The sequence below is a fragment of the Bubalus kerabau genome, chromosome 3, assembly GCF_029407905.1.
Source record: "Bubalus kerabau isolate K-KA32 ecotype Philippines breed swamp buffalo chromosome 3, PCC_UOA_SB_1v2, whole genome shotgun sequence".
Taxonomy (NCBI): domain Eukaryota; kingdom Metazoa; phylum Chordata; class Mammalia; order Artiodactyla; family Bovidae; genus Bubalus; species Bubalus kerabau.
In genome coordinates, this window is record NC_073626.1 from 41175754 (window position 1) to 41242669 (window position 66916).

Sequence of the window (66916 nt, forward strand, 5' to 3'; positions counted from 1 at the left end):
CGGCAGACCGAAAAGATGGCAGGCTACTGCCTCAAAATAACCATCTTATTGGGGTCTGGATGCCAGGTTCTTTTATAGATCAGAGAGAAAGAAGCAATGAGGAACCAATGTCAAAAGGCAGTGGGGAAGTAAAGTGAAAGGGTCTTCAGTCTTGCAAAGCATCTCTAAGGGAATGGCCCGCCTTTGGAAGGGGTGAGCTAATCTCTTCTATTCACAGGTGGGCAGGGACAAACCATCTCTCCATGAGCTGAACAAAGACACTGTAGTTTATAGTCAAGCAGAGAGGCAGGGTCCTCCAGGCAAGCCACAGAGCATTATATAGTAATAAAAACGATGAAAAGCAAGTCAAAGAAACAGTTTCCAACATGGAGTCAGAATTGGCTTCCTCCCTGCAACAACCCCACGCCAGCCTCCATCCAAGAAGCACTGATTCTCCATCTGAGATATACAATCAGTGCATCTTCTCCATGGCAAAGCTCCTGTTTTCCATTTTTCTGGGACAGCTGAAACTCTGGGAGAGTTACATAACAAACCACTAAAATCCACTCCTTCCATCAAAGAGCTGTGTGATTTCTTCTTTCTTCCCACCAGGATTCTCTCTTCCTTCTTTTCTTTTAACAAATAGGCACAGTGCTAGGAATGCGAGGAAATGCGACAAATGATGCTTATAAAAAATCTTTTTGGCTGTGCTGGTGTTCGCTGCTGCATTCAGGCTTTCTCTAGTTGCGGTGAGAAGGGGCTACTCTCTAGCTGCGACGGGCGGGCTTCTCATTGCGATGGCTTCTCTTGTTGCAGAGCATGGGGCTCTAGAGCGCAGACTCAGTAGTTGTGACACACGGGCTTAATGGCTCTGCAGCATGTGGGATCTTCCTGGACCAGGAATCAAACCCATATCCCCTGCACTGACATGCAGATTCTTAACCTCTGGACCACCAGAGAAGTCCCATAAATGACATTGTTAAATCTCACCAGAGGCTTTAGTCCTTATAAGACCCAGTGGGACAGGATCTTGGCTTCTGTGTCTGTGTGTCCCCAGAAGGTAGCACAGTCCCCACCACAGAGTAGGCCCTCCACTAATCTTTCCTGAATAGGAAGCAGGACACTTGGAGAGCGTAGGAAGTGCTTGTGGGAGAGTAGAGGGTCCTCTTTCCTCCTTTACCAGATTCCAAGGAGCCCCAGCCGGTCCAGCCTCCTCTGTCAGGCCCCACCCTTCAGGGTTACACATACACCCACCCTGCAGTTTTCCACCCATCTCAGGGCTCAGCAAACCACCACAGTCCCAGCCCCCTATATTGTCCCAGCTGACCGTTCTGATTGCTCTAGGGCAAATCGGAAAGAAAGCCGGCTGAATATCCATGACTCTAGCCTCAGTTTCCCCACTCTTTTCAAGGGCCACCTTTGTCTGGTCTACATTAGGGATATATCCAGTGTATGTCTCTGCTGCTGCTGTGCTGGGCCCAGTCATGTCCAGCTCTGCTACCACATGGACTGTAGCTCACCAGGCTCCTCTGTCCCTGGGATTCTCCAGGCAAGAATACTGGAGTGGGTTGCCTTTTCCTTCTTCAGGGGATCTTCCCGACCCAGGAATCTTAAGTCTCCTGCATTGACAGGCAAATTCTTTACCACTGCACCACCAGGGGTGTCATAGCCAAGCCCACAGCCAATAGCCTACAAGGCTCAACTTCCTGACCTCCTTTCCACTGTTCTCCCTCCTCTCCCTCTGCTCTAGGCATCTGACCTCTTTTCCCTCCAACCTTCCAGACTAACTTCCACCCCCAGGGCCTATGCCTGTGTCATTCTTCCTATCTAGACCTTTCTTTTGCCATATACCTGTCTGGCTCACCCTCTCACCTCCTCTACATATTTGCTTATGTGTTACCTTCTCACCAATGCCTTTCCTCATTCCCACATAGTCCCCAACATGCAATACCACAACACGTTCCCAGTCCCCTTCCCTTGCTTTATTTGTCTCCCTTATTGCCTTCCGTTATACTGATTTTCTAATGATGTTTATTGCCTCCCGCATTAGAATGCCAGCTCTGGGATTTCCCTGGTGGTCCTGTGGTTAAGAATCCATCTACCAATACAGGGGACCCAGGCTTGAGTCCTAGTCCAAGAAGATCCCACATGTTGTGGAGCAACTAAGCCCATGTGCCACAATTACTGAGCCCGCATTCTGTGCCACGACTACTGAGCCCAAGCACCCTAGAGCCTGTTCAGTCAGTCGTGTTTGACTCTGCAACCCCACGGACTGCAGCATGTCAGGCTTCCCTGTCCCATTACCAACTCCTGGAGCTTGCTCAAACTCATGTCCATCAAATCGGTGATGCCATCCAACCACCTCATCCTCTGTTGTCCCCTTCTCCTCCTGCCTTCAATCTGTCCCAGCATCAGGGTCTTTTCCAATGAGTCAGTTCTTCACATCAGGTGGCCAAGGTGTTGCAGGAACAGGGACCCCTTCCAGGGCCCAAAACTGGGCTCTTGTCTAACACTCAGAAATGAATTGTCCGAGGAGACACATGTGCTGACAAAGCAAGAGATTTTATTGGGAAAGGGCACCCGGGTGGAGAGCAGCAGGGTAAGGGAACCCAGGAGAACTGCTCTGCCAGTGGCTCACAGTCTTGGGTTTTATGATGATGGGATTAGCTTCCGGGTTGTCTTTGGCCAATCATTCTAATTCTGAGTCTTTCCTGGTGGCGCACGCATCGCTCAGCCAAGATGGATGCTAGCGAGAGGGATTCTGGGAAGTGGATGGACACGCGGTGTCTCCTTTTGACCTTTCCCAAACTCTTCCAGTTTGTGGTGGCTTATTAGTTCCATATTCCTTACCAGGATCTCCTGTCATAAAACAGCTCATGCGAATGGTTACTAAAGGGCCTGCCCAGGGTGGGCGGTTTCAGTCAGTGTGCTTCCCCTAACAAAAGTATTAGAGCTTCAGCATCAGTCCTTCCAATGAATATTCAGGACTGATTTCCTTTAGGATTGACTGGTTTGGTCTCCTTGCAGTCAAAGGGACTCTCAAGAGTCTTCTCCAACACCATAGTTCAAAAGCATCAATTCTTCAGCGCTTAGCTTTTTTATGGTCCAATTCTCACATCCATGCATGACTACTGGAAAAACCATAGGTTTAACTAGATGGACCTTTGTTGGCAAAGTAATGTTTCTGTTTTTTAATATGCTGTCTAGGTTGGTCATAGCTTTTCTTCCAAGGAGCAAGCATCTTTTGATTTCATATGCTCCGCAAAAAAAAAAAAAAGAAGCTACCGCAACAAGAAGCCCATGCACTGCAACTAGAGAGTAGCCACTGCTCGTCACAACTACAGAAAGCCTGTGAGCAGCAATGAAGAGCCCGTGCCCTGCAACAAAGACCCAGCACATCCAAAATTAAAAATAAATAAATAAGAATGCCAGTTCCATGAAGGCAGGCATTTTTGTCTGTTTTGCTTACTGCTGTATCTCCAGCATCTGCAACAATGCTTGGCATACAGGAGGTGTTCTATGCATATTGGCGGAAGGACTCAAGGGGCATTTTTACTTTCTGTCCCTCCTGAACTCTCACAGGGCATCTAGCTTCACTGTGAGCCAAAGGTCATTCTGCCTCTGTGTCCTGCTGGAACCCTGGCCCAGCTCTTATGTGCAAGATACAACTTCTACCTAGTCCCGCGCAGGGGTGGGGTGAGCAAGCCACACCTCCCTTACTGCCCTGTTCCTCTCTTTGAGGAAGGAACAGGAACTACAACCTGGGGAGGAAAGAGAACGTAAGCTAGAGGCTACATGTGATTCTTCCTTTGGTCCAAGGAAAAAGCACGTTTACATGGTGCCTTCCTTAAAACCAAAACAAACAAAAAACATATTATGGTCATCTGCAGAGCTTCTCTGAAACATTTAAATTTCCAGACTCTATTCCCAGAGATTCTTAGGAAACTGTCTGGGCTCAGAGCTGAGCTTTTTTTTTTAAAAACAAAGACAAAAAAAACTCCTTCAGTGATTCTCCATCCAAGTAATAGCCTGGTAGGCTACAGTCCATGGGGTCGCAATGAATCTGACACAACTGAGTGACTTCACTTCACTTCAGTGATTCTAATGTTCTGCCAGAATAGAGAACGAGGGGTCCCGGCAATGCCCTAGCCAGGTGCTGCTGTCCCTTGGTGTCCCAAGAGCACCCAGAGTGAACATGGGTACCCTGAGACATCAAGTCTAGATCCTCCAACTGGAGAATTGTGGCTGTGTGGGGTATTCTTCAGTTCATCCAGTAGGTAACCATCTACACACACACAGTTCTACCAGAAACCAAACCAATTCTCAGAGGTGGCACAACCTGAAGCAGGATTTACAAACTTACATGCCAACCAGAGCCATGCAGGCAAACCCTGGATTGCAGTAGGTATGTTGTTGAGATGCAGCTTCTACCCTGTTATGACCTGTTCTTTTCAGGAGGGAATGCAGGCCCCGTGGTGCCAGATATTCCTCTCTGTTCTTCCAAAGAGAAATCAGAATTCAGGAACTTTAAATGAACTAACGCACGTTGTTGCTGTTCAGTCACTCAGTCATGTCCGACTCTTTGGGACCCCACGGAGTGTACCACGCCAGGCTTCCCTGTCCTTCATGATCTCCTGGAGTTTGCTCAAATGCATGTCAGTGATGCTATCTATTAATCCATATTTTCACTTAAAAATCCTGACGCTGCCAACGGGTTGCTAACCCCAGTTACATGGCTGCTAAACCACCATATCTAGCAAGGCTGACCGCTCTTACAGGCGGGTGGTCTTTCACACCACCACTTTAGTGCAGTGTCCCTTCCTCCTGCCACCCTTCACGTTCAAGCTAACAGGCAATGACTGCTTGCCCCAGAGCCTCACACCACTTTTAACAGCTGCTCCCTCAGCTCTGCCAAGACTCCCCTGAAGTTTTGCAATAAAGGCTTGTTGCAGGGGTGTGCTGGAGCTGGCTCCTACTGGCTTGTGAAATTCAACTGTACCCATTTCTCCCCAAGTCCACGCTTGTTGACATCACATCAGCAGCAATGAAATCAGCCCTGGTGAGAGTATTTACACCACATTTATCAGCAAGTGCTATGAACCAGGGTTTTTCTTTTCCTAGAAAGCTAGTTCTTAAACACTTATCAGGACAGCCCTGCACAGAAGGATTTAGACTCTGCCATGCTCTTGCCTGGAAAATCCCATGGATGGAGGAGCCTGGTAGTCTGCAGTCCATGGGGTCGCTAGGAGTTGGACACAACTGAGCAGCTTCCTTTTCACTTTTCACTTCTATGCATTGGAGAAGGAAATGGCAACCCACTCCAGTGTTCTTGCCTGGAGAATCCCAGGGACGGGGGAGCCTGGTGGGCTGCCGTCTATGGGGTTGGACAGAGTCGGACATGACTGAAACGGCTTAGCAGTAGCAGCATGGGCTGGCAGGGAAGCAAGACAAAAAGGAATGGTTCTGTTTCTCGTTATGTAAGAATTCACATGAATGTGTGCAATAGATGTTGTGACAGCACCTTCCCTTTAGAACCCTTAGATACCTACTAAAAGGGAACAACAAGAATCTTAGTTCTAAAATATTTCTCCCTTGCATGCATGCGTGCTCGGTCATCTCCAAGTCTTTATGAGCCCATGGACCATAGCCCGCCAGGCTTCTCTGTCTGTGGAATTTTCCAGGCAAGAATACTGGAGTGGCTTGCCATCTCCTACTCCAATATTTCTTCCTTAATTAAGGAATAATGATCTTACAAGAAAATGCCCCGATTTTAAGAATACAATTTGGTGAGCTCTTACTAGTGTACCCACTCAAGTAACCACCACCCCAGTCAGGATGAAGAAGGCTTTTATTCCCCCCGTCAAAATGTCCTCCTGCCTCTTTTCAGCCATTCCTCCATAGGCAACCACTGTTTTGATTTTTAACCCCGTAGATTCATTTTGCCTGTTTTACAGCTTCATTTAAATGGAATTATACATGTGTTCTGTGTATCTGGATTATTTCACTTAGAATAATATTTTTGAGACTCATCCATGTCATTGCCCAAATCAATGTCTTTTCAGTGCTGAGTATCCTTCCATTGAATGAAAAGTCCTGATGTTGTCTTAATCTCCAAACTCACTCAGACTTGGGGCAAGGGCCCATTGTTGTTTGACTTTTACTGCAGGAGAAGAAAACTTCTTCCCACCTTTCAGGACAGACAGACATGGGGCACAAGAGACTCACCTTTCTCCACCAAGAGGAGGATAACAGAACACCAGCTAGGCGTCTGGTCCTTTCCGACTCTAGGGTGATTACTGTGCTCACGGTGACATGCCCACTCTCCCCTGAGTGAAGAGGTCCCATTTCCCCTCCTCACTCTTGTAGGCTTCATCCCAAGACCTTGGGACCAATTAGTTTCATATCTGTCTTCCATGTTTCTCCTGGAAGGCTTAGTGATCTCACATAACAATATGTCCAGTGACCTGCATGATGTGCCAGAATTCCTGAGACAGTGCCAGTTACGATGTACCTTTTTTGAGCCTAATTAGGACAAGAGGTGTTTCCTGAGTTAAGGCAGGTATGGAACCCCAGGGATTCAGGACAGAAGGAAGGCCCGTGCTCCCCATCCCTACTCCAGGCAAGCAGGTGAACAGAGGCAGCAGCCAGAACGTTTTCACCCCAAAGTAATAAACACGAAGTCTGCATCCAGACAAACCCATCTTCTTTATACCAGGATAAATTCTGACACCTGGTATAGCTCACTCCTCCCCAGGTGAGGCCTGAATTCTTTCTGGCTTTGGCATCACCTCAAGTTGCTTCCTAGAGAAGGCAATGGCACCCCACTCCAGTACTTTTGCCTGGAAAATCTGGTGGACGGAGGAGCCTGGTGGGCTGCAGTCCATGGGGTCGCTAGAGTCGGACACGACTGAGCGACTTCACTTTCACTTTTCACTTTCATGCATTGGAGAAGGAAATGGCAACCCACTCCAGTGTTCTTGTCTGGAAAATCCCAGGGATGAGGAAGCCTGGTGGGCTGCCGTCTCTGGGGTCGCACAGAGTCGGACACGACTGAAGTGACTTAGCAGCAGCAGCAGCAGCAGCAGCAGCAAGTTGCTTCCTGACCTGATTAGCCTGACCTCATCTTGGTTGCAATAATGAGAAATTGCTATTTTGTATTCTGTCTTTTCATTCTAATGGTAGTTCCCCACATGATCCCAGGGACTGCTAATCTATGTACCTAACCATTCTCAAGGTCTACAACAGTATTATGTATTATTTCTCTTTTTGGGGGCCATATGACATGGCATGCTGGATCTTAAGTTTCCTGACCAGGGATCAAACCCGAGTCCCCTACAGTGGAAGTGTGGAGTCTTAACCGATAGACCGCCAGGGAAGTCCCAGTATTTTGTTAATTTTCTGCTGTTTATTTGATCCTGCTTTGGGGGCATATGGGTTTTCCTAAAGTTTTCATTCTTTAAGTGGTGCTAACATAAATAACTTTGTAATGGTTAAAGGTACTTTTGCTCATTCATTCATTTTCTAGTGAATATTCACTGGGTTCTTGCCATGTGACAGGCACTGTGCCAACCATGAATAGGACAGTCCAGTGTGCCCAGAGAACTTACAGTCTAACAGGGGAGGAAAGAGGCAGCTATAGGGCAGTGTGGTAAGCCCTGTGAGGGGGCAGTCACGGAGGGCACGGGACTGCAGGAGGGCACTAACCAGCTGAGCTGGAAGTACAGACTGACAGGTTGCTCAGTTGAGTGAATGCTGAGCAAGATTTTCTTTCACTCAGTCATTTCAGCGAGTATATTATTTCTAGATCATTTGATTCCTTTTCAAATACACCTCTTCTTTTCTCACAATGTCATGTCCTTTTTCCCCTTTCTTTCAGTACTTTCCATTCTTTGCCTTCATTTGAAAACTGCCGTTTTCCCCTTAAAGTTTCTTTCAGATAGATCTATTACATCAAGTTCCAAGGAGTATTAATCCTCCTGTTTTGCCCATTCATTTTCATGTTGGAATGAATGTGTTTTTGAGTATTGCTGTTGTTCAGTCACTCAGTCGAGTCCGACTCTTTTCAACCCCATGGACTGTAGCACGCCAGGCTTTCCTGTCCATCACTACCTCCCAGAGTTTCCTCAAACTCATGTCCATTGAGTCAGTGTTGCTATCCAATCCTCTCATCCTCTGTCATCCCCTTCTCCTGCTTTCAATTTTTCCCAGCAACAGGGTCTTTTCTAATGAGTTGGTTCTTCACATCAGGTGGCCAAAGTATTGGAGCTTCAGCATCAGTCCCTCCAATAAATATCCAGGATTGATTTCTTTTCTGTTTGACTGGTTTGACCTCCTTGCAGTCCAAGGGACTCCCAAGAGTTTTCTTCAACACCACAGTTCAAAAGCATCAATTCTTCAGTGCTCAGCCTTCTTTATGGTCCAACTTTCACATCCATACATGACTTTTGGAAAAACCACAACTTTGACTGTATGGACCTTTTTTCAAGTGGCTTGTAGTATTTTTATTGTGAAGGTATTTTTTTTTTTTTTTCTCTTCCTCTTGGTGTCCCCATGAGCCTCAAGTTGTGGTAATTTAGCTACAGGACAGTTTTAACATTCGCTTCCGCTCTGTTCCCTAGGGGTATAATGGCTGTAACTGACCTATTTTTACTTCAATTTCTTCCAGGAAATTATTTAATTACTTAAAAACAATTCACTGAACACTTACTGTGGAAGATACAGAACAACACAAGACAACACAATAAAGCTGCCTTACAGGGAACCACAGTTTGAAAGGGCCAAACATACACAAAAAGTAAGGTGACTACCCAAGGCAGATAAAAGGCTAATGGCCTTTCCTGTCAGAAAGGAAGGAAAAACAGAGAACTGGAGAAACATGCAGAGGAAAAGCCCAAAGGAGGAGGAGATTTGTGTGAGGAAGTTTCAGAAGAAAGGTGAAGGGTTCCTTCTGAAAAAGGAAGGAAACCCCCCTTCTGGGTGTAGTTGGTAAGGCGCTGTAACGTTAAACGAAGCTGACTTTAAAGGTCCCTGTTAAGAAAGTTAAATCAGAAACCAGGCCAAAGGAAGTCTTTTAAAGTGCTCCTGGGGGTGGGAGGTAGGTTCGATGAAAACACAGAGGACGAGGAGGCTTCACAGTGATTCAGACCAGAGCAAGCCTGGGCTGAAGACGTCAGCGTGGAGGAGAGAGCAATGAGGGAGGCAGCCTGACAGAATTCGGACGTGGAAAGTACATGGAGAATTTATTGTCAGGAGTAGCCAGCGGAAATGTGGCTTTTTAGAGGACAGGAAGGGAGTCTGGAAGGGCAGATTCCAGGAAACCCGGACTAAGAGTTCAGAAGGCAGACTATTCTCAAGAACTTTCTCACAACGAAGACAGAATAAGTACAAAGGGATCAGGTCACCCATTGCTGTGTCCCTGCCACTCTAGATCCTCGATTTCTTTCCCTTTAAACAGAAGCTTTTTTTGAGTACCCCCACAACTAGCAGGTTCTACGTGTTGCTGCAGGAAGTGTGCACACTTACAAACATGAACAGGGTACTTAGAATAAATACCTTCCTCACAGGACTGTCAAGAGGCTCAGACTGGAGTCAACTTGTTCAAAACACTTTAAAAAGTGGCACAAATAAGTACGATTTAAGAGTCACCTATGGCTTGTTTTTATCAACTAAAGGTGAGACTATCGGCTCCTTGGAGAATGCTTGCAGGTGCTCACACTGAAGGACTAAATAAAATCTTCCGACCCAACGACGGAAATTCCGCATACTCTAGCGCAGGATACACAGTATAACCGCGAACTCAAAGGCAGGCTGACGAAGGCTCAGCTGCCAAGGAGAAAGAGCACAACCGCCGAGGGGCAAACTGGGTCTGGACGAATGAGGAGGGCAGCAGGGTGAGACAGGTCTGGGGAAAGCGAAGGGACTCGGCCTGCTACAGGAGTCCTCGCAGGCCGCGGGGCCAGGGATGCGGGCCGCAGAGGGGCGGGCCCAGAACCGCGGAGAAGACTCCCGAAGCCAGGGATGGGGGAAGCTTGCAAGCGCCTCAGACCATATTGGGGGCCTCTGGCTTCCAGAACTGCCGAGCTCAGCCCCGCCGCTCTGGGGGCGCGCCCAGGCCTGCTGCGGCCTTCGCAGTCTCCGAGGCCACGGCACCGGCTGTCCGCGACCACTGACCCTCCAGCCCACTGTTCGGCGCTGAGCTAGGGCCCAACCCCACCCGGTGTGTGTGTGTGGTGGGGGGGGGCCGGGTCCCACATCCAGCGCCAACAGCCCCCGCGCCACACTCCTGCATGCCCCGCCACATGAGTGGTGCGGGCCGGGCCCGCCCCCTGACGCATGACGCAGAGGGGCGTGGCTCCCGCCCCGTCACGTGACGGGGGAGTGACCTCACCGCCCCGCGCCATGGGGGCTTCGGACCCGGAAGTGGCGTCCTGGGCTCCCGGCGGTGCCGCGGGGATGGCGGGAGCCGGAGCTGGAGCCGGAGCTCGCGGCGGGGCGGCGGCGGGGGTCGAGGCCCGGGCTCGAGACCCGCCGCCCGCACACCGTGCGCACCCGCGCCACCCTCGGCCGGCGGCGCAGCCCTCGGCCCGCAGGATGGACGGTGCGTCCGGGGGCTTGGGCTCCGGGGACAACGCCCCGACCACCGAGGCTCTTTTCGTGGCGCTTGGTGCAGGAGTGACGGCGCTCAGCCACCCGCTGCTCTACGTGAAGCTGCTCATCCAGGTGTGGGGGCCAGGGGGGTGCCACAGGGAGATGGGGGGCTGATATGTAGGTGACCGGCCAGGGTCTGGAGGGGGATGGGGGCGGGGGGGTCGAAGGCGGTGGATTTGAGGAGGGGGGCGGAGAAGGCGGGGTGATGCGCAGGAGCGGGAGAAGATTAAAGCGGTGAGGGTTTTAGGGATGCAGCGGGCATAGTTTGGGGATGCAGGAGACGAGTGCAAAATGGTCAGCGACAAATTTGGGAGAAGATGGAAGGAATGAGGAATTTCGGGATACAGGGGAGGGGGCATTGGAACGAAGAGATAAGTTTAGGAAATGAAAGAAGGGAGGCAATGGACTTGGAGGGGAGGGGCGGCATTTTGGGGTGAAAGAAGCAACAGAATTGGGGGAGGGGTGGGAAGTTTTTGGCGATAGGGTGGAGAGGAGGATTGGGGGCCAAGGCACAGTATTCAGAAGATGAACACTTGTTTAGGGTGAAGGAGAGCCAAAGCTCTGGATTTGATAGAGATGGATTTAAAGCGATTTAGGAGGATGGGGGCGGGGGGCGGGACAAAGGACTGGGGTCATGGCCAAAAATTTAGGAAAGAAAAGGGGCATCAGCTTCTGGAAAGAAGGGGACACAGGACTCAGTGTTGATGGAATTTGGCGAAGGCGAAGGATTTAGCACAGGAAAGCTATCGGTTTACCGGAGATGGGGGCTCTGGATTTGATGGCGACGACAGATTTGATGGGAGGAGGGGACAGGATGACGTGCTTTGGAGGAGGGGAGCAGATAGGGAGACGCGGTTGGGGGAGGAGTAGTGGCGATCCGTCTGGAAAGGGGAGTGAGGCCGAGGCTTTGTGGGGGGTGAGGGGAGAGATGACGCATTTGCAGAACATTGAAGTCACGGCTGGGGGCCGGAGTGGTCTGGGCGTATTGGAATTGGCCAGAGGGGCCAGTTGGGAACACCAGGTGGGAGGGTATGTAGGGACTTACTTAGACTGAGGCCAAGGTAGGCTGTCTCTGCAGTCGAGGCTTGCAGGGGCACTGGGTGCATTTGGTCGGCCCAGCAGTGCCTTTACAGATAAACTGGGCTGCTTGAGAAAGGGAGAGATGGAGCTGGAAGGGGGCGGGGTGCAGGGGTGGAGGGAGTGCCTTTGGCAAAATTAGGTGGGCGTGACCGAAAGGAGCGCAGCCTAGATGGGGTGGTTCAGGCCTGGACTGATATCTGAAGATTCAGCCTCGAATTTTTAGCTAAGAAGCAGGAGGGGTTAAAAATTGAGATGGAAACCTTACCAAATCTTGAGGTTTGATTTGAGTTGAGGCAAAAGGGTATCAGATTTACTGTCCTGATAACGGACTGAGAGTGGGAGATACAGTTGGAAAGAGAGGGACTTGAGAATAGGAGTAATTGAAATCTGGAGTCGGAGGAACCTGGGCCAGTGGATTTTGGAGTGCGACAAGGAATATGACAAAGAATGAGGACGGTCAGTCTTGGAAGTGACTGACAGGGTAAAGGTTGAGGCTGGTGTCTGGTTGTGATTTGGGAGTAAGGGCTGCTTTTCTTATGAAAATTAAGGTTGTATTTGCACCAATAGAGATCACAAGTTTGGGAGAGAAACTGAGGCTTTGGAACCGGTGGTACCTGAGATGAGAATCAAGGATGATGGAATGAGATTGGGCAAGAACTGCGACTTCAGGGTGGCCAATAGGAGTGTCTGTGGAGTGGAGGCTGCTGGAGTACGAGGAATTGGGCAGAGGTCTCCATGCGAAGGAAACTGGAAGTGGCTTCATCATTTGGACCTTAGTAGGAGAAGGTCCTCCCTTCTCTCTTGCAGGAGAAGAAAATTGAAATAAGGGTCACTAGGAAAAGCAGTTGAGGAATGAGAGCGAATGGGGAATGAAGGAGAACAGGGAATTAGGGAATGAGGGAGTCGAGAGGGTGAGACAGTCTGGACAGTGGGTGGTAAGGGTGAGTGAGCCCAGCTGGGATGACTGAGATGGTCTGTCCTGTTTGAACGCAGCTGGTGCTGAGTGTAACATATCTGAGGGTGAAATCTTAAATGGATACAGTTTGGGAATTAGAGATAACATTTTGCAAAAAGGAAGATTCCAGTTTGGGGTTGGGTGGCAGGATTGGAGTGGCAGATTTGGGGGTTGTCCCAGAAAAATGAGTAACGGTAGAGAATCTGCCTGCAATGCGGGAGATCTTGGTTCAATCCCAGGTGGGGAAGGTCCCACACGCCTTGGGGCAACTAACTGTGTGCGCCTCAGGTACCCAGCCCGAGCGCCCTGGAGCCCATGCTCGGCAGCAGTGAGAAGCCTGAGCACTGCTACTAACCCCCTCTCCCTGCAACTGGAGGAAGCCCGCTTGCAGCAGTGAAGACCCAAAAACTTTGAGAGGGAAGGGAATAGGGGTGAGATAGGATCAGCAGGCCTTCGATAACACAGGTGGAAGTTAAGAAAATAGACTCCACAGATTTGAGAGCTATGGGAATATGGATGAAGGGACTGAGCAGGTTTAAGGGTGAAATCAAATCAATGGGGCTCCCCGGTTGTAGTGACTGGAGTGGATAAAGCAGCAAAAGGCCAGTGGCTCAGACTTGGAGTTGAGGGTGTAAAGAAATACAGCCTGTATAAGAGAACAAAATCAGAACAGACCTAACCTCGGAACCTTCATGCTTTTAGCCCCTAAGGGGAAAGGTCTGGAAGGGGGAGGGTTCACTGCTTAGGTCACTTGGCTCAGCCCTTCCCTCCAACTCCCCTGGGCTTGATTTTTTTCTTGTAAGAAGTTCTCCGTCCTGGAGGGAGTTTCTTAAGTCATAATCAGTAATCTGTCATGCGGCTCAGAATCCCATCTGCAGGGGACAACCTCAACTACCAGAAACACTTGACTAAGGTGAAGAAGCAAAAACAAAGCCAGAAGAAGCTGGAAGCATGCATAGTTCCACTGATAAGGCAGCACTTCCCAGTCCTGCTGTTTTTACTCTTTCGCATGCTAGCGGAGCTCCTCCGATTCATCTGGGCAGCTCTGAAGGTCCCCTGCCAGGGAGGGGCCCTCTCACACCCCACTGAGATGCTGGTCTCCTGGGCACCTTGCTTCTAGCTGGGCAGCGGAGAATCCTCTCATTAATCGGCAGTATAACAAATGGCCTCACCCCTCAGGAGAACCCCTCTCCTCACAGAGGGTGGGGTGGCTTGGTCCTTCACTCACCCATGACTTTAGCAGACACCTTAATTATAATCATCATCTGTACAGCAGGAATTATAACCCTACGGAAATGACGGGGTCATTCTGTCCCAGGGATGTGGGGAGATCAAGGTTAGATCACCAGTGAGGGATAGTCTGAGCTGACAGTGTGCTCTGCTGGGGAGTGAGAGGGACGTATCTGTGACGTCTGCAGGGGGTGCAGGAGCCGTCTGAAGTTTGGGGCTGAGATCTGGATGTGATGGGTTTTGGTGTTGCCACCTTGGGACTGAGACTGGAGTGACGTTTTTACCCTGGAGATGAGAATTAACTGAGATTTTTTTCCTGAGATAAGCGTGGGGTTTGAAGTACCTGAACGTGGGGTGAGGGGAGAGTCCCTGCGCTGGAAATGCCTGGGATTGGGAGGTCATAATGTTGGGGGATGGGCGGCTTGGATTGCGGGGACTGTGGTGTCTGGGACTGGACGCTTCTGTGCCTCGAGCGGTTACATGATGCTGATAGTGAACAGACTGCGATGAGATTCCGGCTATGTTTTGACGGAGAAAGCGTCATCAGGAACAGCCCTGGACTCTGTGGCAGGAGAGTTCGAGGCCTGGGAAAGAGGAGAAGGGAGACCGAATCAGCAGGAGAATCTGACTCTGCCTCTGTGTTTGTCGATTCTGAAGGTGGGCCATGAGCCGATGCCCCCCACCATTGGGACCAATGTGCTGGGGAGGAAGGTCCTCTACCTGCCGAGCTTCTTCACCTACGGTGAGTGTGCTCCCCAGGCAGGAAAGCCCACGCCCAGAGAGACATGAAAGAGGCGTCAAGCAGGGAGCAGGCCCAGCTGGGCCCGGGCAACAAGGGGGGGCCGCATGGGGTACCCAGCGTCAGAACTGGTGTGGGAGTGGGGTCAGGGACAGAGGGGTGTTGGGGTGGGAGCCTGTGACCAGCACGGCTGTGGGACAGTTCCTCTGCCTGGGCTGCCCGTGGTCAGTGGGAGAGCAGACAGGTGCCCGAGAGAGGGCTGTCCGGGACAGGGGTTCCTGTCATCTCTGCCACCCCAGGCTGTGCCTGGGAGCGAGGGTGGCGGCGGTTTTCCTTTGTTTCCCTCCTGAGCAGTCTGGCTGTCCTGTTACCAGTTCTTTGGCCTTCCTGCTCCTCCAGCAGGAGACCTGTTGGGACCTCCTGGGTTCCTTTCCTCCCCTGTTCCCCAGGCAAGAGTGCCCTCTCATTCAAGCACCCCCATCCCCTGGGGTGGAACACTCAGGTGGGTCTCGGCTTCACCTCTGGCCCTGATGACCTGCTCGAGCTCAGGGCTGCTCTGGCCCTGCCCTCCTCGTCAGCTGCTGCCCACCCAGGCCCTTCATACAAGCACAGCAGCTCTGCTTGCCTGAGGGTCTCTCCATCGAGAAGCCCACCATGGTGGGTGGGGCTTGCCGGATGCCAGCAAAGCCCACCAGCTGCCCACACTGCTCATCCCCAGGCCCAAAGCCGGCCAGGACCATTTCACATCTACCATCCCTGCCCGCCTCCTGAACTTCTTCAAACGTGCCTTTGCTCTCTCAGCCGGGCTGATCCCCACATGCTCCATCCATCCTTGCTCGTCTTATCTGTGTAGTCAGTCCAGAACAGTCCTCTGAAAAGCTTTCCTTCTGCTAAATAACTTAGGCCCTTGCCTGCGCACCACCCCCCTCCCCCACCTTTTTTCCACGTCACACACTCTTGGCAGAACCTCACGTCCCATTTCTCTTCCAGTTTGGCCACCTTATTGAGTACAGCATGGGCCAGGTGGAAGATGTCGTTTTGGGGGGAGAAGTCTGTTCATATTTGTTTCATTTAAAAATTGTCAGTGTGGGGGAGGAGGATGTCACAGGTTTAGGGAGCTCCCCCTGCCGCCCCCGCAACTGGCACACAATGAAGCCAGTGTACACAGTGGGCACTCGCCCTGAAGGAGGCCGGGTGGCAGGCTGCCAGCCCCGCGCCACCGTCTCTCTGTACACGGCCGTGCCGGGCTCTAGGCCTAGAGAGACCGGGACCCAGACTGTCTCTGTTGATGTCCCACAGTCATTCTCGAAAGGACGCAGGGTGGAGGGTCTTGACAGTCATGTTATAGCCTCTCGTGAAGATGAGCCGAGTCCTGAGGTGCCCCCTGCCCCGTTTATATAAATGTGGTCTCAGTGCAGATGGTGGAAGCAGGTGCCCGATGGGCATTTCTGGACACCATACCTGCTCTCGAGTTGGGGAGGGGGCCCAGCTGTCTGGCTGTCTAGACACTGTCCGGACAGGATCTCTTCCTCCCCATCATGGTGAAAGGTGTGGCTTTCTTCAGTCTTCTCCCAGAAAGGGCCTCCTGGCGAGGAGTTTTTTGGGGGACTACAGAGAAACCGTGGAGTGATGGAGCCCCCGGCCAGCCAGGGGGCCCATTGGTGGCACAGAGGCTTCTCCAGGCGCTTCTGCCTGCCCTTCTCTGCCCTGGTTCATAATTCCACTCTGAGATGGGGGGAGGTAGGCGTGCTCCCTCCTCTTCTTCTGGCTCGGAAACTGGGTGGAAATAGAAAGAGGCTAAGTGTCCTCTCTTTCTGGAACTCACACTCAGGCTTTATCCCACCAGCTCTCCTTCCGGCTGCTTGGAGCTCCCTTCCCCCAAAACAAACCTTCCTTCTGCCTGTTCCCTCCGCTCTGAGGCATGGCGTCCTCCCGGTGGCCCAGCCTCCTCTCTCCTCCTCTCTTTCCAGCCCCACCCCTGGCTCCAGAAGCCAAACCAGCAGGTACCAGGTGCCCTGGGGCCGGGAAAGCCAGTGGAGCTGCCATGCGGAATGGCTGCTGGCAGATGCGGGGAGGGGAGGACGGGCACCTTGCGGGTTCCCGCCACTGTGCGGAGCTGGAGAGCCGAGGTCAGGGCTTCGAGGGGCTCTGTGTGAGGGAACGTTCTGCTAGCTTCCAGGCACTCAGGTTTATAAAAATTTGTCTTGTCTCCTTTTTTGAACATTGTCTAAAAGTTGATATTTAATGAAATAAAGCAACAAAACGTTAAGAAAGTATCCATTTAGAGGCTCATGAAAAGCAATGACTTAGATAGGGTCCAGCTTCCCTGACCACTTGTTTTTTCTGTAGAGTAGTTCATTAGTGCCTCTATTTTAGTTTCTTCTCCATTGGTTTTTCCCCCCTGCCCGTCCATCCCCCGTGATTAATAAATGCCAGGAGGTGCCCGGTGGGGTCCTGGGTGCAGCACGTGACAAAGTGGGCATGCCCCTCTCCCTCTTGAGCCTTTCTCTCGGGACCCCTTACTTTTCCCTCCCTTAGTTTGCAAACTTCATTGTTCCCTGGGAGCAGTCTTTTTCGTTTTTTTCTCTTTTTCCAGAGGAAAACATTTTTCATCAGCAACAGAGTTGGTTCCTAGGTTGTAGCACTGAAGTTGCCGAGTTGAAAACCTGTTGCTCAATTAGCCAAGATTTTTCAAAGCTAAAAAAAAACATGAACCTGTTTGTTAAAAAAAAAAAATGTTTTGAAGGTTTTGCAAAAGGAAATGGGCTAGAGAAGATAACTGGGAGTGGGGCCCAAGTGCTGCCGGGGTCGTGGCCAGTGCTCCCTCCCGTGACGGAATCCGGCAGGTACCGAGGGACAAGGCCGCGTCTGGTCTGGGTGTGAAATGTGACCCAGGAGTGGGTGCCCCGGGGCCGGGTGTGACGCTGCCCCGCCTACTCTCCCGCAGCCAAGTACATCGTGCAGGTGGACGGGAAGATAGGGCTGTTCCGAGGCCTGAGCCCCCGGCTGATGTCCAACGCCCTCTCCACTGTGACCCGGGGCAGCATGAAGAAGGTGAGCCCGGGGCGAAGCCAGGACCGGCTGCCCGGCGCCCCCCGAGCTCCCGGTCCCCCTGCAGGCCACTACGGGCACCCGTCCTGCTTCTCAGTGCCCGGGTTGGTCGAGGTGCCCCCCCCACCCCCAGCACCATAACCAGACTCCAAGGCCAGGTGGTCCGGTGCTGCATCCCCTCAATTGGAAACACTCCTGCCCCACTGTGCACCGTGTGACACTCGACGGGGGCTTTCCCCGCCAGCTCCAGCCCGGGGGGGGTTCCCACGCTGGGCCCTGCTAACGGACACGGCCAGAAAAAGCAGCCGGAGCCGCGTCCTGCCCTCTGCGTCCCCTCCCAGTTCCATCTCAGAGGCACTCTCGCACTCTGCTTCTGAGCTACCTCTGCTCTTTGCATCTCAGGTTTTCCCTCCAGACGAGATAGAGCAGGTTTCCAACAAGGATGACATGAAGACATCTCTGAGGAAGGTGGTGAAGGAGGTGGGTACCCGGCACTGGAGAAGAGCCTGATCATTATCTCTCACTGCCAAGTCGGGCCAGTCGATGAAGAGTCACAGTTGGGGCCCCCTGTGTGCTCATTGGGGGGCGGAGGACAGGATTGTGCGCGGGGGAACCAGGGCCCGTCTGAGGTAGACTGATTGTGTGGGAGCCTCGGGATCCTGGTTTCTCCCCGTTAAGTGCTCGTCACTCCCCGTGAGTGTCAGGGGAGACAGGCCTGACGGGAGACAGGAGTGTTCCAGAGACAGGCCAGACTGAGTCCCCCCCTCTGCTTTCTTACAGACCTCCTACGAGATGATGATGCAGTGTGTGTCGCGCATGCTGGCCCACCCCCTGCATGGTGAGCTGCCCGCTGGAGACTGCACCCCAGCCATGGGATGGGCCCTCGTGGATGGTAGACATGGAGCAGTAGAGTGACTGGGAAGTAGCGTTACTGGGATCGCTAGTAATGCTAGCGTCCAGTCCAGTCCAGCGGAGTTGGGGCTCTTCCTAGGCAGAAGAAATGGGACGTGATCACAGGGTGTCTCATGATCACAGGGATCCCAGAGGCTGCCTCCCCTCCTGGGCTCGGACACAGGCCCCGCGGCCGGGGAGTTGTGGTCTTTGGCCATTGTGTCACCTGCGTGTGTGTTTCCTTTCTCCTCAGTCATCTCAATGCGCTGCATGGTCCAGTTTGTAGGACGGGAGGCCAAGTACAGGTGGGTAATGCTTCTCAGGATGGGCAGGAGGGCCCTGTCACTACTCATAGTCTGCGAGGACAGGCCAGGCTGGGATCAGCTCCCGCCCCATTTCTGCCGTTTCTAGCAGCTTCAGAGGAGTGGGCTAGTGACTTCTGTAGTCTAAGTCCAGGGCATCTTCTCCCTCGCTCATCTAGGGTGTCCCTGGATGAGCTTGGGTGCCTTGCAGAGGGGTGGGTGGATTGGAGTCCACTTGATTAGGGGTCCCACCAGGGCTCCCTCCTGACCCCTGGGTCATATCCTGACCCTTCCTCCAGCTGTCGCAGGAGCGGGCTTATAGTTGGTTCCCTCCTCTGTTAAGTTGCCATCCATCCCGTGGGCTCAGGGCTTGTCCCTCCCATTGTTTACCTGCCATGCCCGGCACTGAGCTGGGTGGTCTGGGGTCATCGGTGTGTTGACCCCCCCCCCCTTCCCTGGGGCACTTGTGCCCTCTCTCCCCTCTGGGTGCAGGACAGGAGGGGGTCCTGGAGACACAGGGCAGGAGTCATACGCTTGTCACCCTTCCTCTCAGCTTCTCATTTCCTGGGTTCGGTGGTTTCCTGCAGCTGTGCTTGGGGCCACTGCCCCAGGAAGCTTGGCTGCCATGGTGCCTCCTTTTGAGTTCGTTAGTGGGAAATTGGCCCATTCCCCCAGTGAGCTCAGAACCCAGTGGGCCGAGCCACAGTCCTGAGAAGCAGGGTAGTGGGGCCTGGCAGGGTTCTGGCTCCCACCACCTTTCACCTAGGCCACCCCAGCCCTCTCAGCTTTGCAGAGCCTCCCTGCATTGTCCAAGCCTCAGAGGTTGCAGTTGAGCCTCCTTTGCATTTCACACCTAAGACGTCCCAGCCTGCCCTCTGATGGCTAAGAGGCTGCAGCGGGCGGGGCACATGTTCCCAGCTCCCTGCTGGGATAGGCCAGGTGTCTGTCTTTTCCCAGGCTGGGCGATCTGGGCAGTCTGCTGCAGGGCCTTCTGCTGCGGGGCCCTCTATTCCATCCCTGCCCTCTGGGAAGGAGCCTCTCTCCACTCGCCTCCTCTCTCTCTCTGTCAGGCACGCAGGCTCCAGAAGGTTGTTCAGCCAGAGCTGAGCACAAAAGCCTGCCAGAAGGAGGGGCCGTCGCCTTGTAGCAGCCCAGGCCGGAAGGTTCATTCCTACATTCCAGATCCACACAAGATAGCCATAGAGAACTGGGGTTCTGCCCCCGGTGGGGTGGGTTTCCTGAGTCTCAGTGAACTGTGTCAGTGCCCCCCTCATCCCCAAATGAGGGCTGTGACTGTCTCTACTTGGCTTCTGCCCGGTGACAGAGGATGTCCCCTCCCTGTCCCAACCAGGGCTCTGAGCAGGGGTGGGGGGCTCCCCTCCCCACCCGGGTGCGGGCTTCTCGCAGGCTCCCGGTGACCTTGTGTTCCCCGTGTTCTCCACAGCGGCGTGTTGAGCTCCATTGGGAAGATTTTCAAAGAAGAGGGCCTGCTGGGATTCTTCGTGTACGTGAGTTTTATACTCCCTGTAACTGTCACGGAGCAGGGTCTACTAACAGGCGCGTTCTCAACCCTCAGGCCGCGGCTGCTAGCCTCAGACTAACCGCCGCGCCTCGGCTCGGCCCGTAGAGCTCCACAGCACGTGCGCTGCGGACTGGCAGAACCAGAGCTGCCCAGCCCCCTCCACGCCTCGGCTCGCCCAGCAGTGGTCCTGTCCGTCCAGCACACCGGGCGTGCGGGGACCATCCCCCCACTCCAACCCCACTGCCTCCGTCCGTTTGCTCCAGGGCTGGGGAGCGGGCACAAGGCTGGCCTTCAGGAGGTCTTCAGCTCGTCCATCGTCCTTGGTTTCACTGCAGAAAAACAGCTGGAAGTCTGTGACTTAGGCTGAAGGTCAAGCCCCGGGCAGCTCGTAAGCTGACTCCAGCTGATAAATCCTGTTTGACAAAGTAGTTCTTCACATTCAACGTTTGGGTTTCCCAGGTGGTGCTAGTGGTAACGATCCGGTCACCTGTCTGCCAGGGCAGGAGATGTAAGAGACACAGGTTCGATCCCTGGGTCGGGAAGATCCCCTGGAGAAGGAAATGGCAACCCACTCTAATATTTTTGCCTGGGAAATCCCATGGACAGCAGAGCCTGGCGGGCTATATATAGTCCATGGGGTCGCAAAGAATCAGGTACAACTGAAGTGATTGAGCATTCAATGTTCAGAACGCTTCGCATCACAGTCCCTGTGTCTGGCTTCTCTTCAGAAGCTGAGGCCTGGCCGCTCCGGGCCTGCGTCTCTGCGGACCAGCTGTCAGCAGGGCGCCGTCTCCTGAGGGCCCAGACCCTCCACCCAGCCCCAGGTGGCGTGCCTCACTCCCGCCGTGCTCCACTGTAAAGAAAACTCGCACTGTATAAAAAGACTGTAAACCACGACACAACCCCAAAGCCAGGCCTTACAAATACTTTTGTTTTGCCTTTTTTAGGTCTAGACGCTGACATACATGATGTCGTGAGCATAGTGTGCTAGACCTGGGCTCTGTGTTAACTCACTTTGAGGTGTCACAGTTGGCCAAGTGTTCTGCATGTAGGCGTGTGTGCGTGTGTATGTGGTTCTCAGTAGGAGGTGAATTTGCCACAGGGGACGTAAGTAATGTCCGGAGACATCTTCTGGTTGTCACAGCTGGGATCTAGTGGGTAGAGACCAGGGATGTTGCTAAACATCTCGAAATGCAGACGTCGGCTCCCATGACAAAGAATTTACTCAGCCCTAAAGGTTGACAGTGCCAAGGTTGACAAACTTTGATTTATATACACACACTTATTCAAATGTACGTTCATGTCTATGTATGTCTATACGTGTGTGTGTGTGTGTGTGTGTGTATGTGAATAAATATTTGCTTGTGTGACTAGTACTTCAGACCTTAAAACACTGCATATCATCGCCTCTGGTATTTTTCACTCTCACTGTATATATACATTCTATTCTGATGTGTGAATAGGACTCCCACACAACAGCTGCTTACCCATTGGATTCTTTTTTTCTTTTGCATATTTGTAGAACATGATCTGTGTGCTCAGAAATCGCTGAGTGTATATGTGAAAAGTCAGTCTGAACACAGATGGAACCAACAGGATTGGAAATTGCATTCAAGAAGGTTCATTTTATTAATATCCCTCATATCATATTAATAGGTGTGTTATATATTTTTTTTAACTTTTCAGATATTTTGAAATACTTTTTCAAATTCAAAAATCCTAATTCTGCGTCCTCTCCCGAAGATACAGCCATTCTCCTGAAACTCGTTCCACATGACTTCATATCTAAACAAGCAAATAAACACATTTTTTTTTTTTTTAAAGAAAAAGACCACAAGGATCACACAGGACCCACTGATACCAATCTGGCTTTTCGCCCTCAGCACTGTATCTTAGGAAAACTTCATCTTACTGTGTAGGGATGTTTATTCTAAAGGCCATCACTTGAAAAGGCAGCCCTCCTTACAGAAGCTTGTATGGAGTGTCTTTGGTGGAATGTTCAGGGGTGAAGACAGACGCCCTGAGCAAAGTTTTGTGAGAGTTGATTAGGTAAATAGGCAAAAGGAAAAATGCCAAAATGTAGGTACTCTTTCCTTATCTGCATTTGAAAATCCCAGATTTTTCAACATTCATCTTAAGGCCCAGCTTCTGTAGTTTGAAAACCACTTATGAGATCATAGGCTTAACTTGTGCTATCAGATGTGGCTTGTAGCATACACCCCACACCCTGCGAAGAAAGGAACACTGCCTTCCTGGTGTGGATAGCCGCTGGCCCACGTGGCCCCTGCAACCTTCCTTCCTGACCTGGTGCTGGTAGATAACGCTGAAGTTTAGAGCTTGGAACATCCTTGCCTGCTTCCTGGGTGCAGAGCCCCCAGAAATCGCTCCCTTCCCTCTCCTGCTTATCTCTGCTCACCTTGTTTTTTTAGCGGCTTAATCCCTCACCTCCTGGGCGATGTGGTTTTCTTGTGGGGCTGTAACCTGCTGGCCCACTTCATCAATGCCTACCTGGTGGATGACAGCGTGAGTGACACCCCAGGGGGGCTGGGGAACGACCAGAATCCAGGTTCCCAGGTTGGTTGGAACAAGGACTTGTCCATCTTTCCATGTACTGCTGATGCCCAGGGTCTGGGGCAGACTTGAGGACTCTGGGATTCTGAGCACTGGGCCCTGGGGGCTGGAGAGGGTCCTTGGCGGGTAGGGGTCTGAGCAGAAGACCTCTGATGGTCCCTGGGTGAACTTTGTCTCCGAGGAGATGAGATTGCTAACGAGACCTAGAGGGGTTTATGGGATGCCCATCCTTGGGCAGCTTCACTGGTAACGTGGATATGGACTTTATCTGAGGCTGGTTTGAGATAGTGACCCAACTAGGGGTCCCTAGTAAGTCAGGAGACAGACCAGCTCATGATAACGCTTCAGCTCTCATGTAGTGTTGTAGGCTTGTTTGGGCCCTTTTGTGAACAGTGACGTTAGATCCTGACAGCACCCCAGTTGTGAAAGGAGCAGAGTTGGGGTGACACTGTGTTACAGACGTGAGCCCCAGAGATTGAAGGGCTGTCCTGAGGCCTTGGCTGTGAGTCGACAGTGCCGGGACTAGGTCTCCCTCCCTGGGCCCAGCTGAGTGTGCTTCAGTCAGCTCGGCCACGTGCCATGCAGGCGCACCCCGCGCTTGTTCGCAGGAGTCTCCACAGCTGGCTGTGCACAGACCTCCCAGCTGGTTGGGTCAGGCACGGGGAAGCCTTGATCCTTCTAAAGGGCACTGGTTAAGAAAGCTGGGGACTTAGTTTGACTAGTTCTGTCTGAACCAAGATACAAGTTGGGGGGCTGTGATGGGCCGGGGCTCCTGGTAGCCAGACATCCCAACAGCAGGATCGCCCACTCTAGGAGGGTTGACGAGGGCCTGGGGGCTTGTCTGCCAGAATCGCCTTGTTGGGGGTGGGGGGCTCATCGTCTTGTGTCTGTGTCTGGGCCCCAGAACAGCAGTTCCAGGGTGAGGGTGGTCTGGGAAAGAGTCCATGGTGAGGAGTGCCTCAGAGCTCACAGCTGGGGCAGAGGGAAACAGGCCATTTGAAGTGGGTAAGTGGAGTCTTCCTGGCCTTTTAACGTAAGCAAATACAAGCTGCAGTATTTAGAGCAGCGCACCCACGGCCCTGCCCTCGCTCCAGGGCGTTGGGGGTGGGTAAGCTGCTGCCGTCACACACAGCGAGCTTGGGACAGCTGGGTGTTGCTGGGGGTCGTCCCACAGCTGACGGCTTCCTCCAGTCCAGGTGGGCAGGTGTTTGACCAGGGGCTGCTGCACTTACCCTCAGACAGCAGCAGTCAGCACTTCACTGAAAGTATTTTTCGAGTGCTTCAGGCTAAGGTGAGGCTGCCGCTCAAGCAGAGGGCCCAGTAGACCTCCGCCCAGGGTTGCAGGGTGTCCATCTGGTGGGGCGGCCCCACAGGAGGCTGAGGGATGGGTCATCACCCTTCCTGGTTTGGGGCTGTTTCGTGGGTAAAGTTGAATTTAGGAGTTGGGCCTGAAGGGAGTGAGAGTTTGATGAGGTGGGGGGCAGAAAACCCAGCGGTGCCCCTCACCTTTCACTGCGGGACCCAGGATTCTGTCTGGGCGGTTCACATGGGCACCTGGTTTTCCACTCAGTAAGCGCTTACGTGTGCCGAGCCCTGGGCACTGATCAAACAAAGGCCCGGTCCTCAGGACTTGCAGAGGCTGCAGCCCAGAAGTCCACCTTCCTTCCCTTTACCGCTCACAGTGGGGTCACAGAAGTCCTTTCAGTCGGGATATCCCAGTTCTGCCCCCCAGATGATCGAGGCTCTGACTCACAGGCTGCAAGAGCTGCCGGCAGGCCCTGAAAGTGGGCTCTGCGTGTGCGGAGGGCATGTGAGGAGCTGAGTGCCGGCGGGGTGCAAGGCCAGTGTGGATGGCAAGGTGAAGGGGTCCACAGAGCAGGCAGTGAGGACGGGACCTGTGCATCAGAAGTCTGCTTCCCGAGCCAAACCCATCTCCCTTTGTGTCTCTCCAGTTCAGCCAGGCGCTGGCCATCCGGAGCTACACCAAATTTGTGATGGGGGTAAGTCAGGCCCTACATGGCCCTTTCCACGGTGCTGGGGGCTTGGGTGGGGCCTAGGAGGCCAGCTCCGGTGGTGGCTGAAGGCAGGCCTTAGTGAAGGCTACTGGCACAGGGTGTCCCTGCCCCCTGAACTCCGGCCAGGGCTGCGGTGGGTGGGGTCACTGACCCTTGGGTCTCCTGCAGATCGCAGTGAGCATGCTGACCTACCCCTTCCTGCTGGTCGGCGATCTCATGGCTGTGAACAACTGCGGGTAGGTGTGTGCCCCTCCCCCAGGCACCCTGCCAGGGCTGCTGGGGGCACCTGTCGGAGCCCCTCCCGGCCGCTCTGTGTGGCCTCGGCCCACCTGGCATGCCGGCTTCCTCTGGGATTCATCATACCCCTTTGGGAGGAATATGTGGGTCAGTATATGGGTGGTGGCAGCTTTAGCTCCTCCCACTGTCTTCTGGGTCTGACACGCTCTTCTTCCCGGGCAGGCTGCAGGCTGGGCTCCCTCCTTACTCCCCAGTGTTCAAATCCTGGATCCACTGCTGGAAGTACCTGAGTGTGCAGGTAAGCATGCACTCCAGGGAGTTTTCTCCTGATTTCTCCGTAACATTGATCAGAGAGAAAAGATTTTTGTATACGCTTCAACATGGAAAGTTAAGGGCTTGTCATAGAATCCAAGGCTTGTATAAGTAAATTTTACTCTATTTAGAAGGGGTTTGAGGTGCTTAGATCTGAATTTCCTTAAGAATTAAACATCAGATCAGATCAGATCAGTCGCTCAGTCGTGTCCGACTCTTTGCAACCCCATGAATCGCAGCACGCCAGGCCTCCCTGTCCATCACCAACTCCCGGAGTTCACTCAGACTCACGTCCATCGAGTCAGTGATGCCATCCAGCCATCTCATCCTCTGTCGTCCCCTTTTCCTCCTGCCCCCAATCCCTCCCAGCATCAGAGTCTTTTCCAATGAGTCAACTCTTCACATGAGGTGGCCAAAGTACTGGAGTTTCAGCTTTAGCATCATTCCTTCCAAAGAAATCCCGAGGCTGATCGCCTTCAGAATGGACTGGTTGGATCTCCTTGCAGTCCAAGGGACTCTCAGGAGTCTTCTCCAACACCACAGTTCAAAAGCATCAATTCTTCAGTGCTCAGCCTTCTTCACAGTCCAACTCTCACATCCATACATGACCACAGGAAAAACCATAGCCTTGACTAGATGGACCTTTGTTGGCAAAGTAATGTCTCTGCTTTTGAATATGCTATCTAGGTTGGTCATAACTTTCCTTCCAAGGAGTAAGAGTCTTTTAATTTCATGGCTGCAGTCACCATCTGCAGTAATTTTGGAGCCCAGAAAAATAAAGTCTGACACTGTTTCCACTGTTTCCCCATCTATTTCCCATGAAGTGATGGGACCGGATGCCATGATCTTCGTTTTCTGAATGTTGAGCTTTAAGCCAACTTTTTCACTCTCCTCTTTCACTTTCATCAAGAGGCTTTTGAGTTCCTCTTCACTTTCTGCCATAAGGGTGGTGTCATCTGCATACCTGAGGTTATTGATATTTCTCCCAGCAATCTTGATTCCAGTTTGTGTTTCTTCCAGTCCAGCGTTTCTCATGATGTACTCTGCATATAAGTTAAATAAACAGGGTGACAATATACAGCCTTGACGAACTCCTTTTCCTGTTTGGAACCAGTCTGTTGTTCCATGTCTAGTTCTAACTGTTGCTTCCTGACCTGCATACAGATTTCTCAAGAGGCGGATCAGGTGGTCTGGTATTCCCATCTCTTTCAGAATTGTCCACAGTTTATTGTGATCCACACAGTCAAAGGCTTTGGCATAGTCAATCAAGCAGAAATAGATGTTTTTCTGGAACTCTCTTGCTTTTTCTATGATCCAGTGGATGTTGGCAATTTGATCTCTGGTTCCTCTGCCTTTTCTAAAACCAGCTTGAACATCAGGAAGTTCACGGTTCACATATTGCTGAAGCCTGGCTTGGAGAATTTTGAGCATTACTTTACTAGCGTGTGAGATGAGTGCAACTGTGCGGTAGTTTGAGCATTCTTTGGCATTGCCTTTCTTTGGGATTGGAATGAAAACTCACCTTTTCCAGTCCTGTGGCCACTGCTGAGTTTTCCAAATTTGCTGGCATATTGAGTGCAGCACTTTCACAGCAGCATCTTTCAGGATTTGGAGTAGCTCAAGTGGAATTCCATCACCTCCACTAGCTTTGTTCGTAGTGATGCTTTCTAAGGCCCACTTGACTTCACATTCCAGGATGTCTGGCTCTAGGTCAGTGATCACACCATCGTGATTATCTGGGTCGTGAAGATCTTTTTTGTACAGTTCTTCCATGTATTCTTGCCATCTCTTCTTAATATCTTCTGCTTCTGTTAGGTCCATACCATTTCTGTCCTTTATCGAGCTCATCTTTGCATGAAATGTTCTTTGGTATCTCTGATTTTCTTTAAGAGATCCCTAGTCTTTCCCATTCTGTTGTTTTCCTCTATTTCTTTGCAATGATCGCTGAAGAAGGCTTTCTTATGTCTTCTTGCTATTCTTTGGAACTCTGCATTCAGATGTTTATATCTTTCCTTTTCTCCTTTGCTTTTTGCTTCTCTTCTTTTCACAGCTATTTGTAAGGCCTCCCCAGACAGCCATTTTGCTTTTTTGCATTTCTTTTCCATGGGGATGGTCTTGATCCCTGTCTCCTGTACAATGTCACGAACCTCATTCCATAGTTCATCAGGCACTCTATTGATCAGATCTAGGCCCTTAAATCTATTTCTCACTTCCACTGTATAATCATAAGGGATTTGATTTAGGTCATACCTGAATGGTCTAGTGGTTTTCCCTGCTTTCTTCAATATAAGTCTGAATTTGATAAGGAGTTCATGGTCTGAGCCACAGTCAGCTCCTGGTCTTGTTTTTGCTGACTGTATAGAGCTTCTCCATCTTTGGCTGCAAAGAATGTAATCAGTCTGATTTCAGTGTTGACCATCTGGTGATGTCCATGTATAGAGTCTTCTCTTGTGTTTTTTGAAGAGGGTGTTTGTTATGACCAGTGCATTTTCTTGGCAAAACTCTATTAGTCTTTGCCCTGCTTCATTCCATATTCCAAGGCCAAATTTGCCTGTTACTCCAGGTGTTTCTTGACTTCCTACTTTGGCATCCAGTCCCTTATAATGAAAAGGACATCTTTTTTGGGTGTTAGTTCTAAAAGGTCTTGTAGGTTTTCATAGAACCGTTCAACTTCAGCTTCTTCAGCGTTACTGGTTGGGGCATAGACTTGGATTACTGCGGGCAGGAATCCCTCAGAAGAAATGGAGTGGCCATCATGGTCAACAAAAGAGTCCGAAATGCAGTACTTGGATGCAATCTCAAATTAAACATCAGACTAGGTCATTTCTTCACCTCTTAAAGACTCAGAACAAATATGGGCGAGCCCACGGGGTAGGTGGTGAAGCCCAAGAACTCCTTATAACCTTGAGTAATCTGGGCTGAAGACAAATCCGGCCTGTCGGAGGCCGGCCCCTCCTTCCCGCAGGACGCCCCAGGTGCCCAGGAGAGCCTGAGCTTGGCGCTGGGCCACATGATGAGCTTGGAGAGAGTGCCAGTCTTGAAGTTTTTGTGTTGCCCAGGCGCACTCCTGCTGGCTGGAGTTCTGGGTCAAAGGTCCAGGTGGCTGGCCCAGGGTAGATGCTTGGCTTCCTGGCCCTGGTTGGCCTCAGTAGGATGAGGCAGGGGCCTGGGCAGGAGGAAGCATCGCAGTGACTGGCCTCGGGCTTGAGAAAAGGATGGTGGATGGGAGGAAAGCAGGGAGGCGTGAGGCGGACGCAGGCCTCCAGCGACTCAGGTGGTTCCTCGTCATCGCGGCCTATGTATGGGAGGAGCTCTAGGCCCCTTGGCTCTGATGCCAGAGAGCAGCGAGTGTCCTCCTCAGGAGCCCCATCAACACTGGACACTCTATGCTTCAGTGCAGAGCAGATTCTGACATTACCCCCGAGGAGTGAAAACCCAGACCGGCTGCCTCCAACCCCAGGGGCTCACAGCTCCCGGCCCTTTGTTGGTCACATGCTGGCCCGGCTCTGTGGGTTGAAGAGCCTGGCCTCCCCTCTCAACTGACCTGACTGCTGTTTCCAATCCAGGGCCAGCTCTTCCGAGGCTCCAGCCTGCTTTTCCGCCGGGTGTCATCAGGATCGTGCTTTGCCCTGGAGTAATCTGAATCACCTAAAACCAACCAACCAACCAACTGCGCTGTCTCAGCCTGGCCACCGCGGGTGAGGCCTGATCATCTCGGGGCACCTGTCAGACAACCACCCCAGCATCACCTAGATGTGCTCTAGTACGGCTGGGCTTCAGTTTCCATATTTCCCATGTGTCTGTCCAAAAGCAGGGGCTGGGTGGGGGTGAGGCTGCATCCAGTGGGCTGGGCATTGTTGGACCCGGGGAAGGTGGGGTGGGGCTGGGGAATGGGGGCCCAATCCACTTTGCAGATTTCCCGAGTCGGCCTTGTGCAGGGGTCTTGTGGAGGCCCACGCTGGCGGGGTACAGGCTCCTGAGGTCAGGTGGCACTGCCCCACTCACACCCCTCAAGTCAGCCCCAGCTCTCATCCCGCAGCTCAGCTGGGAGCTTCGCGCTCTTGCTTTGTAAATAGGGTGTGATCCCCTTTCAGGAGGCTGCCGTCACTTCCCGGCCTTGGCTAGGAGGCTGTCTTCATCTTTCTCAACACTACTTGTCTGTTAAGGCAGCACCTTCTAAATGGGAAATCATGTGTCTGCTCAGAATGTGTTCCCCTCCCTGTCAATTTAAAGGCTCGTTGATTTAATGGTGATGCCTCACATGCAGGAAATGGTTATCTGTGCAATTGTGAACACCCAGATGTTAGGCAGATCAGCGTCTCTAGTCGTATCCAGTTTAAAGTTCCTAATAAGATCTGACCCTTTCTCCCGCAAATAAATGCATCGGTGGTGATTTGGAGCTTTGTGGAGAGTCTCTTATTTTCATGAGCTTAACTGTCTGCAAGGAGAAGGCAATGGCACCCCACTCCAGTACTCTTGCCTGGAAAATCCCATGAGCTGAGGAGCCTGGTAGGCTGCAGTCCATGGGGTTGCTAAGAGTCAGACACGACTGAGCGACTTCACTTTGACTTTTCACTTTCATGCATTGGAGAAGGAAATGGCAACCCACTCCAGTGTTTTTGCCTGGAGAATCCCAGGGACCGGGGAGCCTGATGGGCTGCCGTCTATGGGATCACACAGAGTCGGACACAGCTGAAGCGACTTAGCAGCAGCAGCAGCAAATGTCTGCAGAGTGTTTCTCAATCCTTTCTGGTTGTATGAGAAGTGAAGTGAAAGTCGTGTCCAGCTCTGTGCAACCCCATGGACTATACAGTCTGTGGAATTCTCCAGGCCAGAATACTAATGTGGGTAGCCGTTCCCTTCTCCAGGGGATCTTCCCAACCCAGGGATTGAACCCAGGTCTCCCACATAGCAGGCAGATTCTTTACCAGCTGAGCCACAAGGGAAGACGGTTGTGTGAGAAGGGACTGTAAAGTGACAGGGCTGGGGGCAGCCCGGCCTGGGTATGCGAAGGGCCCGGGCTTGGCGTAGATCAGTGGGCGGGGGCAGGGGGAGGGTGGAGGCTCAGGTCGCTGGGTGGTTTTCTGAATTAGGCCAAGATGCCAGTTCACAGCTAGTGCACAGGCCTCTTCCCAGGGAGACAGGCCCTTGAAAAGTCCTCCCAGCTTCAGAAAACGTTCCATGCAAAAGTCCAGCTGTCCTCAGCTCCGTTTGCAGATGATATTGTCGGATTTTACCAAGTTGGTTGGGGTAGCAGTCACGTGGGTACAGCAGAAGGGGTAGGCAGCCCAGCTGCAGCACCGAGCTTGGCCTTCTCTAGAAAAGGCAAAGCTCCCTCCATTTGCTTCTGCCGAACACCAGGGCCTATAAACAGGCAAAACTTAAAGATGGAACATGCTGGTCCCTGGAGACTGTAGGCTTCCAGCTGATGGGGTGGTAATACCAACTGAGGGCCAGCTGGGTTCCCCAAGTGTTCTCTGCCCCTGCCCTAGGGGAGCGGGCTTCGGGAGTTGGGGTTTGGGACTTAGGTCATATTTCCTCACAGTGTGGCTGGGTTCTGCCCAGGGACAGCCCTGGGATGCTTTTGTTCTAGTCTACCTCGCATATCCTTGTTCCCCAGAACACGGGAGCGTGCCTGTGCAGGTGTCCTGTAAATGTACATTGGTCGGGGGGTCACTAAGATCTTACACTCAAGCTCAGATAACCGAAGTGGCCGGGAGGGAAAGCAAATGGCAAGGCGAGTGGGCCAGGGCTCGCTGGCATGGATTCTGTAGAGAAGGAAGACCCTTCAGAGGCGGGTCTGCCACACGGCACATGATCTTTCTCTAGCCCAGCATGGCTTCCCCTGGCACTGACCACTGCCCCAGGGTAACTGTTCTTCCTGTTGCTCCACCCTCATGTCCTGTTCTTGGATTAATTGCTTCCTGTGGGCCCCCAGATTCAAGTCCGAGCTCAGCTAGTCCTAAGAACCCCTCCCTCTGGCAGCCGCCCCCTCCCAGGTATTTGGAGAAGCCACCAAGGTAAAGAGCCAGCCTGGGGGGGCCTGGTGAGTCACTTTGAGGAGAGGTAGTGCCATTCCCAGGCAATACCCTGGGATTGCTGAATTTCAGGCTCTCGACTACATTTCCCAGGTTATCTTTCGCATGCAGAAATGGCAAGAAAATCACCTGTGATACTCCATCTCAGTTTTTAGTTGAGCAGTTGCTAACCATTTTCAGTTCAGTATTCAGGTGCAGGTATTGTGTATGTTAAATGCTCCCTTTGTTTCCTGGACCTTTCATTCTTTGAGGATTGAATCCTCCCGTGCCACCTGCTCCCCTAACCCGCCATAGCACCTGGCATGTTTCTCCCTGTCCTGAAAACTAGAGTGACAAGGTCCTGATCTGAGAAAAGAGAGTGGATTGAACTGGGGTGGGGGAGGGCGGAGCTGTCTGCAAAAGGAGGGGTGATGGGAGTGGGAAGATCCTTGGGGACACCTCCCTCCCCTCCTGGAAAACCTAATTCCAGTGGACAAAGCGGGAAGGTCCCCTGACGGGCCTCTCGGGACCCCTTGAGATGAAGCCCACATCCCATGTAAAGGCGGCGGTGGTGTGTGCAGGGCGCCACTGGAGCCCGTGGCTGTGCGCACACGTCTGGGAGTTGTGCAGCAGTGCGCAGGAGTAGACCCACCCCGCTCTGGTCCCCAGGGGCTCAGGGTGCGAGACTGCCTCACCCCTCTCTTTGAACATGCCCTCCCATTCTCATCTCAGCCCCTCTCCCTGCCACCCCTACTCCTGGCCAGTTGTCACAGCCCTGCCTGTCTACTCTGGGGTACCATCTCTTGGCTTCAGTTATTTCCCAAAAATCTCCAAAGAGGTCCCTGACATGACAGGTTTCCTGAAGGCTGTGGACACAGGTGCTGTTTATTGGCGGGAGGCCAGCCGATCCCACCCCAAAACGGAGGAGGGTGGCTTAGCCCTCCATCTGCTGGCTCTGCCCTGAGGCTGCCTCAGCTGAACGCCTCACAGGACTTGGGGCTAGCTTGAGAAAACAGGCTCACGAAAGCAGAGATGCCCTTCCCGCCTGAGGAAGGCAAGCAGGATTCTCACCATAGAAGGAACAAAACCACCTGATCATGTCAATAGGCACAGTGTTTAACAAAATTCAACATCTGTTCATGATGAAAACATTCAAAAACCTAAGAAGAGAGCTTCCCCAACCTGATAAATGGCCTCTATGAAAAAACCCATGGTTAATATTTTACCAAATGGTGAAATGTTTTCCTCATTAAGATCAGGAATAAGAAAAAACTGTTCTTACCATTACTTGACATTGTACTAGAGAGTCTAGCCAGGGCAGTTAGGCAAGAAAATGAAAAGTTATCTGGGTTAGAAAGCAGAAGTAAAACTGCAGATGACATGATCGTGTATATAGGAAATCTAAGGAAGCCACTAAAAATGCTGTTATAACTAATAAATGAATTCAACAAGGTTGTGGTATATAAAGTTGATTGTATTTCTATATGCTTGTAATCAGAATGAAATGAAATTAATGAAACAGTCTCATTTACAACAGCATAAAAACAAATTTAACAAAAGAATTACAAAATTTTTATTTTGAAAACTATAAAACATTGTTGAAAGAAAGTAAGGAAAACCTAAATAAATGGAGAGACATCGCATGTTCTTGGATTGGAAGCCTTAACATTGCTAAAATGATGGATTACATAATCCCTATAAAAATTTTGCAGAAATTTGACAAGCTGGTCCTAAAACTTTGGAAATTCAAGGGACGTAGAATAGCCTAAACAATCTTGAGAAAAAAAAAATCAAAGTTGGAGGACTTACATTTACCAATTTCAAAATGTAACTGCGATACGATAGTAATGAAGACGGGGTGGTAGGTAATAGCATAAAGAGAAATACATAAATCAATGGAATATGATTGAGAGTCTAGAAATAAACATTTACATTTTAATTCACACAATTAACTATAAAACTCTTAAAACATAGGCATACATCTCTGTGACCTTGGATTAGGCAAGGGTTTCTTAGATATAACACCAAAAGCGCAAATAACAAAAACATTGATGTCAGAAGTCATCAAAATGAGCAACTTTTTTATGTTTGAAGGATACCATCAAGAAAAGACAACCCATAGAATAAGAAAAAATGTTTGCCAATCATTTATCTGATAGGGGACTTGGATCTAGAATATATAAGGAAATCCCTACAACTCAAAAGACAAATACTCCGGTTAAAAAAATGGGCAAAAGACTTGAGTAGACATTTCTCCAAAGAAAAATACACAGATGGCCACTAAGCGCATGGAAAGATGCTCAACGTCATTAGCCATCAGGGAGATGAAAATCAAAACCACAGCAAGATACTACTTCATGCTTGCTACGATGGCTATAATCAAAAAAGACAAGTGTTGGTAATGTGGGGAAATTGAAACCCTCGTACATTGCTGGTGGGATTGTAAAATGGCGCAGTCACTTTGGAAAGTAGTCTTTGGCAGTACCTGAAAGAATTAAACACAGAGTTACTATGACCTGAGTTAACTGTATGGTACCACTCCTAGTACATACCCAAGAGAAATGAAGACGTATGGCCATACCAAAACTTTCATATGAATGTTCACAGCAGCATTATTTACAGTCGCCAAACTGTAGAACACACCCAGCATCTACCAGTTGATGAGTGGATGAAGTTATATTTCACATAAAGGAATATTACTTGGTAATCAGAAGGAATACAGTACTGTTTCATGCTACAACATGGACGAACCTTGAATATATGCTAAGTGAAAGGAGCCAGATACAAAAGCCCACATATTCTATGATTCTCTTTATACAAAATGTCAGAACAGACAAATCCATAGAGACAATAGATGAGTGGTGGTTTAGGGCAGGGGCTGGCGGGCAGAGGAAAAGGAGAAAGGGACTGTCGACAGGTATGGGGTTTTTGTTTGGGGTGATAAAAATGTTCTAAAATTGTGATAGTTGGCATTACCCTGTGAATATACTAAAAACCATTGAGTGATAACTATAAATCAGTGAATTTTATGTTCTATGAGTTATTCAATATATCACATATGTGTGTATGTATATAGATATAGATATCATATAAATATATGTATGTATACACACACATACATACACACATGCAGTGTGCAGCTCTGGACTGATTTCCTGTTTAACTGTTGACAGCCCAGCTTTGCCTGGAGCCAGTTGTCTGCCCCTCCCCTCCAGCCCCAGTTGGGTCCCGAGCTGCCCTCACCTACCGTTGTGAGCTCTATGCACACACACCCTTGTGGTCTGCTGCCCCACAGCACTTCTGGACAATCCTGTGCTCCTGTGCTTCCCTGGGGCAGTGTCAGGGGGAGGCAGGTGTCTGGGACTCCAGAGCCCTTTCTCAGGACCCCTCCATGTCCCAGGGGTTGGCCCAGCTATCCCTGAGGTATGTTGCTGACCTTGCGTCCAGGATGGGCCTGGGCAGCAGCACCCCCTGAGAAGAGGTGCGCCGCTCCCATCTTGGGTCACGAACCCAAGTGGCTCCACCACTCCTGGGAGAGTCAGCCCAATGCCCTTGGCCTTCCCTTGGCCCTGTCTGCCTCCTGCCGGCTACCTGAAGATTTTTTTTGTTGGAGGTGGTGTGCAGTTGGAAAGGAAAAGTGCTTCAAAGAACTCAAGGGAGTGTTTGAGGGCGACAGGGTGTGAAGAAGAGCGAACGGTTGTTGTGGGTCTCCCAGGGCCCCCCAGCGAGCCCTCCCCTGCCCCCCACCCTTCACAAGCACGGAGACCGGCGCTCATACACAGGCTTTTATTCTGGAGTCAGGGGCCACCTCCCTTCCCTGGTCCCTGCCCTCCTGTAGAACCCCTCGCAGATGGGGCTTGTCCTTCATCTGCCCCTCAGCAGCCCCTGCCAGCTAAACAGGCAAGTTCAGGGAGGGGGACATTCAGGGAGAACCCTTATCTTGCCTCGGCAGACAACCCAAGGCCAAGGCAGGCAGAGACCTCCCTGGAATCCTCACCCCTCCACCCCACCCCCAGACTGAGAAGGGAGGAACCACAGGGGCCCAGGTGATGCATGCAGTCAGCGGGCAGCAACCTGAGCTCACGGCAGCCAGGCCCTGTGCCCCTAGAGAGGTCTGTGGATGTGGATCAGACAGACGCCCCGCAGCCTTTCCCTTCCAGAGGGACTTTGGCCATGAAGCATCTCATTTGGGGAGGGCTGGGGACAGGTAGGGGAGATGGCTGGAGGCGGCTGACCTCTTCACCTGGAGAAGGTAGGAAGCACTCCTGGGAACAGGTCCAGGCTCTGATGGCCCAAGGGAGAAGCCAGGGGAATGGAAGGGGCCGAGGGGTCCTTGGGAAGCCCTGAGACCTTCTGTTCCCAGAAGAGCGGGACTGTGACCATAGGACATCTGGAGAGCTGGTCCCAGAGGCCACAGGAACGTGCTCAGAGCCACCTGCAGCTGGCTAAGGGGTGCACCTCCCCAGAGGCAGAGGTGCTCATGGGGCAGTGCCATGGGTCGGCCCTGTAGAGGCCTCCTGTGGGCACAAGGCCTCTGGCCTGGGGTGAAGGAGGGCTGCTGGGTCCCAGAGAGGACCTCCCAGGAAACTGTGGTCTCTTATTGGAGGAAAACAATCCAGAGGTGAGGGATCCCCCCGTGAGGCCTTGCCTTTGAGTGATGACCCCTTCAGAAGATTCCAGCCAACACCAGGGGAAGCAGTAGCAGCAGTCCCAGGAGGAGGCCCCCGACGTGCCCAGGGCTCGCATTTGACCCTGACCTGAAGCCATGCTTTCCAGGGCCCTCTGCATCTGCAGGAAGGGAGAGGCTTGGCCTCAGTCTGGACATCTCTCCCCACCCTCCTGCCCACCCTACCCGGCACACACATGGGGACCCAGCGGTCAGGGAGGAAGCTCTTACTCGGGGGGCGTACGCCCTGCCTTGCCCACACCGCCTATGCTCGAGCAGGGTGCTGACATTCTGCAGCTCCAAGGGGAGGTAGGATGGGCTCCACAGGCCTTACCTGGCAAGGAGGACTGCAAGGCCAGGGTGCGCCCACCCATGGCATTGGCGGTGGCAGAGGCGCTGGGGGAGTTGGACAGGGACTTGGAGGAGGAGTGCCCTTTGTGCTTCAGTGTGGTCTGCAGCTCACCTGCCTTGTCCTGGGCTGGAAAGACTGAGGCCAAGGTCTCACTGGAATGAGCCAACTCGCCCTCACCCTCACCCTCCTCCTGGGAGAGGGGTAGCGGCTCCCGTGTCCCCATCAAGGATATCTTGGGGTGCAGAGAACTCTCTGGGATCCTGGAAGGCATTCTTGTACTGCTGGCCTCTTTGTCTGCCGATTTGGGCATGGGATCATGGGTTGATTTGGGGAGGAGGGTAGCTGGCCTCTTATCCAAGGAGAGCAGGCTGTGAGTGGCCAAAACAGAAGGGACCTTAGTTGCTAAGGAAAGTGGAGTCTTTGTTGCCATGGAAGGGGAGTCTTCCGTTACTAAGGAAGATGGGGCCTTGGTTTCTACCGAAGATAGAACCTTTGTTGCCAGGGAGCCTGAGACCTCTGTTACCAAGAAGGGTGGAAGTTCTGTTGCTAAGGAAGAATCAATCCCCTCTCTCCTAGAGCTTGAGGCTTCTGTTGCTAGGGAAGATGGGGCCTCAGGTACCAGGGAAGACAAATCCTGAGCCTCTTCTGGGCCTCTGATGAGTTCTGAGAAGAGAGCCAAGGCCTGGCATTAGTGCTGCAAACAGGATCCTGCATTTCTCACCCCACCACAATCAAGATGAGGAGACCAAATGTACTGTGAAGACGCATACACACACACACACACGCATGCACCCTCTCCAGCAAATATGTCCCTCGTTGTTTCTGTGATTGACATTTGCCCCTCCATCCACCTCCTTGTCCAAGTCTTCCCCTCTCCACACTCGCACTTCCACTTCTACAGGGGACTTCAGCTGGATTACTGTTCCTAGCACACCCATTGCATCTCAGGCCCTGGTCCCTCTGACCACCCATCTGGCCACACACCCCAACCCCTGCACTTGCTCAGGGAGCCCTCGACTCCTCCACCCTCTGCTTGGAGGATAGGAAGTTGGTCCCTTGGAATGCCAGGGCACCAAAGTAGGTATGCAAGGAGGGCAAAGCGGGCCAAGTGGCCTTGGAAACCTGGACGCGTTGGGGCCGCTGAGGGTTCCTCCCATGGCCCACACAGCTGCTCTGGAGCTGCAGGAGGCTCTAGACCATCCAGTGGGTGTCCCCTGCCTCACCTTCCTTCCCCCTGTGCCACGCCTCCCCACCCCAACCGGACTCACCACAAAGGGAGTTTTTGCAGTGGTAGCCCAAGGGACATTGGGAGCACGGAGTCCCTTCTTGGTAGGGCCTTTGGCCCTTCACGTTCCCCCTGCAGGAGGTGAGGAGAATGTTGGGGGCAGGGTCCGGCCAACCCTGACCCTATCCCTCATACACACGCCTTGTCTAGAAGTGCTCCCTGGGTCTTACTCGGCCTGAACTAACTTGCTGGACCGATGAGAGCAGACTCCGTCGGTGCCCTCATAGCTCCCCAGGAGATGGGCCCCAGATCCGCCCGCTTCCTCTTCCCGAGACTGTGTCCAGCCCAGCCTTCCCCTTGGCTCTTGCCCACCCCCTTCCCCCAGGGCTCCCTACCCCACTCACGGGGGCTCATAGTTGCAAACCAGCAAGTGGATGTTGGTCTCCTCAACGCCCTGGAGCTTCTCACAGAAGTGGGAGCCACAGCCAATCCTCTCTGTCTTGGCCCAGACCACCTGAAGGAAGGCAAACTCAACAGTTAAGCCTGGGCAAGATGGCTCCTAGCTAGCGTCTCTCTACATCAGCCTTCCATGCGTGAGAGAGGAGGAACCCTATATGTAAGAGCCAGATTCCCCAGGACACACGGCTTCAGGACAAAACTGTCCCAAGCAGTCTCCTCTCAACCAACCACACACACTATATTTCACCAGGACTCTATCCCTCTGAAAACCTTCCCCTTTGACAGACCCTCATGAATTCTTCCTGAGGGCTCTTCCTAGAATCCCTTACATTTTAAATAAGGGACGTAACAAAGGAATGAATCTTAAACAGGAGAATCTTAAACATTAGCAACAAATCAAAACAAGCTTTTGCACTGCCACTGGCTGAAACAAGCCAATATAGCCTCCCTTTGCTATTTCTAATTTCAGTCTGCCCAGGAGTCACTCAATCTGAAGCCAGTTTTTCTGTTTGGTTGGTGTTGTTTCGTTTGTGTGGTAAGATCAGGCTCTCACTGTTAACTGCGCACAACTTCCCAGGATCGGGGTCTTGCGGCTTGACTCAGCTGAGAGTTCCCTAGGTACCACTGTTGAGCATCTGCCAGGCAGAAATGACCCCAGAGTGCAGATGCCTGAGAGAACACAGGGGTGGAGGTGGGGCGGTCCTCTCCTGCTGGTTCTGCCAGCAGTTCCTGCATGTATGGGCATGTGAGAGGGGAAGAGGGCAGGGAGGGCTAGGGTTTCACAACTTCCTGATCTGGATGGGTGATGTTGGGATTTCCTTCCCTAAAGATCAGCACTAAAAATACCACCCAAAAGAAGCACTGGAAAGTGGAACTGGTGGATATGGGTGGGAAGGTGGCTGATTCGTTTCCTTTTCCTTTTTAAAAAATTTGTCGTGTTATTGTTTGAACAACAAAAGAGCATTGGGAGGAGAAAAAAAAAGAATTCAATAACACTAATGTTAATTCCTCTACATACACCCCTATACCCCTTGTTCACAAATGCAAACTTTTAAAATGCAGTAAAGCAATGAGTGACTTCAAGAGTCAGGAAATACTCTCAGAAGGCTCTCTGAAACCTTCACTCTGTGACCATATATTCTCTTACTTAAATTTTTATTTATTTATTATTATTCTCTTATTTTAAAATTGTTAGAAGCTAGCTTAAAACTCAACATTCAAAAAACTAAGATCATGGCATCCAATCCCATCACTTCATGGCAAATAGATAGGGAAACAATGGAAACAGTGACAGACTTTATTTTCTTGGGCTCCAAAATCATGGCTGCAGATGGTGACTACAGCCATGAATTTTTTTTTTTTTTTTTTTTTAGCCATGAACTTAAGACGCTTGCTCCTTGGAAGAAAAGCAGTGATCATCCTAGATGGCATATCAAAAAGCAGAGGCATTACTTTGCTGACAAAGGTCGGTCTAGTCAAAGCTTTGGTCTTTCCAGTAGTCATGCATGGATGCAAGAGTTGGACCTTAAAGAAAGCTGAGCGCAAAAAATTGATGCTTTTGAACTATGGTGTTTGAGAAGACTCTTGAGAGTCCCTTGGACTGCAAAGAGATCCAACCAGTCAATCCTAAAGGAAATCAGTCCTGGATATTCACTGGAAGGACTGATGCTGAGGCTGAAGCTACAAGTACTTTGGCCACCTGATGGAAGAACTGACTCATTGGAAAAGACCCTGATGCTGGAAAAGATTGAAGGCAGGACAGAGGATGAGATGGTTGGAGGGCATCACTGACTCGATGGACATGAGTTTGAGCAAGCTCCAGGAGTTGGTGATGGACAGGGAAGCCTGGCGTGCTGCAGTCCATGGGGTCGCAAAGGGTCAGACATGACTGAGCAACTGAACTGATTCTCTTATTTTGCATGTCGTTTTTAAAGACAAAATTAAGATTGTGTATTTGCTTTATCAATCCCTGGCAGATGAGGAGGAGCAACTTGGACACTCTGAGAAATGACAAAAGATGGACAGTGAGAGAGGGACAGGAGAAAAGAGGGATGTGTTTACTGTTGGGACAAAGAGCCGTGTGTAGCCTCGGCCAGCGGACAATATTGTTTAGATCGCCTGGCACAGTAACTATCCTCAAGGAGAAAGGCTTCGGGAACACTTAATTCAGGTCTCTTCAGGACCAGGAGGCCGAGAGGGCGGGAGTCGCCTAGGTTTTCAAAAGAGACAACTGAAGATGGTTTGTGAGAAACCGAACTTCGTTGGGGCCTGGACAACACCCGAATTGCTATGGAGATAAGACTCTTATGAAGGATGGGAGCAGGGGCTTAGGGACTCTGGGATCTACCTGAGGGGAGAGGTGACCCCGCCCATTGCAGTGGGGCCCCGCCCGTTGCCATATGGCTCCGCCCATCGCCGTGGGGCCCCGCCCCATTGCCATGGCCCCGCCCTCCCGACCAGCCCCTCACCTGCGTATAGTGGCCGCACATCTGGCCCGCGGCGCAGCGGATGGCGCTGAGGTTGTAGTGCTCACGCTCGTGGTGCCACTCCTCCATGGCCAGGGGCACGTCCAGCCCCTCGCCCGTGATGGCAAACAGGTTCTCTCCGCGTCGCCCTCTCTCCTTGTTGTGGCCCCACACGCACTGCTGCGCGTAGGCCTTGGCGAAAGCGGCCAGCTCCTCGTCCCACCTCTGCAGGGGCGGGTCAGGGATCAGGGAGGTGAGGACGCCTCGGGCTCAGGGGAGGCGGGAGAGGAGGGTGGGAGAGGGGAGGGGAGGGTGCCCACGATTCTGTGGGGGTGAGGATAGAAGACTGAGGGTGTCCTGGGGGGCCCTCTGGAGGAGGAAGACCCTCCCCTCCTTGTGGGGTGACTCCTGGCGGTGATCTGGAGCAGAACTCTGGGCCCTGTGGGCTTCTGTGGGGAGGTGGGAGGGTGGCACCCCAGGTCCGGAGGAATTAGCCAAACTTGAGACCATCCCTCAACTGTGTGGTTTTAGATAGATTGCCTACCTTTCTGAACTCTCATAAGACTTTGGGAAGAATAAATGGGATGATGTTTTTGACAGTGGAATTATTAATTAATATGAATATCTGTCTACATGAAAGGTGGGTTGTGGTGCCCTGCCAGGGCTGCCTGAACTGTCCTGAAGCATCAGATGTCCAATGAGATGTTCCAGGGCTGGGTGGTTTATTCAGCCATTCTGCTCCCTCTACCCACCCACCAGAAATCTGACTGAGGGGCCAGCACTCCCCTTTAACCTCCCACTCTCTGTGGCTCAGATGGTTAAGAATCTGCTTGTAATTCAGGAGACCTGAGTTTGACCCCTGGGTTGGGAAGATCCCCTGGAGAAGGGGATCCCCTGAAGAAGATCCCCTGGCAAACCACACCAGTATTCTTGCCTGGAGAAGTCCATGGACAGAGGAGCCTGAAGGGCTACAGTCCATGGGGTCGCAAAGAGTCAGACACGACTGAGTGACTAACACTTTCACTCACTCCCCTTGGGATAGCCTGGCCTCCATGGCTTTTCTAGTTTCAGGCTTCCCTCCCAATTGCTCTCTTGTCAACTAGACAACCACTTTCCCCAAGAAAATGAAGTGTCTCTGTGCGACACTCGCTGAGAGAAGTGTTTCAGAGCTTTGGTGGCCCAGAGAGCTGTCTAGTCCCGAAGGCAGGGTTCTCCAGTGGGGACCTCTGGTGAGATGGTAGGAGGGGGCATTTCAGGTTAGGGGGCCACAGAGGTTTTGTGTCCCTGGCAGGGTGGACAGGCCCAGTGTGGGTGGGAAGAGGGAATTAACGAGGCATCTGACCAAAGGATTGAGGAGGGAAGCCTGGATCCCATTAAACTTTGTTCTTGGCCTCTCCTGGAAATGGATGGCCTGGCAGCAACTCTCGCTCCACCCTCTGGGGGCTCTGCCAGCTGCAGGAGCCAGACGGCCCATAAAGGGCCAAGAGCGTGGGTGACCCTGAAGGGAGGGGGCCATGTGGTCACACCCACTCCTCCCCCAACACACGACACGGTTCTCAAGAGCAGCTGCCTGGGGCAGGAATGGGAACCCTGGCTGGATAGCTCTATCGCTGTAACTTTCAGGTGAATCCCCTTCCCTCTGTGGGCATTTTTTGTCCCAAGTCACTGGTCTCTGAGGTTCTCGCAAATGGGGAGTGGTGGAGAAGAGGGATGGGGAAAGGGGCCTGGTGCTGGGGGCCAGGCTCAGGGTGTCTGGGATGACCTTCGGGGCTCCAGACTAGAGCGTAGTAAGCTCCTTCAGGGTGGCCAGCATAGAGCAGGTGCTCAGCAGACATCTGTCCGCTGTTGACATCTATGACACAGCCCTGCTCAAAAAAGCAGGCTCCTCTACAGACCTCGGCTGTAATTTCTGTTCCAACTGGATGCCTTGAGCCTCACCATTAGAGAGTCGCTCCTGTGGGTCTTAAGGCTTCTCAGTTGTCCAGAGACCCTTGTGGAGAGGCTCAAGGGTCACAACACCCACCCACAGTAGCCAGTTGGTCACCATCTGAAAGCAAGTCCATTCATTCACTCATTCATTCATTCAACAGTCCTGGGCACTATGCCAGCCCTGGGGTGACGGCCAGAACTAGGAATCTCAAGATCTCAGTGTTACAAACCACTAATTAAGCCACTATGTGGTAACTGACAGCTATGCAATGGCATTAACCTTTACCAAAGGGGGCCATTTAGCCCAACCTGAGGATGGAGACTAGAGGAGGGCATGGCAACCCACACCATGATTCTTGCCTGGAGAATCCCGTGGACAGAGGAGCCTGGTGGGCTACAGCCTATGGGATCACAAAGAGTCGGACATGACTGAGCAGCTGAGCATGCATGCACGAGGATGGAGAAGGAAACGTGAAGCTAAGTGTTAAAAGTGAGGCACTGCCAGGTGGAGAGGGGAAAGGCGTCGTGAGCCGAGGCAAAACATAAACCAAGAGGTGGAGAGGGGAAACCAGGTCTTGGTGGGAGACGACAGCTGTTGGGTTACAGAGGAAGAAGGCGTGCAGGAGGCAAGGCTGGAGGGGCAGGAGGCAGGGCCAGACACCCAGAGCAGGGCCTCTCAGGGGCTGGGGCTTTAGCTGGAGGCAGCAGGGAGCCACTGGGGGCCAAGGAAGAGTTTTGAGCAAGGTCAGACCAATGTATCCGACCTGCATGCTGGTTGTAGAGGCCAGAGGCTGGGGAAGTAGGTAGAGGCTGTTCTAGAAATCCATGGGAAAAGAAACACTGAACCAGGGTTGTGTCAAAGAGATGGTGGGAGGTGAGAGGAGTTGTGATTCAAGAACAGTTGGGCCTTCTGGGAGGTAAAAGTGGTGATAATTAGACTTGGAGGCTGAGGGAGAGAGAAGAGTCTATGATGACACCCACCTGCCTCAGCCTGGATCCATTCCCTCTTCTGTATCACTTACTGAGCACTTACTGTGTGCCAGGCACCGTTCTAAGTGCTTTACACATAGTCACTCATTTTGTCCTTACACCCACCCTACGAGAATTGTTATAGTGTTGTCATCTCTGATTTACAGCTGGGGCACAGAGAGGGTAAGTAACTTGGCTGAGGTCACACAGCTAATAAAGGGCAAAGTCAATTGTGAACCCAGGCCATCTAACTCCAGAGTCTCGCATTTATCACTGCTGAAGCTGAGCCTGAACCTTGTCCCAAATTTAGCCTGATGTCCCAGTCCAGCCTTATCCCCACTTCCTCAGACCACTTCCTACCAGGCAGCAGCATATCTTGTCAGTATCTGAACTGCTTCAGAAAGTGTTGCTCTACTCCTGAGGTCCACCTATGACTGCAAAGCAGTTCCCAGCCTGTGTTGCCCCCAGTCTTAGCCAGCAAGAATGTAGGGCATCAGGAACCTACCGATGGGGAAACCAAGGCCCAACAATGAGTTCCAGGCCTCAATCAGGGAACTGTAGGAAGAGCTGGTACCAGCATCTGTGTTGTGCTTAGTCGCTCAGTCGCGTCCAACTCTTTGAGACCCCATGAACTGTAGCCCACCAGGCTCCTCTGTCCATGGAATTCTCCAGGCAGGAATACTGGAGTAGGTTGCCGTGCCCTCCTCTAGGGGATCTTCCCAATCCAGGGATCGAACCCAGGTCTCCCAAATTGCAGGCAGATTCCTTACCAACTGAGCCACTAGGGAAGCCCTGGTACCAGCATCAGGGGCTTCTAATTTGTTGTCTGCAGCTCCTATCGGTTGCCAAGGCTGACAGAACTGGGAAGGGGGATGCTGTGTGCACCTGCGGAGCTGTAGATCTTTCTCACAGGTCTTCCTGTCTGACCCCAGGGCAGGGGTTGCCAGCACCATGTAATAGGAAAACAGAGGTTGAGGGTCACTTCACCCAGAGTCACGGAACCAGGTTGGACAGAGCTGTTAGAACTCTGGGCTTGGACCCCACAGGTGCAGCCTTGCTCTTCGGCACCAGCTAAGGGGCCCTGGACACTGCTTCCCACCTACGGGTGACTGGAGAAGATGGGCCGGTCTAGCCCTCGAGGGTGGGGGGCAGAAAAAGGGGTCAATCGCTCACTTTATCTCTTTTAATCCTGAGCATCCTGTCCCCTAACCCTGCATCAAATAACTCCCCCTCTGACAGTGGTAACTACCTCCCCAAATCTGGCTTCTGTCATTCATAAGTATGTCCATCTGCATACATCCTCCACCAGCATGCAGCAGTACTTTTTACATGTTTTTAAACCTCATGTAAATATACCCTAGTCTACTTAAAAAATGAATATGTATATATTTTTTGAGATTTCACTTCCCCCTATTCAATATGATATCTCTCAGATTCAGTCATGTTGATCTTGTCGTTTTAGTAGCTAAATTGTGTCGGACTCTTTGCGACCCCATGGACACTGTAGCCCACCAGGCTCCTCTGTCCACGGCCAGGCAAGAATACTGGAGTGGGTTGCCATTTCCGCCTCCAGGGGATCTTCCCGACCCAGGGATTGAACCCGCAGCTCTTGCATCTCCTGCACTGGCAGGTGGAGTCTTTACCACTGAGCCACCAGGGAAGCCCGTATGTTGACATAGAGCTCTAATTATGATCTCATTTTACAGATGGGAAATTGAGGATCTTTCCTAGGTTAAGGGGCCTTCCCTGGTGGCTCAGTGGTGCAGAATCTGCTGGCAGTGCAGGAGATGTGGGCTTGATCCTTGGGTTGGGAAGATCCCCTGAAGGATGGCAAGGCAACCCACTCCAGTATTCTTGCCTGGACAATCCCATGGACCGAGGAGCCTGGTGGGCTATGGTCCATGCGGTTGCCAGGAGTCAGACACAAATGAAGCGACTGAGCACGCACGCGTGCACAGCAGGTTAAGGGACTCACCCTGAGTTACTGGCCTGTCGGGTGGTTGAGCAGAATTTGATGTGTGTGATCCAGAGCCTTCTCTGCTTCTGGTTCCTGTTCTCACCCCACCTCCTTAGTCCATCCCTCCTACCCTGGGTGCTGGTTCCCACCCTGCTGCCTGTTTGTTCTTCTCCTCTCCTTGGAAGGCACTTGAAAGATGGTTTCACCCAGGTGTTAGGAACTTCCTGTGTTCCCTCTCCCAGGGGCATGTGCATTTTAGAAGGTGCTGGGAAGGGGGTCACTGGGTCAGGAAGCAGGGCTTCCAGGCCCAGCTTACCAGGTGTGGGACCTGCAAGCTCCTGAGGGGCCAGCCAGTCCCTCTAAGCCTCAGTTTCCTCATCTGTATAATGAGACTGCTTATGGGGCCGGAGAATTCTACGGCGTCAGGGGCCCTGTTTGTGTCGGAGAGATGCATCTGAGGGATTCATCCACTCATGAGTGAAGCCACTCATGAGATGAATCCACTTGTGGAGCGAAAGGGGTTGGCGGGGGTCGGGGCTGCACTCACCATTTGCAGCATGTTGGTGGCCGGCGGGGACACCTGGGCTCGGTAGAGGTTGTGCAGCTCCACCATCACGTGTTTCTCCTCTTCACTGAGGGCTCCGGCGGGGCCTGGGGCAGCCCCCAGCAGTAGCAGTGGTGGCAGCAGACACGCCAGGAGGCTGCCGGAGCCGCGCATGGTGGCCAGTCCTCTCTGCCTCTCCCGTTCAGGGGTCTGGCAGCTGGATTTAAAGTCCTTCCTACACAAGCACCACCCTGGCTGGGACGGGCGGGAGGGGCTGAATCTGGAGGCCTGGCCCTGCTCACACAGTGTCTCGGGGAGGGCAGGGTGCTTGGGTCTCGACCAGAGCTGAGTCCACTCCCGGCGTTTCTCCCCCCTCAAGAGTCCTTGGCCAGAGCCTCCCTTCTCTCGGTAACGGGGGCTCAGGCCAAGAGCCATGTGAGTTCTGCAGTCCCTCCTGACAGGTCCTCCAGTCCACAGAATCACAGTAACTTCTGCAATGACTGCTTGCACACCCAGTGGTCACACCCACTGGGTGCTAAGGACACATAACAGGAAGGAAGCCACATGGACTCTATGCTCAGAGGACTGGGCAAGATAAGAAAGCTGCAGGTGGCTTGTGGAAGGATAGAGGAAGACAGGGTGTGTTTGGTAAAGGTTGGGCCAACCTCAGTCTGAATCTTGGTTCTCCTCCTTTTCTAGCTGTGTTTTTGGCAGTTTTCTCAACGGAACCAATGACAGTAATAGTACCTACCTCATGGAGCCGGAAGGATTAAATGAGATCAGATATACAAAAAGCACCCAGTATGGTACCTGGCACAGAACAGGCCCTCGACAGGCCTTCCCTGGTGGCTCAGTGGTAAATAATCTGCCTCTGATGCAGGAGACGTGGGTTCAATCCCTGGGTTGAGAAGATCCCCCGGAGGAGGGCATGGCAACCCACTCCAGTATTCTGGCCTGGAGAATTCCATGGACAGAGGAGCCTGGTGGGCTACAGTCCATGGGGTCGCAAGAGTCAGATGCAACTTTTCGACTAAACGACAATAGGCCCTGACAATAGACAGCAACCACACTGCTTTGGAATAGCGTTTTTCACTATGGATAAAACTATGGCCTCCATGTGCCCTCAGCGAATGCATGTGCTTGAGGTACTTATTTGGAGGTGGGATGCTGGGACCCTTCCTACTCTGAATATATAGAAGATAGACCATGTCTGTTTCTTCTTTTGAAATCAAGAGAGCGCACAAAAGCAGAGCCGTGAGTGAGCTGCCGTAGCAAGGACTCTGAGGGGAGGGTGTTGGAAGGGAAACAGGCCCAGTCACAGTGGTCAAGCCCTTGCATTGTAATGACCGAGTGGGGACCAAGTTCTTGGCCTTCACGCGGTAGGAAGCTGGAATCGGTCATCTTTTTAATTAATCAATTTGTTTTTGGCTGCCCTGGTCTTTGTTGCTGAGCACAGGCTCTCTAGCTGTGGTGGGCCGGCTTCTCAGGGCCGTGGCTTCTCTTGTTGCTGAGCACAGGCTCTAGAGCACTCAGGCTTCCGTAGTTGTGGTGCACAGGATTTGTTGCCCTGTGGCACGTGGAATCTTCCCAGACTAGGGATCTAACCCGTGTCCCCTGCATCGGCAGGCAGATTCTTAACCACTGGACCATCAGGGAGGTCCTGGAACGAGTACTTCCAGAGTTCAGCTGGGATCCTCGAAGCCTGCACTCTCAGTGAACTATACACATAAGAATAGTCAAGATAGCGCAGAGGGGCAGAATTTATCCACCTATTCATTCATCCATTTAACAGAGGTTTCACAGAGCTTCTCTGGGTGGGAAAGATCCCCTGGAGGAGGGCATGGTAAGCCATGCCAGTATTTCTTGCCTGGAGAATCCCATGGACAGTGGAGCTTGGATGGCTGTATTTCAGAGGGTTGCACAGAGTTGGACACGACTGAAGAACTTAGTACGCACACACGCTCCATGGTGCCAGGCCCTGAGCTGGCTGAGTAAGAGAGATCTGATGATCCCCACCATCAGGAAGGAGGAAAACCACCAGGAAGCATGCATAGCTTTGTGGATAAGAGTGTGGGGCTTATCATCTGGGTGGCCTTGGGCAAGCTATTTCCCTGCTTGCTGGCCTCAGTTTCCTCAACTGTAAACTGGGCTTAGAACAGAACCTACCTCATAGGATGGTTGTGAGCATTAAATGAGTTTAAACACGGACAGGGCTTGGGATGATGCCTGGCACACTCTAAGTGCTCATTGAGTTAGCCAATATGAATGTATTATTATTATTATTACAGGTGGGAGGAATTACAGGGCCTTCAGTTCTAATAGAGAAAAATAATACAGCAGCCTGGCCTGGCTTTTCCTCTGGGAAGGATCCCCCCTTGGACTGGGGGAGCGCACAGCTGGAAGGGGAGGACGTGTACACTTGGAGGGGAGGTAGACTGTGGAGGCAGAGAAGGAGGAGCCGGCTTGTCTGAGAGGGGAGGGTGAGATGGGAATGAGACTGGGAGGTTGACCAGAGCTGGCCTGACTGTTTGGGGACCGCTACGCAGCCAGAGGGCCCTACTCCACATGCACACGTCCCCCCACGGGCTCAGAGCCCTTGCTGTGTGGGTGATCTCATTTACTCCTCAGATGACAGTTCTGAGGTGGGTACCGTCATCACCACACACGAGAAAACTGATGCTCAGAGAGATGAAGTGATGTCCCCAGTGTTGGGGGCCGGGAAGGGGTGCACCAGAGCCTGGGACCTCCCACTGGGGAGAGAGGGAGATTGAGGACAAGCAGACTGGGGACAGAGGGGTGGAGGCCAGGAGGTGAAGTCAGGGGAGGAGGCGGAGGAAGCACGCAGGCTTGGCTGTGGTTTACGTCAAGTACATTTTTCTCTTTAACCAGGACTTGGAGGAAATTTGTTTTTTGAGTTATTATCTGTACATATTTTAAATTGTTTTTCTTTTCTTGCTTTTTTTTTTTTTTGGCTTTGCTGCATGGCTTCCTGGATCTTAGTTCTCCGACCAAGGATTGAACCAGGGCCCCAGCAGTGAAAGTGCGAGTCCTAACCACTAGACCGCCAGGATATTCCCCAAATTTTGAATAGCAATATAATTCCACAAGCCAAAAAGAGGGAAAAAATTCCACCTCTGTAGTATTCACCTCTAGTCTTTGAGTAAGTGCTACTCAAAGTGTGGTCCATGGCCCAGTGCCATTCTGCCAGATGGTCACTGCTCCTCCTTAGCACAACAGGTTCAGAAGACAAGAGTGGGCACTGAAGTACTCTTACAGTTTGACATAATTTGGCGTAATTGTTTTATGTCTGTTGAACACGTGATTCAAAAATTGAGGCATCTTGTGCTATCACTGTTGTTCAGTCACTAAGTTGTCAGACTCTGTGATCTCATGGACTGCAGGATGCCAGGCTCCTCGGTCCCCTACTATCTCCCGGAGTTTGCTTAAATTCATGTCCACTGAGTTGATGACGCTATCTAACCACCTCATCCTTTGTTGCCCACTTCTCCTTTTGCCTTCGATCTTTCCCAGTATCAGGGTCTTTTTCAATGAGTCAGCTCTTCAATTCAGGCGGCCAAATTATTGGAGCTTCAGCTTCAGCTGCAGTCCTTCCAATGAATATTCAGGGTTGATTTCCTTTTGGATTGACTGGTTTGATCTCCTTGCAGCCCAAGGGACTCTCCAGGGTCTTCTCCAGCACCACAGTTTGAAAGCATCAATTCTTTGGCGTTCAGCCTTCTTTATGGTCCAACTCTCACATCCACACATGACTATTGGAAAAACCATAGCTTTGACTATATGGTGGATCTTTGTGGGCAAAGTGATGTCTCTGCTTTTTAATATGTTGCCCAGGTTGGGCATCACTTTCCTTTCAAGGAGTGAGCGTCTTTTAATTTCATGGCTGCAGTCACTGTCTGCAGTGATTTTGGAGTCCAAGAAAATAAAATCTGTCACTGCTTCCACTTTTACCTTCTATTTGCCATGAAGTGATGGGACCAGATGCCATGATCTTAGTTTTTTTAATGTTGAGTGTCAAGTCAACTTTTTCACTCTCCTTTTTCACCCTCATCAAGAGGCTCTTTAGTTCCTCTTCACTTTCTGCCAGTAGAATGGTATCATCTGCGTATCTAAAGTTGCTGATATTTCTCTGAGCAGTCTTGATTCCAGTTTGTGATTCATCCAGCCTGGCATTTCACATGATGTATCCTAGGAGGCGCTAGTGGTAAAGAATTTCCTGCCAATGCAGGAGATGCAAGAGATGTGGGTTCGATTCCTGGGTCTGGAAGATCCCCTGGAGAAGGAAATGGCAACCCACTCCAGTATTCTTGACTGGAAAATTCTATGGTCAGAGGAGCCTGTGGGTACAGTTGGTGGGGTTGCTAAGAGTCAGGCATGACTGAGAGTGCGTGCACACACACACACACACACACACACACACACTCTGCATGTAAGTTAAATAAGCAGGGTGACAATATACAGCCTTGATGTACTCCTTTCCCAATTTTGAACCAGTCAGTCGATCCATGTCCGGTTCTAGCTGTTGCTTCTTGACCTGCATATAGGTTTCTCAGGAGACAGGTAAGGTGGTCTGGTATTTCCATCCCTTTAAGAATTTTCCAGTTTGTTGTGGTCCACATGTAAAAGGCTTTAGCATAGTCAGTGAAGCAGAAGTAGATGTTTTTCTGGAATTCCCTTGTTTTCTCTATGATACAACAGATGTTGGCAATTTGATCTCTGGCTCTGTCTTTTTTAAACCTAGCTTGTACATCTGGAAGTTCTTGGTTCAGGCATTACTGAAACCTAACTTAAAGGATTTTGAACATAACCTTACTAGCATGTGAAATGAGCACAATTCTAGGTTAGTATGAACATTCTTTGGCATTGCTCTTCTTCGGGATTAGAATGAAAACTGACCTTTTCTAGTCCTGGGGCCACAGCAAATTTTTCCAAGTTTGCTGACATATTGAATGCAGCACTTTAACAGCATCACCTTTTAGGATTTTAAATAGCTCAGTGGGGATTCCATAACCTCCACTAGCTTTGTTCATAGTAATGCTTCCTAAGGCCCACTTGACTTCACATTCCAGGATGTCTGGCTCTAGGTGAGTGACTACACAATCATGATTATATAGGTCATTAAGACCTTTTTTGTTTGCATCTTGTGTATCTACTTTTAATTTTGTTTTTCTAATAATTTTTAAAATAATTTTAAAATTTTATTTATTTTGTCTGTGCTAGGTCTCCGTTGCTGCCTGGGCCTTTCCCTAGTTGCGGTGTGTGGGTTTCTCATTGCGGTGGCTTCTCTTGCTGAGGAGCACAGGCTCTAGGGTGTGTGGGCTCGGTAGTTGCGGTTCCTGGGCTCTAGAGCACAGGCTCAATAGTCGTGGCACATGGGCTCAGTTGCTCCACGGCATGTGGGATCCTCCTGGACCGAGGACTGAACACGTGTCTCCTGCATTGGCAAGCAGATTCTTTACCACTGAGACACCAGGGAAGCCCTCTAATAATTTTTTTAATGTTTTATTTTGAAATAATTATAGACTCACAGAAAGTCATAAAAATAGCAGAGTCCCACGAGCCCTTTACCTAGCTTCTCCCAGACATGGTATATAACTGTGGTACAGTATCTAAACAAGGAAACTGACATTGGTGCAACGGTGTTGTACCGAATCTACAGACCTTGTTCAGATTTCACTTACCTTGTCATACTCCTTTCCCAGTTCTGAACGAGTCAGTTGCTCCATGTTGTACACATATGTGTATGTGCACATGTGTGTGCATGTGTGGTTCTGTGCAGTTTGATCTCAGATTTGTGTAGTCATCATGACAACTAATATACAGAAATTAAAGCAACTTCCTCTTGTACCTCTTTATAGTTTCAACCCCCACTCCTAACCCTGTTTCCTGGCAACCATTACTTTTTTCTCCATTGCTATTGTTTTATAATCCAAGAATATTATGTAAATGCAATCATATAGCATGTAGCCTTTCGAGACTGACTTTTTCACTAAGCATAAATGCTCTTGCAGTCCATCCAGGTTGTTGCATGTGTTAATATCAATAGCCCATTTCTTAAGCTGGCTGAATGGTGTTCCACAGTACAGATGTGCCATGGTCTGTGTAACCGTTCACTCTAGAAGGACATTCAGGTTGTTTCCAGTTTGAGGTTATTATAAGATAAACATTTGGCCACCTCATGCGAAGAGTTGACTCATTGGAAAAGACTCTGATGCTGGGAGGGATTGGGGGGCAGGAGGAGAAGGGGACGACAGAGGATGAGATGGCTGGATGGCATCACTGACTCGATGGACGTGAGTCTGAGTGAACTCCGGGAGTTGGTGAGGGACAGGGAGGCCTGGCGTGCTGTGATTCATGGGGTCGCAAAGAGTCGGACACGATTGAGCGACTGATCTGATCTGATCTGATGGATTTTTGTCTGAACATGAGTTTTCATTTCTCTCAGATAAATGCCTGAGAATATGATTGCGGGGTCTTTTGGTGAATATGTATTTTGTTTTACAAAAACTGTGAAATTACATTCCAGCTGCAGTGTCTAAGAGATCTAGTTCCTCCCCATTCTTGTCAGCATTTGTGGTTATCCTAGGTGGCTCAGACAGTAGAGTCTGCCTGCAATCTGGGAGACCCAGGTTCAATCCCTGGGTTGGGAAGATCTCCTGGAGAAGGGAATGGCTACCCACTCCAGTATTCTTGCCTGGAGAATTCCATGGAGAGAGGAGCCTGGCAGGCTACTGTCCACGGGATCAAAAAGACTGGGATACAACTGAGCAACTAACACCTTCTTTCTTTTTTATTTTTATTTACACCATTAATGTGGGTTGAATTGTGTCCCCTTAAAAGATATGATCAAGTCCTAACCCCCAAAACATATGCCTATGATCTCAGTTTGCATTTCTTAGTGGATGATGATAGTGAATGTCTTTTCATGTGCTTATTTGCCATCCTCTTTGGTGAAGTGTCTGTTCACGTCTTACTCATTTCAAATTGGATTTTTTTTTTTTACTGTTTAGTTTTGCAGGTTTTTTTAAAAGTATATTTTAGGCACTAGTCCTTTTTTATCTTTTTTATTTACTTACTTTATTTATTTTTTGGTCACGTGGCTTGTGGGATCTTAGTTCCCCAACTAGGGGTTGAACCTGCCTTGGCAGTGAAAGTGCTGAGTTCTCACCACTGGACCACCAGGGAATTCCCTGGATGCTAGTGCTTTAATAGATATGCTTATTATTTATTTTTATGGCATTTTACAAAACTACTGATTTGTGATGGACTGGAAATTTTACAAACAAACAGGTCTTTCACCTTCTCAAACTAGGTTTGAGAAGCACAGTCCTAGTATCTTTCCTTTTTCTTTCCTTAATGAAGCAATTGATGCTGTTTGTTTTTTGTTGTTGTTTTTTTAGCAATTGATGCTTTTGAACTGTGGTGTTGAAGAAGACTCTTGAGAGTTTCTGGGACTGTAAGGAGATCCAACCAGTCCATCCTAAAGGAGATCAGTCCTGAATATTCAATGGAAGCACTCATGCTGAAGCTGAAACTCCAACACCTTGGCCACCTGATGTGAAGAACTGACTCATTAAAAAGACCCTGATGCTGGGAAAGATCGAAAGCAGGAGGAGAAGGGGACGACAGAGGATGAGATGGTTGTATGGCATCACCGACTCAATGGACATGAGTTTGAGCAAGCTCTAGGAGTTGGTGATGGACAGGGAGGCCTGGCATGCTGCAGTCCATGGGCGCTTTAATAGATATGTCGGACACAAAGAGTCGGACACGACTGAGAGACTGAACTGAACTGAGTGAAGCAATAGCACATGTACAATGTTGGATTGAGCCTTTTTTTTTTCCCCCTTGGAAGTTATCATAAATAGTTTCTGTAATTTGGTCCTATCTTCCTAATGACCACTTTGCAGTGTTTGCAAAATAAAAACTGCGAAATTATTTTCCAGCTACATCATAGAGTAGCTGTGATGTCACTTAACCAGTTCTCAAGGTTACACATCAGGTGAATCACTTCCCTTTGGGTGCAAGGCTTTTTCTTATATAGTGGGTTGTCTCTCGCCGGCTCCCGGCAGTGGGTATTGTTTTCTTAGTTCTCATTCTCATCATTGTAGCTCAGCTTGCTCTTTTATTAGCACTAACATAGCAGACTCGGGCCAGGTTGCTGGGTGCCACATTCTGTGTTCTCATGCAAACAAAAGGTCACTGGCACCGAATCCAAATCACTCTGAAAGTCCTGGCTTTTGCAGTCCCCAGCCACTTGATGGTACAGCAATTCACTGTATAGTGAATTATCTTTGTGTTTCTGGGTCAGGGAAGGAGAGGAAGTAGGAGAGATGGAAGTGATGGGGCAAGGAGAAAGGAACAGAGGAGGGGATCACACAGACAGAGGTACAGAGAAAGGCTGGGGAGGAAGAGACAGACGGGAGGCAGGGTGAGTGCCAGAGGAAGGGAGATGATGAAAAGGGGGTCTAGAGAGTTCAGCGGTGAAAGCAGGTCAGACGCTTCCAGGTTCTAAGCATGAGTGTCATTCACTAGCTGGGCAAATCACTTACCCCCTCAGACCTCACTTTGTTCATATGTAAAATGGGATAATACCACCTTCTTCAGAGACTTGCAGGGGTGATTCAATAAAATTAATGCACATATGTAGCAATTGAAAAATGGTATCTGTTGTGAATCAGTAGAAAGAGGCAGGAGGTGCCCAGGTGCCTCGATGGGGCAGAATGGGATCTGCTAACTAGTGTCTTGGTCTAGGGTTTCTTGGCTCTGGGAACAGGGACTGAGGGGCTCCAAGGAGAAGGCATCACCCCCACAGCAGAGGCCACAACAAACTGCTCTGAAGAGGAGGCTGACCCAGCCAGCCCCGAATCATGACTAGGTCCCCGTGCCCAGCCGTGGGGTCAGAGGCTCCCTCCCTCCCCTGAAATGCCAAACTTGGCCAGTGCCCACAGCCTGCATCCAGGAGCCTCTTGACCTTAGCAGAGCTGGGCGCCTGGCCCAGACCTCCCCTGGGTCGCTGGCTTCCTGCTGCAGACAAATTCCTGACGGAGCACAGCTGTCCCAGGCCTTGCTGGACTCTTAATGGGACGTGAGTGGCCCTTTTGCCAGTGTGGGCTGGGCTTGGTTTTGGAGCTGGGTGGAGGAGCCTGTGGGAACGGGTGTATGGTGAGGATGGTGGGGGCTAAGTCTGGGCCAGCAGGGGGGCCACTTGGAGGTGTGTGTGTGACCGGCAGGGGGTCAGCCTCTGCAGGTGCTTGTGCCTGACCCCGTCATAGCTGTCTGGAGGTAACCATGGCAACGAGGACCAAGAAGAGTATCTGTGAGGATGGAGGGGGGTGATGGCAGCAAGGGAGCGGCTGAACAGTACACATGGGGACCGTGTGTACCAGGCTGAGGACGGTCAGATGCCCCCACAGCCAGTGCTCCCTACTTCCTCCTGACACCTCTCAGGTGAGAAATTCAAGTCATTTAGGTCTCCTACCTGACCTGTCCTCCGTCTCCATCACACTGTCCTTCAGGTGCAATCTACCTTTTAATACTGTTTTTACTACGAAATACTTAAGGCATATAAAAGTATAGATGATAATATATTGAAGGCTCATTTAGCCACTGGCTTCAGAGATAAAACATGGAAGCCCCTAGTGCCCCTTCTCTGATCCTGAACACGTCCCTTCTGAGACATCCCGCTGTAAGATTTTGCTGTCTGACATTTGCATGATCTCCACTGTAGTTTGACTACACATTCCTTATCCAGGCACAACATGTATTGTTTTCTGTCTTTGAAAACGTTAGCGCTGTCCAAAGGGACTCTGTGACGGTGGCAGTGCTCTTTATCTGCCATCACGGATGGTGGCCACTGACTGCATGTGGTTTTCAAGCACTTAAAATGCGGCTCATGTAGGAATTGTATTTAAATTTTAATTAATTTACGCTTACATAGCCCCATGTAGCTCATGGGTACCGCACTGGACAGCATGGGTTAGATCCTTCTGAAACATGTTTTTCCCTTCTCCTCCTTCCTTCCTCTCTTTCCAAGGTTTCTTGACATCAAGGCTTGGAGAACTTTCTGCTCATTTTCCCTGCTGCAGTTTTCTATTGCATGAACACACAGCTGTCTCCCTATCCATTTTCCTACTCATGGATGTTTGGGTTTTTTCCTCACACCCCCTCCCCCACCGCCGCCCCAAATACAAAGGATAGCACAGGAATTATTTTTGTGCATATCTCTGCCTGTCTTTCCCAACTTCATTTCCGGTGCCCGCTGTGACAGACAGTCCCATGATCCTGACTGGAGTTATTTCGAGGCCTCCTAGCTGCCTGCCTGGCCCCTTTCTGGACCCCACAGCCCCATTCCTCCCCTGGCATCCGTCAGCCGCCCAGCCAGGATGATTCTGAGACACCGCATTCCTCCTGTGTCTTTCCTTCTGAGGAACTTGACGGCTCCCACTGCACTGCATCTCATCTCGCAAGCTGGCCCTTACCCTAGGGCGTGCTGTTTGCCAGCCTCCTAGTCGTCTGCACGCATCGAGTTGTTCCATCGAGCTTTCATTTTCCAGGCAAAGCACCCATTCTGGAACATGTGTTTTCCTGTCCCTCATCCACTAAAGTCCTTTCCCATCTCTGAAGGCCCAGCTCAGGCCTCACCTTCTCTGGTGTAGTTCTTATCCTGCAGCATTCGCCCAGGAAACATTCATCAGGAGACTGTCCTCACGGAGCTCAGAGTCTGGCTTTCGCCAGTGTCTCTGGTCCACTCCCATTCCCCATTCCCAGCTTTCTGCCATTCCTCTGGCAACTTAGCATGGATGAAGCTTCGTAATCCAAAGAGGTGTGTGTAAGGTCAGTTATACCAACGACCTGGAGGGCACTGTCTTCCTAATCAGATGGGCACTGCCAGCCTCTGCCTCCACGGCTCTCCCTTTTCTGGGCTTCCACTGGCGGCCACTCTCTCCACTTTCTGATGGGCACGATCTTTACTGTTTCTTTGTATTATATCTCCATTCTGATTTGTCAGATGTGGAAACGGTTCCTTCATGTGGCTCTGCAGATCTGTTCTGATTATCTTGCATTGATACAGTTTAATTCTCAGAGAACATCTTACTTTCCAGTATTTAGTTCTTCAAGTGCCCTTTACACTTGCTCCCGTGTCTCCACAACACAAATTGTATTAAACCTTGAGGGGTTGGGAACATATTCTTCTCTGTAACCCTGAGGACATCTGGGGAAAAAACCCTGACATGTTCAGCCAGCCCTCTGGGCTCTGCGCAGCTCGAATGGAGATGCCTGGAGGTTGGCAGAGGACAGATCTGCCAGGCACTGGGGCTCGGGCAGGAGTCGGGGAACTTGAGAGCTCAGAGGTATCTTCAGGGCCAAGATAGTTCTCTCTGAGGCCTCCTGAGTGTGCTGCTGGCAGGACATCCGTGTAGAGTTTCGTCCTCAGACAGGGAGGGATCTGTGTGGGTGGAAGGAGAATGTGGCTGACTCTGTCCACATGAGCTGCCTTAGGGAACCAGAGGGCCGGAGAGAAGCGCAGGGTCTCTGCCGGAAGATTGAAGGGCCCAACCTCCAGAGGGAGCTGGGAATGGGAATGGGTTCAGCTGAGAAGAATGAGCTTTGTTTTTTGTCCCACAAACGCGGGCCAGACAGGGCGGGTGAAAGAAAGTGTTAAATGTGGGAGTCAGCAAAAGAGGATGAGGGAACAGCGTAGTGGGAGGCTGTGAGGGGACATCTTTAGGTGATTTTTTAAAACATATTTTTAATTTTCACTTACTTGTCTGCGTTGGGTCTTAGTTGCAGCACATGGGATCTTGGTCGCCTTATGCAGGCTCCCTGGTGGCTCAGTAGCCCCACAGCATGTGGGATTATGGTTCCCTGACCAGGGGAACTGCGTACCCTGCACGGCCCTACAAGGCAGATTCGCAACCACTGGACCACCAGGGAAGTCTCTCTTCAGATGATTTTTACCGAGGGTTCAGAATGGAACTGGGCTAAGGGAAGCCAAGGGGAGGACTATGGAGCTGGGTGGGGAGCTGACAGACAGTATTTCCATAAACCTAAGAGGGCCGGTGGTCAGGAGTACTGGGTGGGCACTTCCACTCCTGATTCAGCCATTAGCTTCAGGCCTCGGCTTCACTTCCTCACAAAAGCGGAGAGGGGACTAGAGAACCTTTGGGGCCTGGTCCGGTTCTGCCTGTGATTTCCAGGATGGCTCTTGAGGCTGGGGGAGGGCCGTCCACAGTGAAGAGCAGCAGCTGACCGTGAGAGAGGACTCAGCTGAGCATGAGCGGAAAATGGGGCGCCGAGGCCCTGCTCTGGGCCCTTCACACACCTGGTCTTGGGTATCTTTATACTGATGCTTTGAAGACAGGACTAGCTGCACTGGTTTAGGGATGAGGAAACCAAAAGCAGACAGGTCAGTGAAACTCCCCAAGGTCACTGTCCTAACAAGCCAGGAGTGGGATTCCTACCGAGGCCTCTGGCTCCCGAGTCCCCAGCCCTTTCACTTCACGGAGAAGTCCCCAAGGGGCGAGGTGGCCCTGTCTGTGGGTGTGTGTCAGGCTGGTTGGAAAGGAAGCACCTACTGAGTTGGTTTCTAATGTATTTCCTTACATTTACTAGGTTTTCATTAACTTAGTGTTCAGTACTTTCACTTGGTTGGGATGGAAATAGGAAATTTTTTTTTTTAAACAAGAGAAGATGGAATATGGTAAGCAGTTGAGAAAATATGAGTTCCTGATCTGGACAGAGTGAAGAAGGAGAAAGTCAGCTTGAGGTCAGGGAGGAAGAGTGAGAGAGTCTCAGCTGTCTACCTGGTGGGGAGGGTCCTCAGGTAAGAAAGCAAAGACAGGGCTTTCGTGGCAAGCACTAAGTGAGCTGCACAAGTCAATACATCATTAATATGGTCAAAAGTTAGCATTTGTAAAATCTTAGTGCGGGGCACAGACAGTTAGAATTGAGAACGTACCCAGATTATACAGAAATGAAGATTTGGCCAGGGCTGCCATGTTAAGCATGAGACATTGAAAAGAAATGACGGAGTAGCTGCAGAAATATATGATATATTGATACATGCCTGTGATCAATGAAAACCAAGTCTAGAAAAAAAAGTAACCCAAGGAACAGAAAAAATAAATCCCTACAGCATTTTGAGCTACCTAAAAATTTAACAACAACATGAATTCAAGAAGTAAGCACAGATGGGATGACAATATTTAGGTTGGTGCAGATGTAATTGCAGTTTTGCACTGCTGAAATTTTCAACTGGATACTGGAATACCTGCTTGAATAAATGTGGTTATGCTATACATCATTTTAATATGCACTTCTCACCTTTTTTTTTTTTTTGCTAATGACGTACTACTTGCTGTTTATTTTATATGTATTTTAGATTATGAAAGTGATGTTAGACAAGCAAATTTGAGCGATTTTCTTATTTGAGTTCAAAATGGTCATAAAGCACCAGAGACAACTCACATTTGGCCCAGAAACTGCTAACGAATGTACTGTACAGTGGTGGTTCAGGAAATTTCACAAAGGAGACGAGAGCCTCGAAGATGAGGAGCACAGTGGCCGGCCATTGGAAGTTGACAATAACCAACTGAGAGCAGTCATCGAAGCTGATCCTCTTACCCCTACACGAAAAGTTTCGCATTTGAAACAGACTGGAAAGGTGAGAAAATTTGCCAAGTAGGTGCCTCATGAGCTGACCGAAATCAAAAAGATTATCATTTTGAAGTGTCTTCTCTCATTCTATGCAACAACAAACCATTTCTCAATTGGATTGTGATGAGTGACAAAAAGTGTATTTTATGTGACAACCTGCAAGGACCAGCTCAGTGGTTGGACCAAGAAGCCCCAAAGCACTTCCCAAAGCCAAACTTGTGCTAAAGAAAGGTCATGGTCACTGTTTCCTGGTCTGCTGTGGGTCTGACCCACTACAGCTTTCTGACTCCCAAAGAAACCGTTACATCTGAGAAATATGCTCAGTAAATTGAGATGCACCAAGATGTGTTTGAGCCTAGTAATAATGACTTAAAATTTATAGTCTGAAATCGCAATCATATTTGCACTAACCAGATGTTCAACCTGGTTTTAGAAAAGGCAGAGGAACCAGAGATCAAATTGCCAACATCCACTGGATCATCGAAAAAGCAGGAGAGTTTCAGAAAAACATCTATTTCTGATTTATTGACTATGCCACAGCCTTTGACTGTGTGGATTACAATAAACTGTGGAAAATTCTGAAGGAGATGGGACTACCAGACCACCTGACCTGCCTATATGCAGGTCAGGAAGCAACAGTTAGAACTGGACATGGAACAACAGACTGGTTCCAAATAGGAAAAGGAGTACGTCAAGGCTATATATTGTCACCCTGCTTGTTTAACTTCTATGCAGAGTACATCATGAGAAACACTGGGCTGGAAGAAACACAAGCTGCAATCAAGATTGCTGGGAGAAATGTCAATAACCTCAGATATGCAGATGACACCACCCTTATGGCAGAAAGTGAAGAAGAACTAAAGAGTCTCTTGATGAAAGAGGAGAGTGAAAAAGTTGGCTTAAAGCTCAACATTCAGAAAACGAAGATCATGGCACCTGGTCCCATCACTTCATGGCAAATAGACGGGGAAACAGTGGAAACAGTGTCAGACTTTACTTTTCTGGGCTCCAAAATCACTGCAGATGGTGATTGCAGCCATGAAATTAAAAGACACTTACTCCTTGGAAGAAAAGTTATGACCAACCTAGATAGCATATTGAAAAGCAGAGACATTACTTTGCCAACAAAGGTCCATCTAGTCAAGGCTATGGTTTTTCCAGTGGTCATGTATGGATGTGAGAGTTGGACTATAAAGAAAGCTGAATGCCAAAGAATTGATGCTTTTCAACTGTGGTGTTGGAGAAGACTCTTGAGAGTCCCTTGGACTGCAAGGAGATCCAACCAGTCTATCCTGAGGGAGATCAGTCCTAGGTGTTCATTGGAAGGAATGATGCTAAAGCTGAAACTCCAATACTTTGGCCACCTGATGCGAAGAGCAGACTCATTTGAGAAGACCCTGATGCTGGGAAAGATTGAAGGCGGGAGGAGAAGGGGACGACAGAGGATGAAATGGTTGGATGGCATCACTGACTCAATGGACATGGGTTTGGGTGGACTCCAGCAGTTGGTGATGGACAAGGAGGCCTGGCGTGCTGCAGTTCACAGGGTCACAAAGAGTTGGACACGACTGAGCGACTGAACTGAATAGAAAGGGAACAAACTGTTGGCATTTCTATAAAACAAGCATATCAAAAATAACAAGAAACTAAATAGATATGGCTGAAAAATAAATTGATACAGAGGGAACCCTTGAGATATTCATGGTAAATGAGAAAAAAAGACAGGTATTAAAGAGAGAGAAGAGGGACTTCCCTGGCAGTCCAGTGATTAAGATGGCTTCCACTGCAGGGGGCGAGGGTTCAGTCCCTGGTCTGGGAACTAAGATCTCATATGCCACACCAGGTGGCCAAAAAACAAAGGAGAGAGAGACAAGACAATAATCATAAAAGATCAAGACAATGAAACAAAGGAATAAAGACAGAATCTGAAACAGAAAACCTAACAAATGAAAAAGCACCCATTTTAAGGAAAATACAAGACATCTTCCCCAGGATGAAGACTGGAATTGCAACTCAAAAGAGCACACCTTGTTCCAGGAGAAGCTGATAAAGAGTAAGAAAGAAAGAATTCTTCAAGCACACAGATGAAGAAAAAGGAGAAGAAGAAGAAGAGGAGGAGAAGAAGAAGAAAGAGGCAGGTGAGGAGGGGAAGAAGAAGAAAGGGGGAAAAGTCACTTTTATTTTAAAGGGGAAATCTTAGGGTGTCCCACCTTGTTCCTACGAACAGTCAAGCTGCCAAATGACAATGGAGAAATGCCTCCAAAGTTCTGAGCAAAAGAAAGTGTGATGCAAGAATACTTTACTCAGCCAAGTTGTATTCAAGCATAAAGACCACAGAAACATTCTCAAATGCAGAAAACACAGCGTTTATGAGCCATTCCCTGAAAAACTTAACGATGATTCAGCCAACTAAGAGTTTGAAAACAACTCAGGAATGAAGAGTGATGGTAAAAGTACTGCTGGTGAGTCACAGATCAGTTTAAATATAAAATGAAGGCTAAATAATTCTGGGAATGATGGTTTCAGAGCAGAAGACAAGTCAACAGTGATAATACCCATGTAGCTGTAATTCATACAGATTGAAAAGTAGAGGAAGAGATAAGGTTGGAGAAAAAATGAGCTATTTTTTCACCTTCAGAACCTTGAACCATATCACCTAGAAATGAAACTTTATTGAGAACAGTTCCAGTTTTTTCAATGTTTCTCATAATCTTAACTTCAGAGAGGTTTTTAAGGGAATCAATTTTTTGTGTGTGGGGGGAAAGAAATGTCTTCTTCACTTTCTTTTTCTTCCATCATAATCATATAAAATTGATGCAGCATTTTTATTCTTTGGTATGACTGGGCCCATTTTAATAAAAGCATTTTAATCTAACCTTCTAGCTAGGAATACCCTCGAGATGCCTCGAATGCTGTCAGTAGTTATGTCTGGGTGGAGGTTTCCATAACATCATTCAAACTGTCTTCAATACTTTAAAAGAAAATGAATCATTTTTACAGAAATAATAAAGTCATTATTCTGAAAAAACTAAGATCGGTGAAATAGCTATCTTCAACATGGTGTCTAGAGGCTCGTCAGCTTGATTTAGTAAGAAAACCTAAAGGATATGCGTCATGTTGAAGGAATGTGTGCTAATACAATGCAATTCAAACTGAGCAAAAAGGACATATTGAAGTTTAAAAATATCATGGGATAAGAATGATAACTTGGAAGTAAAAACAACCTGGATGCAACTTGATCCGTGGAGTCAACGCAGTTTCAATCAAAATTCCAGCAAGTTATTTTGTGGATATCAACAAACCGATTCTAAGGTTTACATGGAAAAGGACCCAGAATAGCCAACTCAATACTGAAGAAGAACAAAGTCAGAGAACTGGCACAACTGGACCTCAGCGCTTACCAGAGTCTACAGGAATCAAAATAATTTGGTACTGGCAACATAAAAAGATCAATAGAGCAGAAAAGAGCCCAGAAATAGATCCACATAAATATGGCAAATTGATCTTGGACAAAAGAGCAAAAGCAATACAATGAAGCAAAGATAGTGTTTTCAACAAATGGTGCTGAAACAAGAGGACACCCACTTGCAAGAAAACAACAACAAAAAAGAATCTAAACCCAGACCTAACAGCCTTCATAAAAAATTAACTCAAAATGGTTCATGGACCTAAATGTAAAACACACAACTATAAAACTCTTAGAAGATGACACAGGTGAAAATTAAGGTGATCTTGGGTATGTGGGTGAATTGCTGCATATAACACCAGAGGCATGATCTGTGAAAGAAACAGCTGACAGGCTGGACTTTATTAAAATGTTGAATTTCTACACTGTGAAAGATAATGCCAAGAGAATAAGAAAACAAGCCACCAACTGGGAGAAAATGTTTATAAAATGTATGTTTGATCCAGGACTGTTATCCAAAATATATGAAGTCTTAAAACTCAACAATAGAAAAATAAACTACCTGATTACAAAATGGGCCAAAGGCCTGAACAGATACCTCCCTGAAGAAGATACACAGATGGCAAGCATGTGAAAAGAGACTCAACGTCGTATGTTGTAGGGAATTGCAAATTAAAAGGACGATGAGAGAATTCCCTTGTGGTTCAGTGGTTAGGATGCGGCACTTTCACTGCCATTGCCTGGGTTCAACCCCTGTTTAGGGAAATAAGATCCCACAAGCCACTCAGCACAGCAAAAAAAAAAAGAAAAAAACTAACAATGAGGTATCACAACTACGAGAATGGCCCAAATACAGAACACTGACAATACCTAATGCTGGTAAGGACGTAGAGCGATTGCTGCTGCTGCTAAGTCAGTTATTCCTGGTGGAAATGCAAAATGGTGCAGCCACTTTGGAAAAGTCTGGCTGCTGCTGCTAAGTCACTTCAGTCATGTCCGACTCTTAGCGACCCCATGGACGGCAGCCCACCAGGCTCCTCCATACATGGGATTTTCCAGGCAAGAGTACTGGAATGGGGTGCCAAAAGTCTGGCAGTTTCTTACAAAACTAAACGTTACCCTTATCATATGAGCCAGCAACCCTGCTTCTTGGGTATTTACCCAAAGGAGTTGAAAACAGGTCCACACAAAAAGCTGCACACAGATGTTCACAGCAGCTTTACTCCTAACTGCTGCCCAAACGTGGAAGCAACCAAACAGGTGGATGGATAAACTGGGATACAGTCAGACAAGAGAGTATCATTTGGTGCTAAAATGAACTGAGCTGTCAAGCTATGAAAAGACATGGAGAAAACTCTCAGATGCGTATGTCTAAGTGAAAGAAGCTAATCGGAAAAGGCTACATATCGTGTGATGGATGTAAACTGTGTGACATTCTGGAAAAGGCAGAACTGTCGGTTCTGTTCAGTCGCTCAGTCGTGTCCGACTCTTTCCGACCCCATGGACTGCAGCATGCCAGGCTTCCCTGTCCATCACCAACTCCCAGAGCCTGCTCAAACTCACGTCCACTGCCATCCAACCATCTCATCCTCTGTCATCCCCTTCTCCTCCAAACCCCATGAACAGTATGAAAAGGCAGAACTACGGCGACAGTAAAAAGATCAGCAGGGAGGGAAGGGTTGAAGAGACAGAGCAGAGAGTATTTTTTAGGGCAGTGGAACTATTCTGTATGATGTTATATTCTGTATGACACTATCGTCATGGGTACATGTCAGTATGGGTGCGTGCTAAGTTGCTTCAGCCGTCTTTGACTCTTTGTGACCCTATGGGCCATAGTCAGCCAGGCTCCTCTGGAATTTTCCAGGCAAGAATCCTCAAGTGAGTTGCCATGCCCTCCCCTCCAGGGGATCTTCCTAGCCCAGGGATCAATGTCACACCCCTGATGTCTCCTGCATTGCCAGGTGGGTTCTTTGCCACTAGCACCACCGGGGAAGCCGACACGTCAGTATACATTTGTCCAAACCCACAGAATATAAAACACCGAGAGAACCCGCATGTAAGTGGACTATGGACTTTGGGTGGTGATGTGTCAGTGTAGGTTCATTGACTTTAACATGTACCACTGCAGTGCAGGAAGTCAATAGTTGAGGGAAGCTGTGCCTGTGTGAGGGTAGGGGGTATGCAAGAACTGACTTTTTGCTCAATTTTGCTATGAACCTAAAACTGCTCTTTAAAAAAAAAAAAGAGGACAAACTCCACAGTCTGGATGTTTCTAGGAATTATGGACAGTCCAGTAGAGGTGGGGCACAGTAGATGAGCAGGGAAAGCAAAGGAAAGAAGTGGAATGAGGCTGGAGGGGCCAGCCAGGACTTCCTATCTTGTGGGTAATGGAAAGCCACTGAAGGGTGCTGAGCAAGGAAGTGAGGAACAGATGCTTTAGAAAGATCCCCGTGGCAGCTAAGTGGATGGTGAACTGGGATGGTAGGGAGTACACGAGAAACAATCAGGGCAATCACTGGCTGAGTCCAGGAGTGAAACAGTGAGGCTCTAAATGGGCTGGGCATGTGACAAGCAGGCAGAGGGCTCCGGAGCTTGGTCCTGACCAGAAGCAGAGGCTGGGGGAAAAGACAGGAACCCTCGGAGACTGCACCGTTGTTTTGTACACGGTGAATTAGAAGTGCTTTGGGAGAGAGCTGATGGAGATGAGATCCCGATGCTTGGATTGACAAGTCTAGAGCTCAGGTGAGGAGCGGGCCTGGCCTGAGCTCATGGGTGACTTGCCCATGGGTGGAAGGTAAGGCAAAGAGCTGAGATCTCTCTCAGGAAGGAAGCAGATCGGAGGATCCAGGGGCAGACTGGTAGGGGAGGCTAATATTTCAGAGACGGGTGGGAGGTCCTATAGAGGAGACGAGTGGAAAGGAGTCTCAAGAGGGGAGCAGTGGTCGCAGAGGCCAGGGGAGGGAGCGGTTTTCCACAGGTCAGTGCCAAGGGCTATAGAGGGCTCGAGAAAAGGGGCCTGGTGATTCTGCCACCTTTTTACATGGAATCAAGACTTACCTTCTCTCTTTTTTGGTTGAAGTACAGTTTTCAAGCAGGTTACTGAATAGCATTATGGAATGCACTAATTTTCAAAGAACATACATTAGACTTGGCACAAACAAGAATGAATGTGTATTTTGTAAAAACAAGCATTAAAAAAGTTAACTCTAGACTCCTTGACTCATAATCCAGATAATCATTGAACAGGATGTGATTTACCAGCAAGAGAAGAGTTGAATACACGATGGCATATTCACACCATAGAATATTATCCACTAAGAAGAATGGATTAGAGAGCTATGCCAGTATGCCAGCTGACTTGAAGGGAACTCTGTGAGGTATTGAGTAAGAAAAGCAAGAAACATCAAGTGCCTGTAATATGATCCCACTTTTGGCCAAGCAATGACAAAAGTCTTGTGATTTCTGATTATGATTACAGAGAACACGGAAGAAAGAGTGGGAAGATATATGGCAGGATATGGCTGTATGCATATTACAATCGCCTGACCAGGGAAGAGGAGGGATGAGGTGGGGGAGGGAGAAGGGTGCAGCAAGTAATGAAACAGGGGATGTCCCTGGAGGTCCAGTGGTTAAGACTTCATGCTGCCAATGCAGAAGGCCTACACTGGTCGAGAAACTGAGATCCCACATGCTGTACAGCACAGCCAAAAGAGTAAAAA

The 66916-nt window shown here is 50.2% G+C and overlaps 2 protein-coding genes across 5 annotated transcripts; one reads left to right on the forward strand and one right to left on the reverse strand.

The window, feature by feature from the left end:
• Positions 1 to 10342: 10342 nt before the first annotated feature.
• On the forward strand, positions 10343 to 29930 carry MTCH1 (mitochondrial carrier 1). 2 transcript variants are annotated; one of them, XM_055571553.1, is made up of 12 exons: positions 10343 to 10698; positions 14549 to 14633; positions 17578 to 17684; positions 18084 to 18161; positions 18462 to 18519; positions 18826 to 18877; positions 20319 to 20378; positions 22826 to 22970; positions 24920 to 24967; positions 25151 to 25218; positions 25442 to 25517; positions 29098 to 29930. In XM_055571553.1, the coding sequence occupies exons 1-12, from the start codon at positions 10378 to 10380 to the stop codon at positions 29167 to 29169; spliced, it is 1170 nt and encodes a 389-aa protein (XP_055427528.1). In that variant the 5' UTR covers positions 10343 to 10377; the 3' UTR covers positions 29170 to 29930. The 2 variants fall into 2 exon arrangements, with proteins under 2 accessions (XP_055427528.1, XP_055427529.1); XM_055571554.1 differs by having other exon boundaries at positions 22826 to 22919.
• A 3078-nt stretch (positions 29931 to 33008) lies between these two features.
• PI16 (peptidase inhibitor 16) lies at positions 33009 to 46545 on the reverse strand. 3 transcript variants are annotated; one of them, XM_055571552.1, is made up of 7 exons: positions 46118 to 46545; positions 40719 to 40940; positions 38196 to 38305; positions 37835 to 37923; positions 36678 to 37229; positions 36197 to 36336; positions 33009 to 34033 (listed from the first exon to the last, which is right to left on the reverse strand). In XM_055571552.1, the coding sequence occupies exons 1-6, from the start codon at positions 46286 to 46288 to the stop codon at positions 36215 to 36217; spliced, it is 1266 nt and encodes a 421-aa protein (XP_055427527.1). In that variant the 5' UTR covers positions 46289 to 46545; the 3' UTR covers positions 33009 to 34033; positions 36197 to 36214. The 3 variants fall into 3 exon arrangements, with proteins under 3 accessions (XP_055427527.1, XP_055427525.1, XP_055427526.1); XM_055571550.1 differs by having other exon boundaries at positions 36549 to 37229; positions 46118 to 46541; XM_055571551.1 differs by lacking the exon at positions 33009 to 34033 and adding an exon at positions 35314 to 35791 and having other exon boundaries at positions 36549 to 37229; positions 46118 to 46543.
• Positions 46546 to 66916: the final 20371 nt, after the last annotated feature.

Excerpts from the sequence above, each read along its gene's own strand:
- PI16 (XM_055571550.1), bottom strand. The coding sequence starts at position 46,288 with ATGCGCGGCTCCGGCAGCCTCCTGGCGTGTCTGCTGCCACCACTGCTA. Across the intron at positions 37,924-38,195 it reads GTTTGCAACTATGAGCCCCC|GGGGAACGTGAAGGGCCAAA; the intron begins GTGAGTGGGGTA and ends CACCTCCTGCAG. Across the intron at positions 36,337-36,548 it reads CTTGCAGTCCTCCTTGCCAG|ATGCAGAGGGCCCTGGAAAG; the intron begins GTAAGGCCTGTG and ends CCCTTCCTGCAG.
- MTCH1 (XM_055571553.1), top strand. The coding sequence starts at position 10,378 with ATGGGGGCTTCGGACCCGGAAGTGGCGTCCTGGGCTCCCGGCGGTGCC. Across the intron at positions 14,634-17,577 it reads GCCGAGCTTCTTCACCTACG|CCAAGTACATCGTGCAGGTG; the intron begins GTGAGTGTGCTC and ends ACTCTCCCGCAG. Across the intron at positions 18,520-18,825 it reads GCTGGCCCACCCCCTGCATG|TCATCTCAATGCGCTGCATG; the intron begins GTGAGCTGCCCG and ends CTTTCTCCTCAG.